Raw genomic sequence first — 60,948 nt, forward strand, 5'->3', positions numbered from 1 at the left:
AAAAAAAAAATTAGGTGAAATTTGTACACTTGACAAATTGCAACAAATGGGTCATTACATTTTTTAAACATATGCGTAGGATAACTCCCCACTTAGTATATTAAATGGCATAAATTGTTCTCACCTTTTTCTTGAGTGATGGAGCAGCCTCTGCTTCCAAACAATACTCCAGGATTTTCTGAGTGGGTTTCCTCTTTCGCTTTTTCTCCAAAACAGAACAGCCTTCTGTCAATGAAGATTGTAACATGAGAAAGTATTAGATTCATCATTGGAGTAAATTGGAGTAAAGGGGTCTCCGTATCAATGGAGATCTCTTTACTACAGGGTTTTCTAGTTGTATGCATCCAAACGTACAACTAGAAAACCCTGTAGTTTACAGATTTTATAAATTCATCATTTATAAGGGTATTTTGCCTCACCTGAGTCCTTCACTGGTGTCTCTGTCAGTGCAGGCTCAGTCTCAGGGGGTGGGGTCAGGGTATCCACAGAGATCAGTGGTGCACTCTGGGAGGTGGAGTTCTCAGGGCAGGGGGTCGGTGGAGAAGTTCTGGAGGGTTCCTCAGGAGGCGGAGTTTGCATTTCAGGAAAGACATTTTGTGATAGAGGCTGCTCCGAGACTGGCAATATTTGGTCCTAACAAGAAAAAATTAATAAATAAAAACATTTCAATTTTGCAGAACATGCCTAATACACAACAGAACGAAACAAAATATCACTATTGTCTTTTTTTATTGTAATACTTCATTTCACTTCAGTTTTACCTTGTCCGTTGTCAGTTTCTTGGTTTTCTTTCTAGAGGAAAATATCTGGTCATACTCTTCAGTCCATTCGATTAGCCTCTTGCTGGGCTTTCTAATTCGCTTATGTCCTGAAAATTAGAAATATACACCATAATAGAGTTTTAATTATATTTATATATCTTTTTAAAAACACATTTATATTTCAAGTTAAGTGTGTGTAACTTGAGTATAAACAATAGTACAATATAATGAAAATCTTTTGTAAATATCGACCACCCTTACCCACTGTTCTGCTAGTCTTACCTTCTTGACTCTTGTCTCCTGTGATTTTGATGATCAGACTAGTCCTTTTCTCTCCGACGACTCCATTCGCTTTTGGCCCCGTCTCCTCTACCTCCTTCTGAACACACTCCCAGGTTTTATGCCTTTCTGATGAATGAGCCACCAACCCTCTGTCCACCTCATCCTCTGCCTCCACCGGCGCCTCGATCCCAGGCACGCCAGGTCCACATCTCCCCCCTTTACTCTTCTTCTTGACCCAAATGGAACTGGTTTTCTTCAGATAAAGCTTCTTTGGGGAATGACTTTCCTTGCTGTCAAAGTTTTTTGTTTCTTGATTCACAATTTCAACTTCAGGCATAATCATTGGTTCCTTTTTAATGTGTGCGCTCGGAGGCCCGATTTCAAGCTCTAAGGGTGCCCCATCTTTTTCTCGAGTGTCATGCAAGTCCTTTATCATCATGAGAAAAGTGCTAAACTTGTAATTGGCATCCGCTTTGAATGTTACCGGCTTCCCATCGCTATTGTCGGTCACGGACTGAAACGACAACTCATCTACATTTTTCAAAGCAGTCATAAAAGAAAATGGAGAGGTCGTCTGCGTATCTTGTTCATCCTTTTTCGCCGAAACCTTTGACGTCAGAGGTATGAAATCCACTGGAGGAGTTGACGATATTAAAACTCCTTCTTCTTCACTTTTTACATCAACCTCCAAATCGTTTGGGTCCGAAGACGTGGATGAGACTGGAGACATGCTCGGGCTAGAAAACCTATTGTTACAGTAATTTTCAACAGACTCCAAGTCGCTACAAAAGTCCAGGTTTGTTTCTGGTTTCCATGATGAGCTTTGTGTATCTTTGGCAGTTTTTTTTTGTGAATTTGAATGTTTTTTAGATTTCTCTGCCTCTTTCTTTTGTTCAGTATCCTCCATGGCCTCAAAAGCTCGTGTCATAAGTCGGCTGCTGGCTGGGAGATGAGCGGGTTGCTCAGGTAAAGTTTTATTTACATTTTTAGCCTCCAATTTCTTAACTATATTTTGGCATTTGCTGACCAAAGTACATTCAGTAGTTGGAGAATCCACAGTAAAACGTTTATCAGAATTTTCAAAACTCTCAACATCCGATGTACATTGTGCATCTTTTCTGCTAGTTAGGATTTCGCCACTAGAAGACATGCTATTATTTTCAAGTCTGTCTCCATCTACATCAAGGCATTTTTCTTCCAAATTTAACAAATTCCAAGTGGAATTTTCAAAGGCTTTAGGGCCCTTGCATTTAGAGAAATCTGTGAAATTTTTTGGATTGATAACACTTTTCCGATCAGAGCTGTCCGCAACTAATGTTTCACCAGCATTTTCTACTGATTTTTTACATTTATTCTTTTGGTTTGAACATTTACCGGCATCTTTCTTGAGCTCGTTATTTGCTACAACACTTTTTTCAATTAGTTGTGTTTCCCTGTCCATAGACACTTTAGCATCCGGCAGTGTTTTTTTATTATCTGGAGTATTTGTGATCAGTTTGCTATTTTCTGTATTTTCAGATATAAAATCCTTATTAATCTTCCCCTTCATTGATTGTGACAGGTTTATAACACACTTTTTCACCTTTAGTTTCTTCAAAAGTGGCTCAATATTAGACTCTGGGGTTGGGGTGGGTTCAGTGATTTTCTTCTGCACTTCGTCAAAAGCAATTGAATCCTGATGGTCAAGGTCCCTGGATTTCATAAAATCCTTCTGAGTCAAGTTTTTCCTGAGTGATGATTTCTCAAAATACTCCTCATTTAGAATCTGTGGACTTTTTGTGTGAGTCCTTTGTTGACTTACACTTGCTACAAAATCTTTTCTGAAATTTGGCGTTTTACCATCTAGTGTTGGTGTAATCTCTTTTGAATTTTGTTGTTTAACTAACTCCTCTAAACTTTTAATCGCTGACACATTTCTATCTTGATCTACCATCATTTGTGATGTTATTTTAGCAGGTCGTCCAACTTTCGGTTTCTTCACTGTCGTCTTGATGGATGGGATTTCAGATCTCTTTTGATCAATTCTATCAACACCAACATCCAAGTTGGATGTTGGTGTTGGTTCATCTGTCATTTCTGTGGTTGAAACTGACTTGGCATGATTTTCTGCTTCCAGAATTCTAGGAGGATGACCAATTTTCTGTTTCAAACAATCTGGTGAGACTTCTGCGGTTTGTTCATTTTCTTTAGTTACGTGTGTCATCATGTCATCATGTGTCCTTGCAGTTTCTGATAAATATTTTTGCCATTCTTCTTCAAAACCTGAGATGCTCTGATTTGGCAATAACTGATTTTTTGGATACTGGACAACTCTATACTTGTCAAATAATGCTTGTTTGGAATCAAGCAGAATTTCTGTAACTTCCAAATTGGCATTAGCTTTGAGAACCTTCACGCATTTATTATCTACAATATGACTTCTTGTAATCCCTCTTTCTGTTACAGACACCTCTCTAGTTTGATTTGTAATAGTTTCAGCTGTAGTCTTAGTTGGGGAACCAACTTTGAACTTTTTATGTTCAGATTCTGAGCATGATTTTACAGAAATTACACCAGCATCAGCCTTAGAGTTTGTCTCAAATGTAGTCTCATGACTAGCTTGATTTGTCATTGCGTCTGATGTTGGAATGTCAAGTTTTAACTTAACCTGTTGAGATCTGACGTGAGATTCTTCTAAATTTACTGAAGCTACATCATTCTGCATCTTAGTCTTAACAGTCAAGTCACCCAGGGCCTTCAATCTGTTATCATTTCCTAAAGCTGGGACTGATTGGGAGATTTGTGTTAAAATTTTAGCAGGACGTCCGACTTTACGTTTCTGAATGGTTGGTGTTTTTATAGCTTCTGACACAAATTGAGCCTCTTCAAGATTCATTTTAGATGTAATGTTGTCATGTATTTTATTTTCATTGTTTGTTAAACATTTCTGGTGGCTTAAATCCTCAACTTTGTGATTGGGCATTAATTCTTTTACAATTTTACAAGGACGGCCAACTTTTCTTTTCTGTACAATGGGTCTGGCACTTTCGGAATCTGACAAATTTACTTTATCACCTTCTGGTAAATTTGTCTTTTTTTCAACTTCGTTTAAAAGTGAAACTGATCGATTTGACAATGAACACATTTTAGCAGGGCAGCCATCTTTAATTTTCTTAACCACTGAATGTTTAGACATAGATTCCGAGGCTTCTAGATTAACATTTGTATTAATATCTGATGTCTTGCCAACTACCTGATAATTCAACTGATCAATTATTTCCAATGTTTTCTCACTAGCTTGATTCAGACCTGATTTTGAAATCATTTTTTCATGGCCAGTGGCTTTTACTGTTTTAACTGGAGACAGTTTGGTGTCTGGGAAAGATTTTAAATCCTTCACAATGTCTTTTGTCACATTAACATTCAGTTTTTCTGCAGACTTTGTCGACATATCTTGATCCTTACATTTTTTACCACTTTCAAATAATGCAACACAATCTGGATTTGGTGCTTCTGAATTTGAAGAGCGACCAGTGTTTGGCTTCTTAGGCAGCGAATGTTTTGAATCTAATTTGATTTCTGTATCTATTAAATTCATTTTGGGAGCCACTGGATCTGATATCTTTGAGCTTTTTGTCAACTCTTGTCTCGTTTTCTCCTCAAAACTTTCCTTGCCCAACTGTGAGTCCAAGTTCATCTTAGGTGTTCGCCCAACCTTCAGTTTTTTTACTATTGGCATTGTACATTCAGAGGTAACTTCCAATTCTTCCAGATTAACTTTATTAACATCTGCATTTTGTGTCTTGGTGGATATTTTCCAGTTTTCATAACTGCTCAAACGAATAACGCTTTGTGCGTCACCCTTTTGATTTAATAAGGTATTTCTTGGAGGACGACCAACTTTAAGTTTTTTAATAAGAGGCTGTTTGGAATGATAAAAATTCTCTTCTTTTTCATCTGAATCTAGCTTTGTTTGTTTACTTACAGATAACTGAATTGTGCCACTGTTGTTGCCAATTTCACTACCACGAATCAAAACTTGTTCTTGTCTAGTATTAGCAAGATTTTGATTGATTTGATTTTTCATTTCAGTTACAGTAGATGTGTCTCTTGAATCTTCTAAGCTTAACTTGGCAATGTTAAGTTCTAGCATATTTGCGCTGGTGGCCTCCACAGAACTGTCATATTGTGATTCTAGTTCTTGGGAAAGGCGATGTAGTGACGTAAATCTACCATAACGGTCTTTTAGCTTTTTAGATGACTTTTTGAAATTACGTTTTTCTTGCACTTTTGCAACACTTTGGTTATTACTCGACTGGAAAAGAACGTTATTTGTATTAAGTACTTGTTGATGGCTCAAGTTTTTTGCATTTGAGACTTTGTAGCTCTCTAGCTGGTCATCAATTCTTGTTTTATGCTTTTCTGAAATCTTTTTCTCATTGCTTTTGATTTTTAACTCCATCAGTGACTGCTTCAATTCTTTCTTGATTTCAGATTCGTCAAAGTTACAATTTGTCCCTTCGGAATGATCACTAAAATCATATTGGCTTTCTATTGTTGAGCCTTTGCTTACTTGAGTCAACAATGAAGACATTTTTGCAGGACGTCCCACTTTCAACTCTCTATCTATCATTTCAGATGGCACACTGGTATCAATAGTTTCAATATTTTTTGTATCGTGATCACTAAGTTCATTTTGGCTCATTTCTGTCAGACTTGGCAGTGTTGACACCTGGGTAACTCGATTTCTGATTGGAGGAACTTTAGCATGTCGGCCATCATTGGCCTTTTTACCTTTTAGTATTTCAGATTCTATAGTCAAATTAGATTCTTCTTTATCACCAATTGGAAATAACTTACTTTGACAAAATTCTTTCTCACTCTTCAAAGCTGACACCTGGATGACTTGATTCTGCAATGATGATAATTTAGCAGGGCGACCACCTTTGGACTTTTCACATCTTTTAGACAACTCAACACTGACACCAGGTTCTCCAAGATTTTTCCTCAAATCAATTTGGGAAGTTTCCCAACCAATTTCCTGGGTGTCTTTCTCCATCAGTGATTTTACAGGCATTTTAGCAGGATGACCTTTATGCTTTGTTGTCTGGATATGTCTTGATTCTTTTGATAAATTTGCATTCAGGTCAGTTAAGCTTTTTGTCTCTCTATGGTCACTAATGTTGAAATCAGTTTGGCCAAGTTCCTCTATACATTCAGAGACCTGGCCCCCTTGAAGTGGCAAAGATTTAGAAGGAATTTTAGCAGAGTGACCAGGTACAGACAGCTTTTTAACTACGGACTTGTCAAATTCTTGAATGTTTAGACAGATGGTCTCTTCTTGGTCGTTCATTACATTTAAATGATTGTGCTCAGAATTGTCAACAGCTGAAATGTTGCTTTCTTTTGACAGCTTTTTCAAAGTGGTTTTAGGTGGCCGACCTACTTTAAGCTTTTTGGACTTTTTTGATTGTTTGGCCAATTTAGCTTCTAGTGCTATTGAGCTTTTTGTCTCTTCTGCCTTCTGTATATCCTTTTCTGGACTATCAATACTTTCAAACAATGACACATGTTTAGCTTGACTCGACAATATTTCAGGAGTGTTTTTGGCTGGGCGGCCAGCTTTTTGCTTTTTAGGTTTTTCTGTTTTAACTTCAGAATCAACCACTTTTGCTGCGTTAGCTTCTGCCTCTTTCAAACTATTGAGCAATTCTTGACGACTTAACTTTTCAATGCATCTCAATGTAGATCCCAAATGAGTCAGTTTTGGCAATGGTTGTTTGGTTTTAGGAGGGCGGCCACGTTTTTTAACTTCTTTCACTTCTAATTTGCTTGTAATTTCATCTGACTTCACTTCACCATTATTAGGATTAAGCTTTTCCAAACATTGCTCCACAGTTTCTTTAATATCGTTAGCAGGAGTTAGCGTTGTCTCTTTCTGGCTAACCAACTCTCCTGAATTTTCCTGATTATTTTGTAGTAAAACCTTACTTTTCTTCTTTGATGGACGTCCAACTTTTTGCTTCTTGCCCTTAGTCTTTTTATACTTTCCCTTCTTGATGTTGCTTGGTTTTCTTTCTAATCCTATGATTGACCCATGAAGATCTTTCATTGGTTTTGATTGATCGTCTATGCTAACAGTTTCCTCAGAACTTTGCTTTGAATCAGCTGGAATCTTCTCGCGCATTAATTTTACAAATGGAATTTTATTTTTTGACAATAAAGCTGCCTCTTTCATTAGCTTTATCAATGGATTTGAATAATCTAAAATTATTCCAGGTATTAGATTATCCTCTGGAAGTGGTGAAATTATATTCTGCTCAGAAAGGCCACATGATTTTTTAGTATTCTTATTTTGACTGTTTTTCGATTTATTAACCAAGCTAGTCCTGGTGCTAGTTACTAACTCCTTATCAACGCCCAAAGAGATGTCAGTGTTGCTATTGGAGTTTGCTTCTAGGCCTATCTCTGTTTTAGGCTCCATTGCAACCTTTTCTTGACTTGCAAATGTTTTAATCGGGTTTGTTAAATTATGAGTATCTGAAAATCTTTTCTCATTCAAAAGCTTGTCCATTTTAGTGTTGCTTGAAGATGTATCATCAACAGAGCTTTCAAGTCTGCCTCCCAAGTGTTTCTTAGCACCAAAAGTCTCCTCAATTTTGTCTTTTAGCTGCGCTGGTAGTTCAAGAGTTACATTTTCATTTGGTTTACTTTTGTCTGTCTGTTCACCAAAACCAAAAGATAGATTTGAGGAAAAACCACAATCTTTGACAATCTTTTTTGAGGCCACAAAAGAGGAGTTTTTCTTTTTCGAGACTTTACTAAAAAGAGTTCGATCTGGTAATGTTTTTGGACGCCGGTCTTTGCTAGATTTGCTGAACCAAAGCCCAGTGTGGACTTCTGCTTGATGCATTTTCACTTCTTTGTCTTGTGTGGACATTTGAGGGTCTGTGGAAAGTGAAGTTTTCGATTTTGAGTGGCGTTCAAGTGCTTTTGGACAGAGGATCTTAGGGACAGAGTCTAGATCACAATATGGACATTCTCCACTGTCATGTTCCAAAGAGTTAGGTGTAGTTGTTTTCAATTTACTTTTAGACTTTTTCTTTCCTGCAATCTTAATTAAAGTGCTTGTTTTGTTGGTAAAAGAAGACTCATTCAGAGGTGTTATAGATCCGATATTCAGGTGCGATGTGTCTGTATGAAAAAGCTCAGAAGAGGCGGGAAGTGCTTCAAGTTCTGGTGACTGAGACCTGTGTGGAGGAAGGTCGTCGAGGGCGGAGAGGAAGGAGGAAGCCATGTTGGATCTCTGTTCCAGAAGAGCTTCAGCCTCAGCAACAGAGGAGCTCCAAGAGTCCAAGAAGCGCTTGGCAATCTGAAATGGACAGGCCAGTTAAATCGAGAGGTCACTGAGGTGCTATATAAGAATAATGACTTTTTATTAACATTAGCTCTTAAAACAGCTTTATAAATATAAAATGAATAGAGGATTTATTCATATCAATGTAAATAGAGTACTACATCTACAGGTAAATTAGACGACTGGTAAAACAGAAAGAGTCCTAGTCCTTACAGTGTTCTTCTTGTTCTTGTCTTTGTGCTTCCCTTTGCTTCGGTGCAGGTGCTCGAACTGAAACCCTCCATGAAAAATGTGGATGAATTTATCCTCAAGCCACGATTCCTCTGCGTTTTCCCCGAAGGTACGAATATGGTACAGGCGGCAGGGACGCTCACTCGGTTCTGGGACAAAGACACAAAATATGGTTAAAATAGTGGATATCAAACCTAAGTCAATGTAGGCAAGGCAAGTTTATTTGTATAGCACAATTCGTACACAAGGTAATTCAAAGTGCTTTACAGAATAAAAAAAACAAAAACACAACAAATCGAAACATAAATAATCATCATAAGATTAACAATAAAGGAGAAAAGTGCAGAATAAAAACCTTTCAATGTAAAACAAGAGACAAGCATTGCATAGAATTAGAATAGAATAAATAAATATACTGTTATTCATATAATAAGTGTTGATTTTGAGACTCACCTTTCTCCTTGTGGTAACATCCCTGACTGGGATCTGCAGTGACTTCGCATGGCCACCAGGGGCGTCTGCTTAGCTTTGCCCAGACCACCTCTCCTTCAAAGTACTTTACAGGGGCCAGCGACTTACTCTGAGTGCTCTGATGGTGAAAAAACAGTCATCATTTAAGTGATTCACCAGAGTTCAAAGTTCAAAGTTTACTCTGATTATTTTGGACAATATACAAAACAAGTGTCAACAAAAATTATTATTTTTAAATTATTTGATTATTTATGCTGAAAGACAAAAAGTTTAACTTTGTGCTGTTTTTTTGTTTCACGCCTCAGGAATTACATATTAACCATGAATCACGTCAAGCATCTGCAATCTGACACAACAGCAAATTCCACCATAGAATTCTGACCTGTCCCCAGCTCAATTTTGAACTAAAGCCCATTACACACTACAGGATCTTTCAGTCTTAAACGATTTTTTAACATGTCACAAAAAGACCACAGACACAAAGAAAATTGGATAAGATTATAAATCTCGAAGTGTAAAGACTGCAGAGGGATATGGCAACAAAGTTGTACCATAGGCTAAAAGTTACGAGCACTAAATTGTTCAAAAGATCAGAGCATTGCACTTCTAGTTTAGATGCAAGTCAAAACGGTGTCATTATTATTTGTAAAATGTGGTGCAGTAGTCTAGATACATGCTTTTTAATGCACAGAAGGCTGGTGATAAATGTCACAGGAAGTAGAATCACTGCTGTTAATCTGCAGCAGTGTCACCTCATTCCGCATTGCATGGATGTAAACAGACACACATGAGGAACTACTCTCGACTTTTTACTTTTTAAATGCTTTCACCTGGATTAATAGTGCTGTTTTGTGGACTGGGTGTCATTACTTGCGGAGAACTCATTAAAATGGGTAATATGGATGAGAATGCTGCAATTTAAAAACTTTACAAGAGGTGAGTAATAAAATCGTCTTTAAATTATTTTTGCCATTTCCTGAGTTTGTATCTTGCGCCTTTGTGTCTGTCACTCAGTCTGCCCCTGATGCTCTATTTTATTGGCTGTTGCTGTGGCAATGTTTTGTGGTTGCAAAGTTACAATATGACAGAGCAGCTCAGAGTTGCTCAGACCCCACACACGAGTGGTGCTTCATCTTAAAAATCACATACGAAGATCTACAATCAGGTCACGCCTACCTCAAGTCGGAGAGAAGCAAATCAGGTCCTAAATTGGGCAGATTTAAGGATATTCTAGAAAGTTATAATGTTGTTTGAACTCAACCTAAAGGTTGCAAGAAGCATTACATGAGCATATTACATCATACTTGGCAGTACACACAACAATACAGACATCGCTGGTGAGTTGATTTGTACAGATCTTCATAGTTTTGTAGAAACAACAAGATATAGTTTTGTTAACAATAACTATCGTTACACAATTATAGATTTAACGATGTCCCTTTTTAGTGTAGCTCGAAATCACATTTTTACAATTATTCATGAATATAGACACCATGGTCAAATGACAGTGAAATCATTTATGCTTTTATTCACACTGTCTATAGATTATCCCTCCTTTAGTCTGCAATTATTCTCACAATTATCACTTTTAGTTTGATTTGAAATATGATTATATATTGTAACTTGAATAATCACGATTATCCTAGTATTTACCAGCTTAAACCTACCATTTGTACATTTATTAGATTTTTTTTTTTTTTTTTTTTACCAGTAGATAGCAGATGTAAAACTTCCCTTCCCTTACTGGGTCTTTACTCAGGCTCACCTGTGCTCTCTGTCCTTCTTCTATCAGGCCAAAGCTGTCACACAATCAGACAGCATTAACATAGATAACATCTAGTGGTGTTATGTGAGAACAGGACCAGGCCGGCCAGACTAATTACAAATGGTACCTTTAAAAACGCATACTCTTACAAACTACTTTTACAATACTGTTTAAAAGTGCTTTATTTTTAATGCAATAAATAGTAAATAGTAAAATGTGTGTTGCCCTTGAACAGATATATTGTAAAAACAACTCTTAGGGTCTAACATGAAACCGCTGTGTGCTGTCTGCATCTGAGTGCTTATATTCTCTGCAGGCATGCGCTGTTAGCATGCTAGTTGTTTTTAGTATTATCATGGTCTCTGAATTCTCTTATAGTTATGAAGAGCTGAGTAATTAAAAAAAAAAAAAATAATAATTTCACATTAAGAGTCAAGCCCAAACTCACCAATGCGTTTCTGAGGGGACTGTCTGCAAACAGGAACAGCTCCGTGTCACTTTCCCACTCGTCGTCTGAGCCGTCCCAGTATCTCCGGCGCTGGCCCGATGACTGTGAACGCGTCACGACCTTAGCCGACCTCTCAGCCTCACCTCCTTCCATGTTACACTCTCTATTTACATCACTTACATCCAGAGCAGGGGTCAAAGTTTCTCTGTTGTCCCCCAAGTCTCTCTCTTCCTCGATGTTTGGAGGTTTATTGCTACTTTCCTCATCATCGTCCTCAAAGAGCGAAGACTCAAAATGTAGGAATCCGTTAGCAAAAGGACTATTGCTGTCAAGGGAAAAAGCTGGGCTGGGAGGACCTGAAAAGCAGTTGTTTTTATCTGACATGCCATCTTTGTTTTGATTATTCCCAATTGGCATATCATTTTGATTATGTCCAGAGGAAGAACTCTCAAAAGCATCATCCTTATCCTGGATTTTAGAAGATTTCCTGCTATGACAATCAATCCAATTGCATTTACTGTCAGCTTTAGTTTCCTTATTTCTGGACCACTCCCAGTTTTGTTCCGGTTCTTGTGTCGGTTGGAGTGAATCGGGCTGGCTGACCCTGCTGGTTAGATGCTGCAGTCTACGCAGAGGGCTGTAGGAGGAGGTGGCTGGGGAGGGGGAAGGCGAGCTCTCCCTTTTAGAGAAGCCATAGACACGTGTGTGTTTGATGGAGGAGGTGGCCGACATGACGGAGAGGTGACGGAGAGGGAACGACCCACTCATTCTGGTGTCGGTTCATCCTGAAAAAGAGAGAAATTGTAACATAAAACAAGGTAACTCCACCTGTGACCACTTGTGAAACTGCAACCAAAACGACAGCATTAAGAGAAAAGAACATTAAACACACATAAAATTATTTAGTTTATTTTTCTTGCATTATTATCATTTAAGGTGCACTATGTCACTTTTCATACTTGTTTCCAGAGATGCTTGCTTTTCATGCTTGTTTCCAGAGTGGAGATTGTTGTCATATCACCATGGAGACTGGTGGCGCCACAAAGCAAACTTGCAGGTCCGATCTATGGAGAGGCGAGCCCCGTCCAGCGCATGTATTTCAAGGTATTTTTAAGTAGTAAAACACAAGTGAATTGATAATGTGGAGCACAAGCAAAGGATAGTGCACCTTAAATGCCCAATGTAAACCTATGCCTTTTCGGTAAATGCAAGACAAAATAACCTAATTTACTTTATCGTATTAGCTGACCAATTTTACTTTTCCGGATTATACACGTTGCGAAAGCGTTATACTCCCCCTGCTGGTCACAACCTGTACTTTTTGAGCATTTTTATAGTCCCTTTAATAGGAAATGTGACCACCTGCAATTGGCATGAGTGCTGTCTATTACATAAATATCAGTCCTTGTACACTGTGTTTCATAAATACACGTCCACAATGTCCTTAATATGTTGCTGTTACTGATGGGCTACATTCACCTGGTTACAGCCCTTGTTGTAACTGCAATCATTGTAACTGTGTCATGAGACAAGCCCCAAGTCCTACCGCTGCTTCAAAGTTAAGGGATCACCACCACATTTATAGCTACGTTCACGTTTAGCCCACATCTGTAACGTAAACAGCTTTCTGTGTACCTGGTGAGGGCTACTGTGGTGAACATCGTGCAAAGAGGAAAAATGTGCGTAAAGCCAGGTAGACTACGATGAGATAAAGATCGCATCGAGCGACGTCTGCATGAGGTCAACAACAGAAGTGCTTACATTCTGCCAAAGGAGATTTCATCACAATTCTTTACAATGCGAAAGTCAAAGCGATGTGCCGGTGTGCAAAATGGACCAGCGCGTGCATGTGTGGACGCGCGTGCACGTGTTGGAGCAGTTGGCCACATATATAGGACATACATAAAGGCTAACAACACAGAATAGGTCCAGGTTCAGGGCACGTTATGACTGACAGCAGACCAGAGCCTTTGGGTATTTTCCCTCAATGCAAACGACGCAGAGCCGTGCATCAAACAAAGACAAAATTACGCACCAAAACAGCACATGGCGCGGGAAACGACGAGAGAAGCTTACCATTCCGGTGTGGGCCAGCGCTAACACGAGCCCGGACGGCCTCATTTTGGCCTCGGACTGGGTCTAAATCCAGTTTTTTGAAAGCGGATGGAGACAGTCCAGTCGGCGCTACTGCTAGGCCTGATCCGGTGAACGCTCCCCCGCCTCCCCGCGCTGTGCCTCTGCGCCCCCTCCCTCTCCTGCCCTCGACATGCGCTAAACCTGAGTCCAAAGCCCGTGTCAGCGGCCTGACAGTATCCTTCTTTACACTCACTCTGCAAAGAATAAAATAAACTCTTCTCTTCCCCCGTTAGTGCCCTAGTCTCTAAAGTCACTGCCCGTGGTCCGTGGAATGGCTTATTACAGTGCGTCACTCCACGCCAGAGCTCCCTCCCCAGCCCGGTCCACAGCGGCACGGGGGCCAGAAATCCCCTTTGGACCAGGGTACTTACGATTTGTATTGAAAGCTAAATTAACAGACCTAATGTTCATATAACAGTAGTATCACACTCACATATGTGCGTAATTACGCTTTAATAGCTTCATTTTGAGCTGAAAGAAATGTCAAAGCTGAACCACAAAACGCGTGTGTTCACCACTGCACTAATGACAACTGAGTGTAAATGTGGACAAACATTTTAAACCTGTTTTGTTTTTTCTCGTGCCACAGCCACTGGTGACGGTCCACCCATCCCTTCAAAATGGAGTCCTCCAACCTCGAAAAAAAAACACAGGCCACAAAGTGTTAAAAACGCTCGCTTTGCAAAGTTTAGACCAGACACACCATGCGACAAACCCACACCATCCCAGCCTTTAGACTGAACCATGAGAAATTTAACATTGCGTGAATGCTCACGACACAGAACGAGCCATTTAAAGTGTGTGTTTTAGAGCCTTGACAGTCAAAGGCGGTTTCCTCTCTGTGCACGCCAGAGGCAGTCTGCAGCCTCTCGTCTCACTCTGCTGTTCACTGCGTGTTTATCCGACACAAATGAGTTCATTTTATAATAAACGAGGTTTGGACATACGTTCAGAAGTAGGCTCGAGTGTCAAGAAACCCGCATAGGAGTCATTTGGAAATTGTAAATCGTTTAACGAGACAAACGCCAGTGAAACGCAGTGAATCTCGGTTTGACATTGTGAGCAGAAAACATGAGGAGTAAAGAGGCACATGAGGAGTAAAGAGGCACATGAGGAGTAAAAAGGCACATGAGGAGTAAAGAGGCACATGAGGAGTAAAGAGGCACATGAGGAGTAAAGAGGCACATGAGGAGTAAAAAGGCACATGAGGAGTAAAGAGGCTGGGTTTAGGCTTTAAATCATGTACAGAATAGACACGGACTGAGGGGACAGTGTTTGTCAGTCCTATACGCTGTAAAACGAAAGAGTCATAGTGTTGAGAAGAGATTAAACGATCTCAAGGAACCAATGTACGTATGTGGTACAATGTGACAGGGGAGCAGTGGTACAGGGGAGCAGTGGTACAGTGTGACGGTGACAGTGGAGCAGAGGTGCGGCCGAACACGGGCTCGGTCCCGCGGATGTGTCGCTGTTTATGTTTCACTTTGCAGCGGCTCAGATGAAGATGGGCTTTGAATACGTGCTTATGTTTAACACAGAACCGTCGCTGACACAGGAAAAGGACGACTGCACGAGGCCTACAGCCGCGATACGCACCACGGAACAGCGCCCCCTGTCGATCCCTGAAAAAGTCTGACAAAAAAAAAGCTTTTTACACTGAAGCTGTTGAGGTTTCAGTGTAGTAGGTTTCAGTTAAATGGTAAACAAAAGTAATAGCCACGGTGATCACTTCAAAGGGAGGATATGTAAGATTTTAATTTTAAACTTCATAAACTTGACCCAGGACTATCAGGACTATCTGTCTGTATGAAAACAACTGTAATGTAGATAGATAGATAGATAGATAGATAGATAGATAGATAGATAGATAGATAGATAGATAGATAGATAGATAGATAGATAGATAGATAGATAGAAACTTTATTAATCTCCAAGGGAGAAATTCAGGTGTCCGGCAGCAAACACACACTTGCACAAACACACACAATAATAACAGTAGAAACAGTAAAATATTACTATCAATAGTATAAAGTACTTGTCATATAGAAATTACAGTTCCTATCAGGCAGATCTGTTAAACAGCCTGATAGCTGAAGGGACAAACGACCTCGAAAAGCGCACTGTCCTGCAGCTCAGTGAGAGGAACCTGTTACTCCGTGTGCTTCTCTGTGCAGACATAGTGTCATGCAAGGGATGTCTGGAATTGTCCAGGATGCCCTGCATTAAAGCCCTCATCCTCTTCTCAACTTCTCTCCTCTTCTCTGGATATATACTAAACATTGTATTGTTCTGGTTCTCAAGACAATGCAAGGTGAATATGTCCTGATATGAAAGTATTATTATTCTCCCAGTCACAGTCCAGGTGGGGGGCAGTACTGTACAGGTGGGGGCAATGCAGTTCAGATGGAGGTGGTACTGTCCTGGCAGGGCGTTACTGTCCACATGGGGGCGGTACTGTCCTCATGGGGGGCGGTACTGTCTGGTACTGTCCAGGTGGGGGCAGTACTGTCCAGAACTGTCCAGGTACAGTCCGTAACAGAACAGCTGGGGGCGGAAAAGTTCAGGTGGGGTTGTACAAACCAGGTGGGGGCGATGCTGTCCGGTACAGTCCAAATGGGGCAGTACAGTGCGGTACATATCAGGTGGGAGTGGTTAAAGTATGGGACTATGGTTTGGACACAGGTGAGGCGTCTGCCAGCCTTTAGATTTGGCTATACGTCCAATGGTCTAATGTTTCTTATCAGTGTGTGTTAATGTCCACACTCACCTGCAACCAAAATTAAAAGGCATGGGTCAGCCCCATTTAGGCCATTTCTACTTGGGTGTGTGTTTTTTTCCAGTGGCGAGTGCAGACCAAACTGGCTGAGGGTGTGTGAGTTTAAAAGGGCACAAAGACAATACATTCCCATTAGGTGTCATTATTTAACTTGCTGAAAATAAACGTGCAAGCGTTTAAAAGCAAGGTTGCAATGCGCCCTTTGCACCCCTGTAGAGGGACATTTTTCATTCTTCTCTCAATGGTGATACAGCCACAGCTGGACTCAGAAGAACACATTTGGGCCATTATACTTAATCCACCGGTTGTACTTGGCCCGTGGGCCGGACTTTGGACACACTTTGCATAATACACAACAGACATTGGAATAAAACACTTAAAAAAAATAAGAACTCACGATCACGAGATCCGTGCGTAATACTGCGTATTCAGCGATCAGGTCGTAGTTACTTTCGGGTCAAGAAATGTTTAACATAAAGTATCACGTTGCCCAAGTCTATTTTTTTATTTCTTGAGCCAAAGGCGTTGGTGGCTGCGTATCCTGCCCCTTCAAAATGGAGTCTTGTCACCTCGAGGAAAAAACAGGCCACGCAGTGTTAGTAGAGCTTCGTATTGCGTTTCGCCTCGGATCAAACGTAACAAAACATGACATTCGCATTATTCTTCTTTATTATAGTCTCTATCATAGTCTGCGCAGAGTCACGACTCAATGCACTTTTCAGTGGTTTATTTTACACTCACTCCTCAAACATCTTTTCAGTGCATGTCGAAACCCCGACAGCATTGTCCTGTTTGGCAGCTTGTGTTTTCACATGTCAAAGAAAATGCTTTCTCTCAATCCTCATGACCCTAAGTGAAACTAAACCAGAGACACATCGGGGCTGAGTGTCTTATAACACAAAGACTCGAGTCTCGGTAAAGCAAATAAGATGCGTAAAAAGGCTGGATTAGGGTTTTTAAAGTCGACCAAATGCCTCGATAGGAAACAGCGTTTGCCTCTGTCACTATTAAAACACGGATGTTGATTGATATATTCGAGAAAATGAGAGTAAAAGCGGCCGAAATCGGATGAGGTCAGCGCTGTGGGGAGGCGAGCTGAACCTCTGACAGGACAAACACGAGCGGCTGGACTCGTTTAGGGGTTAAAATCATGGAGGGAGGTCGAGTTCGGAGATTTATGGATTTACTTAAAAGAGACAAGCGCCCGGGGAGAGACGAACATGGCCAACAGACAGAGACTAGAAGACAAGGCCTACACCCGCCAATTATGTGCTACAGAGCGCCCCCTGCCGAGCACTGGCACATTACATCATGTCTTATTTGTTGCTGGTAGAAACATGACTAGGAGACTGAGGCTAATCTTTGAATTCATACCTTGATCAAGTAGCCAATCTAAAAGGGTTAGCTGTGACTCTGACAAAGCTCTGAGTATAGGTTATACATTCAGATATTACAGTTTTGTGTCAGTGATTCTGTTGAACTAAGTGTTTTGTTTCCGTCCAAATAATCACATAAAATAAAATATATATCAACAGGCTGCATAATTAAATTAATAGGGTACATTTTACTGTTGCATATTCAACATATTCAACAACTTTCTTGTGTTTTTTAATGAATTACATAATTTACCTATTAAAATATAAATAAATATTGTAAATGGGGAGTGCGGTTTATACAAAAGACCACTGTTACGTTGAAATACATGTATAATGACCCACTCTGACCCTGACCCCAGACTGACCACCTGAAACACATGTGCAGCTCTTACATCTCCACTAGAGGGCAGCACACGTTGTCATGAAGTCACATGGGGCATTTATTACACATTTTCAACTGGCAAACAAGGAGCGAAAAAAGGATGAATGGCAAGTAAAATTAAAGTCATTTACTAAGTAATTCCTATTATAAATGTATGCCAAGTATCACTATTATGACTAATTATATGATCAAATTACATATACACAAATAGAGGTAAATTAACAAAAAGAATGCATAAAAAAGAATTCCACGATAACAGCCCTCCACACTCAGGAGGCACTCTGCCAGTCTATAAATATATATATATATATATATATATATATATATATATATATATATATATATATATATATATATATATATATTATTTGGTTAGATATACTTTATAGGATGTCTGTTAAAGTTAGAGAGTCACATCCGGAGGTTCATCTGTGCTCAAGCTACAGTTCACGACCTCTAACCTTTTGTTTGACCTCTGACCCACACAGCTGCTTTCATTTTCTTCTCTTTCTTCCTGTTTGTAGTGAAGGTGGCATTCATGACTTCCTAGATAGAATTTAATGTCGTAATTTCACATGATGGATTATAATTCTTTGGGTGATTATTTGCTTTAAAGGTACACAATGTAACTTTCTGAAGGTGACACATCACATGGATGATTTTATGGATATGGAAAGTTATAAAGTTGTTGTTTTTTTCTTCTTTTTTTTTCTTCTTCTAAATATTGCTTCCTTTATGGGGAACGTACCTTTGTTAAATATTATTACATCAGTTATGTGGCAGTTTGTGAAGAGCAATTGGGGGAAAAACTTGAAATTTACAGGAAATAGTGCTGACAAAATTCACATATGTGTATTCCAAATGTGGATTTAAGTTAATTTAAAGCTACTTCTGATTATCAGCGCAATATGGATACAACCACACGAGGGCGACAAACACTTACAGTGGCATTGAATAAAAAAATATCATGGACGTGATATTTTGTGCAGTTATTTCTTATTTTTCAAACAATATTCTCCAAGGACAAAAAATATAGTAGTACATGTTTACTAGTTAATTTTCACTTTTTGTATGTATTGTAGTAAGTTAATTTTATTGTTCACCTGCTTGTTTCCATGGAAATGTTATTGCCTGTAATGCTCTACAGTAAGGCATTAAACATATCGAGCTTGCATTTATTTACTTATTTAATTACAGGTGTTGCTGGGAAAAAAAAAAAAAGAACAACTGAAAAATTGAAAAAAAAATTGAAAAATTGGCTCACCACTCCACAAATTTGACCAGTAACTCGGCCTGGTGGCGTCACATGTTATTATGTGGGGACTACTCAGTTACATTGACTTATTTACTTGAGTAACGCTATGAAGAAATTCTACTTTAATACTTTTCCAGCAGCATACTTTTACTCCCACCTGAGCTCTAATTTTAGTAAAAGTTTTGGTTATTCTTCCCATTGTGATTAAATCTACAAGTGACAAAAGCTTTATGTCGACAATATGAAACGATTTGAATATTTCTGCTTCTTGTAACGCTCCTTCAGATATGATTTACTGCTTCTTATGTTTATCCTTTGAAAATAACAGTTTTTGTGCATTATTTAATGTTCTTTAAATTACATTCAAGTATAAAACTAATTAATAAATCTAATTCAAATATAATCTCTACCCACCTTTGCTTTAATGCTATACAGCGGAACATTACAGGCACATCAATATCAAGCAGGTGGATGGTGAACCTTCCTCCAGAAAAGTTGCATAGTTGACATTTAACGAGAAGTCCAAAACAACTATAAGATTCTCAATACAGAAAACTGATTATAGGTTAGACACTTGTAGTAAAATTAATTATCTTAATTTGCATAATCCACAATAATCCCTTTAAAAAGTGTCTTTGTATGAGCAGAGGCGCTTTGGGCCTGAGGCGGGAAAGCGGTGTCTCTGGAGACCAATCCAATGTCAAATCTGGAGTTCATTTTTTTTTCTCTTTGTGAAGTTGACAATGAAGAAGGAGGAAGTGAGCAGAGAGGGCTTGTCTTGCGGAGAATGGGAGCTGAAAGAAGAGAGGGAGGGGGGTGGAGATAGAGATGATGGAGGGAGAGAGGGAGGAAGGAAGGGGGAGAGAAGGGGAAGGAGGGAGGAAGACACTGAGGGAGTGGGAGATGGAGAGAGAGAGACAGAAAGAGAGAGTAGAGGGGCGGGGTGGGGGGGTGTTGTGAGATGGAGAGGAGGAGGGAGAGAGAGGAGGAACGGACAGAGGGAAGGGAGGTAAGGAGGTAAGATCAAGAGGGAGGGAGAGAGGATGGGGGGTGGAGACAGAGAAGATGGAGGGAGAGAGAGGGAAGAACGAAGGGGGAGAGAAGGGGAAGGACGGGGAAAGACACTGAGGGAGTGGGAGATGGAGAGAGAGGTAGGGAGAGAAAAGGAGAGAGGGAGATAGAAAGAGAGAGGGGGGTATTGTGAGATGGAGAGAAGGAAGAGGCAGTGGAGAGGGAGGCAAGGGGGTAATGTCAAGAGAGAGGGAGAGAAGACAGGGAGTAAAAAGAGATTGTGAGATCAAGAAATGGAGAGAGAGGGAGTGAAAGGGGTAAGGGGGTAAGAGATTGAGAAAAAGAGCGAGGAGGGAGGGGCGATGATGAGGAGAGCATGAAGAAGGAGGGAAATAGGGGAGGCAGGGATAGAGAGAGGGAGAGAGAACAAGGAGCCCAGGAGATCAGGGGTTACTTTGCGGTGTTTGGGACGTAGCTCTGAGGCGGTGGAGGTGCAGATGGGTGTCCCTAATGAGACATTCCAGTGTCCGTGAGGAGCAGAGGTCTCCATGTTCTCACTGTGCTGTGGAGAGGAGCTGGGGAGGGGCACATTCAATGGACCCTTATGGAGTAAATACACAATGTTTAAAGGTGAACTACGTCATTTTATTTATTCTGATGAAGGATCCAACACTTGCTTGCCTCCATGGAGATGTCATTTCTGTGCCATTAATGTCCCACTTTATAAAATTAAAAAAATTAAACTCTCCATGAAGACGAGGAAAAGCCACCACATCAACGTCTTGTTCTAGATCGGGTCCAGGACTAGTGGGACTTTTTGATTTATGAGCAAGTGAGAATGCATCTGTACTCACACCTGGATCAGTCCTGGTTCAGTGCTGATTCAGAATTCGTTGGGTTCAAACCTGGTTCAGATCTGGATCAGATCTGGTTCAGTCCTGGTTTAGTCCTGGGTCAGTCCTCCTGGTTTACACTTGGCTTAGTCCTGGTTCAATCCCGGTTTAGTCTTGGTTTAGACCTGTTTAGTCCTGGTTCACGTCTGGCTTAGTCTCGATTTAGTCCTGGTTTAGTCCTGGTTCAGACCTGTAGTCCTGGTTCAGACCTGGTTTAGTCCTGGTCCAGTCTAAAGTGACAGATGTTGTTGAGGAGAGCTCTTTCTTCAGTTTCTTTTTCAGCTCTATGACCCCTGACCTCTCCTTGCTGCCAGCCCCTGGGGCAGAGTCCTGACAAAGACTGGACCGTTTGGACCTGAACAAAACAAGACCTGGTCCTGCTGGGACTCTGGGCATACACTATTACTATGATGTCATCTAAGGCCTCAACCAGGATTATACAGGACTAAAACAGGACTAAACTGGCACTAAACCAGGACTAAATCAGGACTAAATCAGGACTAAATTAGGACTAAATCAGGACTAAATCAGAACTCAAACAGGACTAGCAAAACTAATTCATGAGTGAAGCAAAACTAAACTAATAATTCAATAAAAGCAATTTAAAACTGAACAATTACCAAAAACTGATCAGAGATAATTCACAAACCAGGTGCCAACATAATAGAAATGATTATATAATAAGAAAATTTAAATTAAAATGTAACTTATTCCTTACATCCAGTCAAACTCGTGCAAACTTTTTAAGCCTTGTTTACAGCAATAAATCAAAATGAGATCTAACCTAGGATTTTACCTCAGAGTTCCACTAGAGGGAGCTCTCCCCATTAAGTATCATGTGCTACAAGTATTTAAATACCACATTCAATATACTAAAACACGTTAATTATGAAAAAAACAAAAAAACAACAACAACAACAACAACAACAAAAGTTAATTAGGTTTTGAATGGTTAGATAGCAAGGCAATATTTTATCTTCGAAGTTGATGTGTTAGACATTTGACATAAAATTTCAGTGAGTTGAATTTTTCTTTTTTCTTTATTTTTTTCTTTTTTTATAGACAACTAGGTTATGCCTGGTTTAGTCCTAGTTTAATACTGTAGGTCTGGTCCTGCTCCAGTCTATGAGAGGTCCATCAGACCTGGTTTAGTCCTGGTTTAGTCTTAGGTTGGACCTGGGTCAGTTCTGGGTTGTAAGATTTGATGCAAAACAGCTCCACCTCAGCCACTTTGAATCACAAATGTCTCATTTGTTTTACATTTTAAACAAATTCTGCTTCAAGAGAAGGGCAACCACAACAAAGACATGAGTAATTTATTCTTTCACTGCTTTCTCAGTGAGTCTCAAAACAATTCACAAGGATTGTTTAAAAGAGACAATAATGCAAAATCAGGTTTGGGGTCTGTCGCCCTCTGCTGGTAACACAGTTTGAGACAGACAAATGTCAGTGAGCGACAAGAATCACACTTTCTTGTGCATCTGTGAAATTAGATTTTTGGCAAGACAATATGTCCTGGACTGGTCCCGGTCTAGTCGTGGTTTAATCCTGATCTGGTACTGATTTAGTCCCAGTTGATCTTGTGCTGGTAATGCTGCAGGTGCCTTGGTCTCGGGTTTCAGAGCTCTGTCCATCTGTCCCTGAGAATCTGTGACCTCCTAATCCACTGGCATCTCACATGTGGAAGTCCTCACCAGCTGGGATCTAGACCAGAGCCAAGACCAGACTCAAGATCAGAGCCAAGACCAGAGCTAAGACCAGACTCAAGATCAGACTCAAGACCAGACTCAAGACCAGACTCAAGACCAGAGCCAAGATCAGACCCAAGACCAGAGCTAAGACCAGACTCAAGACCAGACTCAAGACCAGAGCCAAGATCAGACCCAAGACCAGACTCAAGACCAGAGCCAAGACCAGACTCAAGATCAGAGCCAAGACCAGAGCTAAGACCAGACTCAAGATCAGACTCAAGATCAGAGCTAAGACCAGACTCAAGACCAGACTCAAGACCAGAGCCAAGATCAGACCCAAGACCAGACTCAAGACCAGACCCAAGACCAGACCCAAGACCAGACCCAAGACCAGACCCAAGACCAGACCCAAGACCAGACGTAAGACCAGACCCAAGACCAGACCCAAGACCAGACCCAAGACCAGACGCAAGACCAGACCCAAGACCAGACCCAAGGCCAGATGCAAAACTAGAGCTAAGACCAGACTCAAGACCAGAGCCAAGATCAGACCCAAGACCAGACCCAAGACCAGACCCAAGACCAGACCCAAGACCAGACCCAAGACCAGACCCAAGACCAGACCCAAGACCAGACCGAAGGCCAGATGCAAAACCAGAGCTAAGACCAGACTCAAGACCAGACTCAAGACCAGACCCAAGACCAGATGCAAAACCAGAGCTAAGACCAGACTCAAGACCAGACTCAAGACCAGACCCAAGACCAGACGCAAGATCAGACCCAAGACCAGACCCAAGACCAGACGTAAGACCAGACCCAAAGCCAGATGCAAAACCAGAGCTAAGACCAGACTCAAGACCAGAGCCAAGATCAGACCCAAGACCAGACCCAAGACCAGACCCAAGACCAGACGCAAGATCAGACCCAAGACCAGACCCAAGACCAGACCCAAGACCAGACGTAAGACCAGACCCAAGACCAGACCCAAGACCAGACGCAAGACCAGACCCAAGACCAGACCCAAGGCCAGATGCAAAACTAGAGCTAAGACCAGACTCAAGACCAGAGCCAAGATCAGACCCAAGATCAGACCCAAGACCAGACCCAAGACCAGACCCAAGACCAGACCCAAGATCAGACCCAAGACCAGACCCAAGACCAGACCCAAGGCCAGATGCAAAACCAGAGCTAAGACCAGACTCAAGACCAGACTCAAGACCAGAGCCAAGATCAGACCCAAGACCAGACTCAAGACCAGACCCAAGACCAGACGCAAGATCAGACCCAAGACCAGACCCAAGACCAGACCCAAGACCAGACGTAAGACCAGACCCAAGACCAGACCCAAAGCCAGATGCAAACCCAGAGCTAAGACCAGACTCAAGACCAGAGCCAAGATCAGACCCAAGATCAGACCCAAGACCAGACCCAAGACCAGACCCAATGCCAGACCCAAGACCAGACCCAAGGCCAGATGCAAAACCAGAGCTAAGACCAGACTCAAGACCAGACTCAAGACCAGAGCCAAGATCAGACCCAAGACCAGACTCAAGACCAGACCCAAGACCAGACGCAAGATCAGACCCAAGACCAGACCCAAGACCAGACGTAAGACCAGACCCAAGATCAGACCCAAGACCAGACCCAAGACCAGACCCAAGACCAGACCGAAGGCCAGATGCAAAACCAGAGCTAAGACCAGACTCAAGACCAGACTCAAGACCAGACCCAAGACCAGATGCAAAACCAGAGCTAAGACCAGACTCAAGACCAGACTCAAGACCAGACTCAAGACCAGACCCAAGGTCAGACCCAAGACCAGATTTAACCAAGACCTAAACATGATGAATATTTGAAGCTGACTGGGCAAAGTCAGTTGAGAGAAAAGTATAGGCATCTTTCTCATCCAGAAATGCACTAAGTGCTTCCCTCTCCATGTTTAAAAAAAAAAATAAAATCTTTATCAGTTTTTATTCATTTGGATGTTTCACCATTGGTTTTCGCCCAAATCACAATGCTGCTCTACGACTGGTTTCAACCACTGGTGGCCGACCCGATCACTACAGTGGGAGTCGTTCCAGATGGATGACTGTGTGAACTCACAAATATCACAATGATTCATCTTGCTGACCAGGTTAGACCGGGACAGAAGAAAATCCCAAACAGTGCATTGGACCACGTGAATTCTTAAAAGTTTAATCCAAACCCCACATCCTGATGAGTTTTTTAATACCATATGAAAACTTTGTACAGGATGGAGCATGTTGAAATAAGCAGAGTTATTAGCAGCTCAGCACTAACAGGAGATGACCACAGCTCACTGCATTACTCATACAAATGAAAACTATATTTTGTTTATGTTTCACTCCCTTCCTCCCTCCTGTTCCCTTGCCTCTTTCTTATCTTGTACCTTATGTCCCTCTCTTTCTCTCTCTCCAATTGAACCCCCCACACTCTTCTCCTGTCTTTTTCTCCTTTCTCCCTCTCTTCCTCTCATTCTCCCTCTCATCTGTCTCCTTCTCCCTCTTTCTCACTCATTGTTTTTCTCCTTCACTCTCTCACTCCCTCCCCTCTCCTTTTCTCCATCCCTCCTCTCCTTCTCCTCCTTTCTCTCCCCTCTCTTCCCTCTCTCTCTCTGACCCTAGCTCTGGCAGTAATGACTCCTCTGCGTGGTATTTCTCACACACTTCCTATGGGCCACCTGTTCCGGGCCGTGACACTTGATCCTGAACTCAGCCGGGACGGGGCGAGCAGCAGCTGTGGAAGTTCCTGTCTGTCCCACATGTGTCCGGCCCACGTCAAGACTGCCCCAGGACCGCCCCAAAACCACCCCAAAACCACCCCAAAACAGCAAAGAGGAGCTCAAATACCTGTCGGGGCCAAACAATCTCAAAATACAAACTTTAAGCGCTAGAGTCAAAAATGTATTAAATTTAGAAACATCATTTAGTTTAAATTAGAGGCGCTGTACATGATTTTTACTGTCTTAAAAATGTGAAAACAGAACTAGCTTATTTTACATGATTTGCAATGGTCCAAAGTTCCTTACTTACCTTTTGCATTACAAACATCTTATTTATTCATGGCGATGAGTTTATAAGTGCTTTTCACAACACTCAGAGCAGAGTTTTTCAGTCATGTTAATACTAACAATAACTAGATTGTAACCGCACACTTCTGATTCTCAGACAAAAAAAACCCAAAAAGCTTTGTAATTAGATGCAGCGGACAGTACTGACCTGCTTATACAATAAATCTGTACCGGAGCAGGACAAAGTTTGCTCACACACGGAAAAAGGAAATGGATACAAACCTTTTAAAGGTGCAGTATATACATTTTCTAATCCACCATCTGTTTGTTTAAATGCAGATGTTTGCTTCAAATGAAAGGTTTTGATATAGTACTAAGCCTATTTATGCATGCATTGACAAATAGAGGTGGGCTGATTATGGGAATATTGATAATATTGTGTGAATGATGTTTTAAATTTGTAGATTTATATCATGTGTTTATTTAGGACTGCAAAAAGAGCTGATTAAAAATGAAAATTGATTTTCATCATTTCACATTTGTTGTGTAGTTAAACCTCAACTAAAACAACAAACAGAAGTAAACAAGATATGCGTCTTTGTCAATATCACCCGCCCCCACTTAAATGCTTTTTTCTGTAAGCGAACTTGCCTATCCACAGACCTGACCTGTATCTTGGCCTATGGCTCATCCCCACTGACATTGATGTCGTATAGGCAAAGCAATAACATATCAAGACAAATTAGCAGATAGCAACCTCCTCACCTTTAACTAAAACATATTTTGTGGAGGTAGAATGCTGAAGTATTGACTTTCCAAAGACTAAACTAGGACTGATAAAGATTTAGTCCAAACTTCACTAAACCAGGATTATATCTCTGTTTTTTTGAGTTGAACAGGGTGAAGTCTGTTGTGTGTTTGTTTTGTGGGACTTTGTGGGAACAGACGAAGAGACAGGTGAAGCACGTTCCAGTGATACTCTAACCCCACGGCCTTTCCCACAGGACCCTCCCCCCCTCCCCATCACACCCCCCAAACCCTCCCATACCCCCCGGACATGAACCCTGGACCCCTGAGACTTTCCCCAGACCCAGATGGGCCTGTGTAAGTCTGAGGAGGGCAAGTTGAAATCCCAGATGTCGTCAAGGGATTCAGAAATAGTGATTTAACAGAAAATACAGAGGGAAAATGAGACTGAACCAAGACTAAACCTGGTCTAAACCAGGACCACACCATGTCAGAACAAGGTCCAAACAAGGCTAAAACAACTAATCGGGTTAATCACAACTAATGAGTTATTTAAAGGGGCTGTACTGCCTCTTTGTGATTTCATTTTGCCTCTTAGGGTCAAAATGAGACAGCTGTGTAGTGGATGCATCTGATTATAAAGAGTTTTATTATACGCAAACCAGAAAGTGTGCTGTTAGCATGCTAGTTGTTGGCTAATGCATTCTCCATGAGAAGCAAGAAGTTTATGCTTGTTCTTGCTCTTGTAGTTCTGGCAGCTTGTTCTTGACACATCGACTGAGAAGATCTTTGTTCTTGCAGGGCGGTCAGAAACTGTGCAGTGATTGGTTGTAATTACTTGCATTCTTACTGTGAGGGAGAACTAGGACTAAACCAGGACTAAACCAAAATAGTATTCAAAAGATGGATCTCACTGAGGACAGCGGCATAGCCAAATGTTTGAAATGCCACCGTGAATTAGCGGCCCACACTTTATCCCATCTCTCCCCCAAACCCTCAAGAGTCTCGGGACAGAGGGAGGCAGACAGGCTGGCTCTGAGCTAACCAGGCTAACCTGGCTAATTAGGCTAATGAGGCTATCTGCCACAAACAGGACAATACACTGGACATGGTCAAAAACATTGACCAGTATTGTATGTAACTCACTGCTCCCTGAGCCTCGTTGGTGAAGGTTTGATAACGGAGGTTAGAAAAGCCATTAATACAGATTAACTGCCAACCCCATGGCAGCGGTGGCAACCAACACCAGAAATGTATACGCTATTATATATAGTATTGTGCAATTAATGAGTACTTTAATTGATATAATTATTCTTTGGCAGTGAGACCCCAAAGATAGCAATGCCTTGCCAATGAAGAGAGAGGAGACTTTTGGGAAAATACCGGTACTTTCTTTTGGCCTAGGTCCTAGACACTGGTGGTGAAGAGGAGAAGATGAGGAGGCTGATGGTCGTTCTGCTGCTGCGGTGCAGATGGTAAGAAGAGGGCACATAGCTGAAATGAAAGAATGATGGGGTGAGATTATTTGAAATATTGTTATTTTTTTTACCCAATACCCATTATGTGTAAGTGAGGGCTCAGTGTATTTCCTGGTGCATTTATTCATCACTACTCTGTTGGGTACAGCAGCAGCAGACTAGTCTCTAGAGGAAGGGTCTTGGTTTAGTGCTGGTTTAAGCAGGAAGTCCGTCCAGGATCCGGATCTGGACCAGTGTCTGTGCCATAGAAGCGGTGCATCCCAGCGGAAAATCTGTCTGCAGCAGCGACCACAAACTCACCACAACAAGAGACACAGAACAAAATACTGGTCCACTACTTCCTCTGAACGTCCGGGCCAAAGGAGGAGGGAGGGTCTCATCACAGTAGTCGGCTAAACTAAAAAAACCCAGGAGTACAACATGAGGGAGTTTGAATTATTTTAGGTCTTGTCATGTTATCTTGTCTTAAAGGAGCTGTAGCCTACCCGGTTTTTCATGTAATAAAGTAAAATAAGTTTTTCCAGATATACCGTTGTAAGATTAATCACAATCAAATCAATATTGCAATTTATATGGACATAATTAGCAAATCGCAAAATACCATAATTTCGTCCATAAACCAAAACAATATCCTGTCTTATTCTGTATAAAACTGCTAACCCTGTAGTTCAGATCTGTACAAACATGTTCTAAAATGTGGTTCTTGTTTAGTTTGTCAGTTGATAATTTAGTCTTTTTGTCAATAATTAAAATGCGAACTTAGAACAGAATCAGTGCTTCTCAGAAGAATAACACTATTATTTTTCCCAAATTGTGCAGCTCAACTCAAATATATTGTACATGTATTGTATTGTATGCAGTTGCTGTGTGTTGTCTCTTTATATCCGTCACAAACCAGAAAGTGTTAATGCTAGTTGTTGGCTGTGTCCTTTGAAAGTTGTGAAAAGTGCTCATAAATGCATTGTGGTGAATAGCCTAAATGCCTGGAATGTGACGTTTAGACAGCTGCAAACAGTTTAAAATTAACTAGTTATATTTTTCACGTTTTTAAGGTGGTGTAAATCAGGTGCAGTTCTTTTAAAGTGGTTTATTTTTTAACATTTCATTGACATTATCTCTTGGTCAAATGGTCAAATCAAATGATGACTTCTGCACAGTTAACTAACGCTTTTAAATAATGTCAAAGTTGTTCATGTTCATGTTTTATTTTTTGGTTCTCCAGTTGATTAGGAGAAAGCTGAATGAGCTCCTCACAGTTTGTTCAGTGGGATAAAAACATGCGGTGTTTGCTTCCTGTATCCGCCCTGGTCCCTCTCTCGCCCCCCTCCGTCCCCTCCCCTCTGCCCCCTGCCCACCCCCGGACGGAGCTATAGGTTTTCACGGTGCATTTCCTCTCCTCCTGCAGCGTTTAACAAGGGCTGGCAGATTAGCATAACAAGCTAACAGGACAGGAACCATCAGGGTCAGCACTAACTCTCTCCTGTCCGGGAAGTGGCAGCACAAAATCGCCTACACATCACCAGCCCCTGCACAATAACGACAGTGACAGCAGTTACTCAGTTACTCGAGTACATTTACTGGAGTAACAGTTTGATAACATTGTACTTCACAGAGTAGATTTCATTGAGTGCTATAATTGACAAAGAGTAGGTGAAGTATAGACAAAAACCTCATGCATAAATATTAAATGACTGGAACTGTTTCTTGCATCACAAATAGTATTTCTTGTTTCTCATTTTTATCCTCCATCTTTTGAAAATATGCATTTGATCTCACAAAAAATCTCAGCTCTAAAGCTTTTTTGTAAATGTCATAAATGCCTACAAAAAGCACACAGTTTGCATCAAGTTTGTACGAAGCTAAAAACAATGGCAGTCGAGGTGAAAAGCACAAAGGAGCTTTATGTTCCAGAGCACGGCAATAAACTTACACATATCTCCATAGAGACAAGCGGCACCACCAGACTGTGGAACTTTATAGGCAACGCAATAACAGCTAGAGGTGGGTATAACTCAGTAACATTTATGTATGTAACTTTTTAAAGAAATTGTCAACATACTTGTACTTCTACTTGAGTAATACTTTTATTCAAGTAACAGTACTCTTACTTGAGTAAAAGTTTTGGTTTCTCTTTCCAGTCAAGTGACAAAAGCTGTTTGTTGACAATATTAAATGATTTGATGAATGATTTGAATGCATGTTTCTTGCACTGCTCCTTCAGATATGATTCAGTTTTTCTCATTTTTGTGTCTAACCTTTGATTTTTCAGTGTGTTCTACCTCTAATTACATTCATTTCAAATTATAAATCAGATGTTACGTCCCAACAGTTACTCTTACTTAAGTAGTACTTTTCATAATTTTTTTTACTCTTATTTGAGTAATTTCTTAGACCATTATTTTGTACTTCTAATTGAGTAATATTGAACTGAATATTGAAGTATTGTTACTCTTACTTCAATAAAAATGTGTTACTACTTGACACACCTCTGAAGACAGCCGATCCCGCACAGCCACCAAGTTACCCAATAAACCTCTAAAAACACTTCCTTCAAAAACAAATGTCTCAGAGGACTGTATCTGTGATGTAACTCCTCTGCAGTGGATGGGCCCCAGCTGCTAGGGTCCAACCACATTTGGGAGAGAGAATATTTTGGATGGAGCTCCGGTTTCAGCCCGGGACCGCAGCTCCGGATACTTCCGATTACAGCAGGACCACAGGCCAAATCTCATTAGCACTTCAGGAAAAACAGGAAGCTCTGAGTGTTTCAGAGCAGGAGATGGGTTCCTGTGTGCGGAGGAGTGTGGCTTTTAGGAAACCAACAAAAAATTAAGTAAAAACTGATACATTTTTGTGGCATTTTGTTTGTTTGTCAAATCAAAATATATTTCCAAGATGACACAAGCTTCTGGCCACCTACTGTGCATATACCAATAATTTAGTAAAAAATTGGGTTTAGACGTGGATTAAACTCAGGTAGACCAGGTTTAGATCTGGATTAGACCTGGTTTAAGGTTCAACTCGGTTTAGACCCAGTTTAGTCTTTTCATTGTGAACAAAAATATAGATTAGGCTTATTTCCAATTGAAATATATTGTTTTGTGGAAGGTTTCTAGCCTGAAGTTTTTAGTATGTCATGAAAAAATACAAACTGCATTTAAACAACACATTTTCAGGAGCTTGAGATCAATAAAAGTGTTTCTGGCACCATTTAGGTGTTTGATTTTCAACAAAAAGGTCAGAGTGACTAACTGAAAAACAGTAATGCTATTTGGAAAGGACTATAACAGTACAAAATTAGCTCACCTAGTTTCAGCTAAGTCAATTGTTTATAACTCAGGTTAAAGTCTAACTGATGTAACAGAGTTTCAGACAGAGCAGTGCCTCCAGTTAGCGTCACCCTCCAGGGAATGTTGAACAAAGTTTAAATAACAAAAAAGTCTCCCACTTAAAATTAAACAAAGCCAGCTTTTTTAAATTTTTGTAATCAATTAAAAGAAGTATCCCAAGGGTCTATAATCACCAGACACAAAATCATCACAAAATCATCACAAAATCATCACAAAATCATCAAATAATCTCACAAGAATTCCATTTAAATTTTATTGTTAGTGTGTTTTTATTTACACATTTTTTCACACAGTCACGTTTCATCAAGAACTGTATATCAATCAAATAAACCCGTGTAAATGTGAATGTTGAGGTTAGGCCCAAGCTGAATATGTCTTTGTGCTTCGTGGAGAAGAGGGAGGGCAGTGTAAATGTGCTGAACTTTCACCTTTGACCCCGGGGTTATGTCCCTGGGAGCCATATTGGAAATTCTGACACAGCTAGTGGTCCTTTGAGTGTCACAAGTTACCCCCACACGTCAATGTATAACCCGATATTTTATTTTAACTTGTACAAACTCAAATCTCCAAATCTGTACCTTACTTGAGTCTTTTGCTTTTTTTCTATTTTAATTATTTTGTTATTTTTGAGGGAATGGGTCAAATGCAGAGAGGAGTAACCCTAATCTGAGCAGCAAACCTCGTGTGCCCATGTCTCAGGCAGTGGGTAGCACGTGTCTTAAACTGCTGCTGACAACAGAATGGAGCAGTGACAGTTTTACAGCGTTCTTGTGCTCCCTCTGAGTGAGTGTGGACAGAGATCATGTGACTAACCCTTTAACTCAAACCATAAATACTGATAGAAAACAGGGGGACAGGACGAAGGAGAGAGCTTGTTTAAGTCTAAGTTTAAGTCTGAGATGTAAATCAAAATCAAAATTACATATCAGAATCAAATCACATCAGAAACTGGGACTTTTGGCTCTTTTCTGGAATCTGAATCTTTTGGACCTGTTCAAAAGGCTCTGTTTATATTTATTTTTTGGACAGAAGCCAATTTGATAACTCATTTTAACATCAAACTAATCACAGAGAGAAATGACTAAGATTCAGATTTGATTGAAATGGTTCAAATTGAGACGACTCAACAAACGTCACATCACTAAACTAAACCAGGGCTCAAAAGTCTGAATTAGGACCTTTGCATCTTCACCAATAGATGAAAAACTTTAAATCGACTAAAATAGTAGTTGTCAAATACTATAGTATAGTAATAGTTGTCAAATAGACTGAGACCAGTGGTGAAAGGGAAAGAAGTACAAGTAGTAAAGTACTGTACTTAAGTAGAATTTTATCTGTAGATACTTTTTACTTTTACTTCACTACATTTGAGGTTGGTATCTGTACTTTCTACTCCACTACAGTTTTTAACTGGACTATAAAGTAGTAAAAAAGTACTTTTCATATGATTTTAAGGGTTATTTTTTACCATGTTTGTGGTAACATCCTGAGTAAAGTTTTCGAGTTCAAGCTTCGACTTTGAGCAAACAAAAATAAATACACAACTGCTACTGTTGATCAAAATATGTATAATTTTTAAATCAATACCACAACATTAAACACTTGATTAATGGCACTTGTGTGAAATACTTTTACTTTTTACTCTCATTTTTAAACAGGGGCTTAAATACTTAAGTACTTAAGAGTTTTCACATGATACTTACTTATTCTTTCTTGAGTATTTTTTTACCTCTGTATTTGTACTTTTACTAAAAGGAGACATAGTACACTATTTTCTCATATATGTGATAATCTCATCAAAAACATATCTGGAGTTGTGTTTCATTCACACATGTTTAACACACAAGCCCTGCATATTTAGGCTGAGTTTGTTTCTCAGACAGAAAACAGTCGTGAACACTTTGTGAGGTCATGTGGTAATACAGACTTCACTGTGTTTTTAAACTCCATACCCCTTTATTAGAATAATTTAATTTGATAGTCTCTATTGAAAAAGGTAAAACAGTAGCTGCTAACTTGAGCAGAGGAGCAGAGGATTGAAAGAGGAGAAGGATGAGAGGAGGATGAGTGGGGAAGGAGAAGAGGATAAGGAGTGAGTCAGTGTCAAATCCATCCTCAGAAATATTTGGACAGTTGAGGAATTTAGCAGAGATGTGAGATTCAGCGGCGGATGCAAAATATGATTCAAGGAAGGAGCTGTGAGGCAGACTGGAGGAATCTGGTCCATGTTAGTCATGTCTCAGTCCTGTTTAGGGCTGCTCTAGACCTTAGGTTCATCACAATTTACTGATATTGCTAAATTAACCAGAAACTAGTATCGCAATACCAGTTTCAAATACTAAAATTAGTATCGCAACTAAATACTCATTTGAGCAGGTATCAATACTAAAAAAGTCACAGAAATGGACCTTTCCTGAATATCTTTAGACTGATCTTGAGCTGTATCAGAACAAATATAAAATCACACAGACAACTGTGGAACAAACCTGGATGACTGAGGATTACATAGATATAAAAGTCTATACTGTGATTTAATGTTGAAAATCAGATTCTATTCTAAAAACAGACTATTTAAATTTTTATTGTGGCATTTGAATTGGCGTTGAGCATCGAGTCTATTCTTTGATATCGAAATCGAGTTTGAAATTTTAGTATTGTGACAACATGCAGACTCTACATCTAAAATATTTATGAATATATGTAAATAGTTTATTCATTTTAGACATTTTGGTTTAATGCCACTACAGCCCTATTTTTGACCGCTGCATTCTACATCAGAGAAATACTTGTACGTGTACACAAACACTGACACGTTTGAACACATTTATGCGCACAAACAGCCTTTGAATATGAGAAACACAGATTTATTCATGACAGATATATCCAGTCAACAAGGCTGGAATATTGTACTAAAATAAACTGTTTGAGGGAGAATTTGCTGGAAGGGTGGCGCTGCAGATGGTTATCTGTGTTTATGAAGCTAACAGCACACACAGGGTCCCATCACAGCAGTACAGCGAACTCACAAGGGGCTAATGTCCAACACCGGAGTGGGTCATTATTTTTTCCAGTGGGCCATATATACAACACACATGTTTCTCAAACTGTGGCACATGTACAACTGATGATGCACAAGCTCCTTTAGGTGGAACTTCAGCTCTTCATTTTGTGGGTTTGTCTAATTTAGAGTTCATTTTACCCACCTTACTCCTTTGGATCATTTCTAGTTTATAACTGCAATGATGTGGTCCACTTTTGGAGCTGGTTTTGCCTTAGACTTGGATTACACCTGTGTATTTATGTACTTACTTTATATGTGATGGTGCTCGGAAAGCCAGACCTTTTCTTTTGTTGAACTTACTGTGAAAAGTTTGAGAGCAACTGTACTATGTTATAATAATTAATTATAATTATGGGGCCTCAAAATATCCAGGTTTGGTCCGACACATAAAGTTGAACAAAACTTTAGAGGGGTGGGCCAAAATGAGTCTGCTAATTACACCATGGCAAAATTATACTTTGACATATTCAAAATTGGTGTCTGGTATTGCCCAAGGACACAGCAACAACAAATGCTTTCTTCTAGCCTCCTCCCCTTTCTCCTCTCCTGTCTCCTCTTCTCATCTCCTCTCTCCTCTCCTCCCCAGTCCTCCTCTCCTCTCTCCACCTACTCCTGTCTCCTCCTCTCCTCCCTCTTTCCTCCTGTCCTCTCTCCACTTCACTTTCTGCCTCCTCTCCTCCCTCTCTCCTCTCCTCCTCTCTCTTCATCTCCTCTCCTCTCTCCACCCCATCTCCTCCTCTCCTCTCTCTCAGGCCTCTTCTCTCATCTCTTCTCCTGCTCCCCTCTCTCCTCCTCTTTTGTCTCCTCTCTCCTCTCCTCCTCTCCTCCTTCCTCATCTTCTTTCTCCTCCTCCTCCCCTCCTCTCTTCCTCTCTGTTGGATCATTTCAGATAAATGTTTTGCAGATGTTTTGGTGTTGTGACCCAGTGGAGGATGTTTGAGTTTGCGTTTGTTCCGCTTCGTTAGCGCCTCTCAAGGGCTCTCCGCTCTGATAACAACCTGCCCCCCTCTTCTCTAACCAAACACACTTTTTAAATATATATATATGCAAAATATTAAATAGTGAGGATCATGACAGAGTAAATCAAATATGTTCTGTATAAATATATAATTTGTCTAACAAAGACTGCAATTGTGATTAGATTTGATTGTTTTAATAATAAGATTCTGTTGCAAGTTTCATTTTAAATGTATCCAGGAGTATTGACAAAAATACTGAAATATGAACTGACAAACTAAAACAAGAATCACATTTCAGAACATGTACAGATCTCAAACAGGATATTTTGTTCACCTTTGTGATAGTCTAACTATATTTCTTCAAATTGCAATTTTGATTTGATTGTGATTTACCTTACAGCCCTCGTAGAGCTGCTGCCACATACAGATATTCTTTTTTATTTGACTTTCACTCACTGTAACTGCTTCTTTTCTTTACTTTGCCCTGTTATGTTCCATGGTATTATATTTATTAAATTACACTAAATTACACTAAATGATATACATACATACATCGCCCCCCCCCCCCCCCCCCCACACACACACACACACACATACATTGTCACATCACCAAAGAGACGAACTGTTGCCAGACACTGAAAAGTGACATAATGCACCTCTGAGTGCAGCTTTATTACTCCAATGAGTAATAAAGAATACATTTTCTACAATTAGAAACTGTTAGTAGCTGTTAACTTGAAAACTTTCACTTCATGACATCATAAGGTGGAACAGAGCATTATGAGCTTTGGAGATGTGGCCAGACTAATAATATAATATTACTCAAACACGTGTGAATGAAACAAAACACAACTACAGGTCTATTTTGATAAGATAACAACATTATAATATAACTTAAAGCTCACAAGAGTCTATTTTGTGTAAAATAGGACTTTTAATGCTCAGAGAGATTGAGTCACGTGAACATCAACAATGTAAATTCTACATAGGCCACAACAGGACTGTGTCTCCTCTGTTCAGAACAAATCCGTTTCCTCCGTCATAAAACACAGCGCTGTAAGAGTCTTTAATGAGTCGCTCAGGGCCAGCACTGTGTGTAACTCCAGCGCTGATATTTGGATCGCTCTGTGGGGCTCTGCATGCTACAAAACCTCATCATAAACTGTGTGGAGGGGGTCAGGGGGGCTCGAGGAGAGTTTTGCAAAAATTTGAATGTCTTCTGCATCTCAGATATTATTTTTTGCCAATAATAGACCCTTCAAAAATGATGTGTTTAGAACACACTGCCTGGTACTGATGTTCTTTCAAAAACAAAACAAAATAAAATTGTTTTATTAAATTATCTTTTAAAGGTCTTATATTACGCAAACTGACTCTTGTGAGCTTTAAGCCATGTTATAATGTTGTTACCTCCTCAAAAACAGACCCAGAGTTGTGCTTTGTTTCATTCACACATGTTTGAGTAACTCTTTATTATTAGTCTGTATACATGTCTTAAGCTCAAAATCCCCTTTTCCACCTTGTGATATCATGTAGTGGTCATTTTAAAGTTAGCAGCTCCTTTTACTTTTTGTTTAGTAGAGATTGGCAATTTCAGACCTGAAAATAATTCTAATAATAATTAGTTTTCAGATTCAGATTCATTTTGAAAGTGTATGGAGTTTAAAAACACAGTGGAGCACTTCCTGTATTACCACGACATCACAAGGTGGATCAGTGTGTTTTCTGTTTTTCTGTCAGCCTAAATGTGCAGGGTTTGTGCGTTAAACATGTGTGAAAACTAAACACAACTCCAGGTATGTTTGTGGTGAGGAAACAACATTATAACATAAATCAGAAAACAGCGTAATGTTGGCCCTTTAAAATTTTCTAATGAGGCTCTGATGTTCCCCGTGTGGTTGAGTGGTTGTCAGTTGCCAAAACAGCTCTGGTTTTTCATCGTTTGTGATGTTTCGAGGTGAATGGTAACTCTCCTCTTGAAATCTAATGTATGGATCTGCTGGCCCACATAGACTATCACCTGAAATCTCCTGTGTTACCCAACTGTCACTCCATATATGCTCACAAACCATTTGTACACTGTGTCATACACACTGTCATCAAGCCTCAATCAGTTAGATTTGCCAGTGTTTCCTCTGAGGAGCCCTCTGCACCGGGAGCTGTGGTTGGCTGTGGCTGCTGGGCCCTGGCTCGTGGGCCCTGGAGGTTTGGTCTTGACCTCATCTCTTCTCTGGGCCCTGGGCTGGTGTCCTGTGGCTGTGGGTGACCCTGTTCCTGGTGCAGATGGTTCCTCTGGTGGCGCTCTCTCATCTGGTTCATCTTTATCCAGCCTGTTCCACTTAAACATATTTTAAATGAAACTGAGGTATTTTAACATGTGTTGAGGTGGGGGGTGGGAGTGTGTGTTGGGGTGGGGGGTTGTTTGGTTATGATTATTGATGTGTTGGGGTTGGGTTGTTGGGCTGTCGGGTGGCTGGGTGGGTTTGGTGGGTGGGACTGATTTTAATGGTTTGTAAAGCACTTTGTGTTACTTTTTTTTTGTATGAAAAGTGCTATATAAATAAAGTTTGATTTGATTTGATTTGATTCATCTCCAGCACAGCAGCAGAACCCTCAGCCTCCTCAGCCTCCTCAGCCTCTCCATTTCCACCTCTTCACCACCAGTGTTATATTGTATTTTTGAGCTATGTTTCCATGAAGATGTGATTGCTTTGTTTTGGATTTTCCACAGTATGGCGTTAAACTTATCGCTCTCCATGAAGACAAGCAGGTGACACTACGAGGTAAGGTTACAGATCAGATCAGTGGAAAGGCGACCCCACTCATATTAAGAATGCATGCTTTTGAAGATTTTATTACAATAAAATGGAAATTGTAATGCAATATATACTAGATAGATACATTTAATACCATACTGTGAAACTTTCATGTCAAACCAATAACATATACACAGAGACAAACAGGTGGCAGACCCTGAAACCAGAAAAGTTACATAATGCAGCTTAAAGGGAGCATATTTATCTGTTTTCTGATCTATGTTCTAATGTGGTTTCGTCATCAAAAACATACCTGGAATTGTGTTTTGTTTCATTTACGCATGTTTAGTACGCTGTATATTTAGGCAGCGTTCTTCTCCTAAACAGAAAACCTTGTTCCACCATGTGATGTCATGAGGTAACACAGGAAGTGCACCTTCACTAGAATCATTTGATAATTTCAGCTCTGGAATTGCCAGTCTTTACTGAACTAAAGGTAAAAGGAGCTGTTAACTTGAAAAGTACCACTTCATGACATCAAAATATGGAACAGAGCATATTGAGCTTTAGAGAATTTTAATAATAAAGGATTACTCAAACATGTGTGAATGAAACAAAACAGAACTCCAGGTATGTTTTTGATGATGTAACGAGAATTATATCATGGCTTAAAGCTCATAATAATCCATGTTGTGAAATACAGGAGAGATGGAATAGCAGTAGGCATTACAGCAAAAGCCAACACACTCAAAAAGAGAACAAATATAATAGTTATAATTAAATACTTTATACAATGCAATGAAGAAGTCAAACATTCTCTAAATAAGTAGGACAAGTAGCCTTCTTGGTTGTGCAGGGCAAACGTAAGAGGGACAGATGGTCACCCTATCACAGTCAAGATGGGTGAAGTGTCTTGCCCAGGCACACAACATTACAAACAGGTCAGAGGTGGAATTGCAACGCTGACCTTTGGGTTGGTGGTTTTCTAGAACGATGATGTCCCAGTTTTCCCTGTTTATTACATTGTTCTTTGCTATGAACTTTCCTAAAACCATTGACCATTTCTATTACTGGCTGTACCCTGGAACTCATTAAATTGCAAAAAATAAATAAAATCTTGATTATTACAATTGTTATTTAAGCTGCCCCCCATCTGCATTAAATATTATTGGCCTATAAAATGTTGTGATCTCAACTGAAATCCAGCAATGGCTTTCTGTCCAGTGAACCATTCCTCATAAGGTTGTATTGTGTAATTGGGTGGACATCTGCAGTCAGTGGGCTCTTAGAGGTCAGGTTTATTTGTGTTTGGGGTCAGAACCACTTCCCCTTTAACCGCGTCCTCTGGTTTTGAATATCACTCATCCATTCCTCTATCATTCATCACTGCACTCTGGGCATGGTCTACTTCCTGTGTCCGAGAACCGCACAGAATCCATTCACTCCAGGAATTATACAGCAGTAAATTTTAGAAGAACAGCTGAGGAGAAACGTCAGGGACAGAAGGAGGAAGGGAGGGGGGGATGAGAGAAAGAGGGAGAGGGAGGGGGGATAAAGAGAGAGATGGACAGAAGGAGAGACAGAGAGGGAGAAAGAGAGAAAGAAATAAAGAAAAGAAAATTTAATACTAATAAGAAAATATGATAAACCACCAACAAAAATGTAAACCAGGACTTAATCTGGCTTTAACAAGTCCATTTAAAAACTACTCAAATATGAACATGTTTCCGGTTTAGTCCTGGTTTAGCCCTGGTTTAGTCCTGGTTGGTCTCCACATAGTGTCTCTTGTTGCAGGCTCCTGTTTTATCTGAGCTGGAGGAAGTCCCTCTCAGACTGTGATAAGGACAGGAAGAGCTCCGGATGTGGGATTAACACTGCTCTATCAAACAGCCACACTAACAGGGCCATGCTCTGAGGTGGGTATAGACAAGCCAGAATGAATAAGAGAGTTAGATGGAGCAGAGGATGCAGAGGAGAGAGTCAAATGGAGCAGAGGATGCAAAGAAGAGGGTTAGAAGGAGCAGAGGAGAGGGTCAGAAGGAGCAGAGGATGCAGAGGAGAGGATGCAGAGGAGAGAGTCAGATGGAGCAGAAGATGCAGAGGATCAAGTTAGATGGAGCAGAGGATCCAGCGGAGAGGGTCAGAAGGAGCAGAGGATGCAGAGGAGGAGTGGGTCAGATGGAGCAGAGGAAGCAGAGGACAGGGTTAGATGGAGAAAGAAAAGTGACATTTTCAAGTCAATCCTGTCCACTGTTTTTCTCGTTCTTTGATGATAAAAAGAAAAGTATGGACAGAACCAGTGTGTTGTTGAGAAGAAAGACAAGGTCAAAGTTCAGAGGTCGAGAGCAGGGAGGAGAGGTCGTGATCTCCAGACTGAGTGTCTTTATGTAGGTCTGTGTGGTCTAAGGGCCCATTCAAAACTGACAAATCAATCTGTCCATCTGTCACTTTTTATTTTATTTTTATTACATTGCTAAGAATTTGGGATAGACTCTTTTTGAGTGGAGTGTACGTTTCCTCCCTGTGATAATATGGCAGAGTTGTTAGCCTGTTGCCTTTCAGTAAGGAGGTTGTGGGTTAGACTCCTTATCTGTCTGAGTGGAGTGATTAATCTAAAATGTGTAATCATCTTTTATTAAAATTATTACATGTAAGAACAAATCTTTGGATTGGAGTAGTGTGGTTTTAGTAATAGTAGCAGTCGTAGTGGTAGTAGTAATGTGAAACAGTAATAGTAGTAGTAGTGGTATAGTAGGCATGGTAATGGTGATAAATAATAGTAGTAGCAGTAGCAGCAGCAGCAGTAGTAGTAATAGTAGGACAACCTTAGAATTAGATTACAATGTATTTTAGTAACAAAAAAATCTTCCTTTATTCTAGTCAAGCAGCTTGGATTTGTTCATTTCTATATCAATATTTATATTAGTTTAAGACTTTTCTGTATGTATTTATGCAGTCTGGACTGAAGAAGACAATTTTCCGCTGTGGTGGGCACTACACAAATGCAATAGAATGGGTTTGGGGTGTCCAAGATGGCCGACACTGATTGTGCTAAAGACAGGGGCGTTTCTGTGGGACATTATCATAATAAGAGTCTCCTCATTTACACACAGTCCCTATGCTCTGCCCCCTCCCGCAGTGAAGAGGGTCTCCCATTCACCAGGCCCATTGTCCCCAGCAGCAGGGAAAAGGGCGAGACAAAGGGCCAAGCCTGGACCAAACCAAGACCAAACCAGGGTCTTCTGCTACATTAGAAATAAATTCAATGGCTTTTCTTATGGACTACTGTCCCACAATAAGGATACAATGACCTCATTATGATACAAAACAAAAGATACCTGTAATATGATTCAAAACAATGAATTTTTGCATGCAAGTTAAATGCCCCATACCTATTTTTTTTCACCATGTATTTGAGCAAAATGTATACAGATATATTGCATATTGTCCAATAATCCACCTAGTGTGCATTAGCATGCTAGTTGTTTTTATGCTCAGGCCTGAGAGTTGTGAAAAATGCTTCTGATCTCAAACCACTGTACCATTTAAAATGAACTAATTCTCCTTTTCACATTGTTAGAACAGTAAAAATCAGGTACCTCAACTTTAAATGCTAACATGTGCTGTAGGCTAAATGTGTTATAATGAACTAACCCAAACCTTATGGACTAAAAATGCGGTAAATGCTATGATAAACTGCTACAGAAACAACAGCTGTGACTTAGTTGGTATTAGTAACTGTAATACGTGTTGTAACACTAGCTACTGTTAGGAACTGTTTAATTCAGGTAATGATAATGATTCAGATTTCATCCCTACCGTTGCTCAATTACTACTTCTGCAGCCACAGTGGCACCTAATCTGTACCCACAGTCGACTACCACCAATCATGCAGCCAGGTAAACATAATACACTGGTGAGGTGGGAGTGTCTTGCCCAAGGGCACAATTGAGTTAAATTAGGGTAGTAATACATGTATTTGATTGATTTATGGACAACAGCAGTAAAAACTGGTTTGCGAAAGCTCCAAACTAATCAAGCAAAATCCCTCAAATATCTTCAAAACAATGAAACATTCTTCTCTTAAAAAAACAAAACAAAAAAACACTTGTGAAATAAATGAGAAGAGACTATGTTATTTAATGATGTACATAGTTTAATACTTTAATATTCTAAATATATTCACAGGAAATCATGATCAGGCCTCTACAGCAACTTTAACACAAGAACTCCTGAGTTTAATACAGCTTCTTCTTCTTAAATAAGCAACAACAGTAAAATAATCTTATATAAAGAGATTTATAATTAACATCACTTTCTTTTTATCAAAATAAATCTTTTTTAGGTTAAAAATGTCTTTAAAATGTTTGTCAGAACGACGTCTTCTTCTGCTCCTCTGGTGGACTTAGTGCTGCGTTTTCTTTGCAGTTTTTCTGACATCATTGTCCAAAAATGTCCAAAAAACATGTCCTTTTTGAAATCAACAAAAGAGTTTATTTCCACAGTGCTCCAGCCGAGGGTCCGTAAACAGGTCCCAAATGTGGTCCCAAACTGAGGTCCTTGGACTTTGGAAAATGTCCGTAGCATTGACTATAAACAGGAGTTGGCCCAAACACAAATATAGCAGTTAACTGAAGCTAATTGCTATGTTGTTCAACCACGGAGTTAGAAATATATGCACAACATTAGCATTTTGGAAATTAGCTGCAAACAAAAGGTGTACCATTGAATTTGGTCTGGTAAGCAACATCAGCTAAATAAATAATAGAAGTCTAGACATGCTTTCTTAAAAACAATCTAAAAAAAATATTTTCAAAATGTCATGAAGTTCATATGATCATTAAGAAACATGGTACTGCTATATAAGTGTGTCAACTCCTATTTACTATGTATTCCAAAGTAAGGCCTCTAGAAATGGAATCCAATAGTAAACGTTGCAGATTTCAGTTTATCTGAGCGTCGTTTTTGCCTGGATTCGATGAGGCATGTCGTGATAGCCCAAAAGGCATGGGTCCGTGGACAAGGCATCATGGGTAAAAACGGAGTCGTTATCGGAGGAACAGGAGCTGGAAGTGTCCTCACATGAAGGGGAGTACTGCTCAAAAGGTGTGGAGAGGTCCAAATACTGAGGACAGAGAAAGGAAAGTTTAATGAATAAGCAGTATATTCTATGACATGTCTTAATGTAAAATGTACTGATAAAGGGCTAGATGATATGATAAGAATCTTGATTGTGATCTAATTCATAACACAGACACATTTCCTCATCCACGTCTTGTATTGGTCATGATCTGAATGAGTGAGAAGTGGATTTAACCAAACAAATTGAAGTGTGAAACTAGCAAAAGTTACTTTACCTTAAAGGTAATATAAACATGTGTGTAAGATTTGTCATAAAACTAAACAAAAACAAAAAAAAGACAAGGATTACTTTGATATCTGGTTTAATATTTGGAATGTGAACTAGGAATAATAGTACGAAAAAGAGATGAATAGTACGAAAATTAGTTCAGGAATTCAGGTTGTTCAGAAAGTTCAGGAGTTCAGGAAGTTGCTGCTAGACATTTTTGAAAAAAATTGTCATATAAATCTAATTAAAATGTAAAAAGATGTTGTCTCTAGTTTAAATGAGTCTAACTAGTTTCAAGCCGTTATTATCCTGAAATGTGTTTTGCGTGGAGTGTTTGTGGTGTTGTATAAATTTTGCCTTTAAGCTTTCTCTATTTGGCCCCTGCATCTCCGCTCGCTAAAACCTTTTATTTGCTGGGGTTTATTAGCTCTCCTGTGCGATCTCATTTAAACTGTTTGGACATCTGTGCTGCACATTTACTCACAAACATATGTAGCCTTAGCACTTCTGACACTTCATGAATCAGTCCAAAAGATAACTAACAGTACATTCATTTGATATTTTTAATTCTGAAATCATTTGATCTAGAGTAGATTTTTCTTTCTCAGTTTGAGAAAATAAATATTAGCACTATGCCTACTGTAACTTTAAAAGCAGTGGATTTTATCAAACTGAAAAACTGTCTATTTAAAAAAAAATAAAAATACAATGATAACAGGAAGATGGTATATGTGCGTTCATATACACAAATCACGTAAAAATTTGCACTAAACTGGGGCTAAACAACAAACTAAACCTGGACTAGACAAGGACTAAACCAGGACTAGAACAGTACCAAACCAGGTGTACATCAGTGTGAAGTGTGAACGCACCCAGTCAATAAGACCATTATTTCCCTTTCTGCAGCTCGATTCAATGAGTGCTTCAAGTAGCTTAACTTGACAAAGAACTAACAAAATAAATAGAACAAATAAAATGCTAATATTACTGAAAACGTACCTCATCAGAAATAGACAGTAACGTCCGGTCGAGCTCTTCCACAAGTTGTTTGAAAGTTGGTCGTTGTGTTGGAACAGCGTGCCAACACTCACGCATCAACATGTATCTGCAAAACACAAGTCAGTTTAACACACTCTATGGATAAATGCTAAAAATAAGTATTAAAAAGTGTCTTTCAATTTGATGCTTACAGTTCGTGCGTGCAGTTTGACGGTTTGTCCATGCGATGTCCTTCTTTTAAGAGTTTGAAAAGTTCCTCCACGGGAATGCCGGGGTATGGTGATCCGCCCAGAGTGAATATCTCCCACATCAATACGCCAAAAGACCAGCTGAAATAATTCAAAACAATATATTATAAATCATAATTGGATTGAGAGAATTCAATCACAGAATTTTAAGGTTTGAAATAGAAACATACACGTCGCTTTGGTGAGTGTAGACCCGGTCGAATAATGCTTCAGGGGCCATCCATTTTACAGGCAAACGTCCCTATAGAAAACAACAACATACAGGTAGTTTTACATAATTGTTTTCTGTTGTTTGACATTTGTAATTTTGCTTTTTTTTTTTTGATAAATCTGAGAAAAAGAGCCAGAGGAGCAGAGCCAGAGGAGCAGAGCCAGAGGAGCAGAGCCAGAGGAGCAGAGCCAGAGGAGCAGAGCCAGAGGAGCAGAGCCAGAGGAGCAGAGCCAGAGGAGCAGAGCCAGAGGAGCAGAGACAGAGGAGCAGACAGGAGCCGAGCAAGAGGAGCACAGCTGGAAGAGGAATAGTGAATACAGTACACGCATATATTTTTGTACTTACATTGGTAGTTTTCTTGTAGTAGTCGATCTGATGAACTCCTCGGGCCAAACCAAAGTCCGCAATCTTCATAACATTATCTTCAGTCACCAAAACGTTTCTGGCTGCCAAATCTCTGTGAATGCACTGCATGAAAACAAAACTACATTAAAACTCGTACGTGATATTATTTTCCATATTTTGCTCATAAATTCTTTCGAACGGGAAGTCCAAAGTGTTCTGACCATATATGGCTTTACAACATCTATGAAAATACTTGTATGGACTGTGGTTCTGGCCCGACAGCCCTAAAATACAGCAATGGTCGGAAAGATTCACTACTTCAATTCTCCGAAAATGAAAAGTCAACAAAGCGAGGCGTTTCGAGAGACTTACTACATCTTTAAATAGAAACGTTAAACCAGTGGTAGAAGGGAGGGAGTCGGCCAGAGCTAACCCACACTGAAACGCATGGATGTCATTAAGTTTATTTTGGTTTTTGTTGGAAATAGACTTTGGGATTTGTGGCGTGGACCATAATGGAGGGTTCTGAGCTGAAGGGTGCATTCTTGGACAGAAAGGAGGCCCTCGAAATTTGAAGCTACACCCAAAGTTTAGTGTTTGCAACGCAATTTACGACTGCGAAGCTAAAATGGACAAAGAAGGCGCAGGCTGATTAAAACTGAAGGCGATGCATGCTGGGAAATGGGCGGAAATGTGCAGGAAGATGTCTGCTTGCAATGTAAAGACCAAGTTCACAATGTATTGGTTAGAATTTTGTTTATTTAAAGCTCCAATATGTAACTTCTCTAGTGTACTATTTACCACCTGCTTCTCTCTGTTAGATGATATTACATTGCCTGGAATGTTCCACAGAATGGCATTAAACTTACTTGTAATAAAGCAGCTCACAGTAAGAATGAATGGCTTTTTCAATGTAATTTATAGCATTAAAACATGCAATTGAATAAATGTGGCATAGTTGAGTCTAATGCCATACTGTGGAACATTCTAAGCAATGCCATAACACCAGAAAAGTTACATAGTGCATCTATAAAGTGGATTGTTGAACATTTTTTGTGTATCAATTAACAAGAATGCGTTAAACTTCACAATAAGGACGTTTGAGGTTTTAAAGATTTATGAGATAACCCCAAATTAAAATTCATTTGGAAGAACCAAAATGACACTTTTTTTGTACACTTGAATGAACTTCATTAAAACGAGCTCTGTTTCCGATGAAATATTACCTATCTCCCAAACTATTACTAGATTTTAGAGAAAGATCCGAGGAGAAGACATCTACTTTCAAAACTGCTTCGGTCACACACCCTTTTGGAGGCGAGGTACTCCATGCCGCGGGCCACTTGGTAGGCGCAGGAGAGAAGGTCTTTAAATGTGAGCTGCTCCTCTGGGACTTTGGTGATGTCAAAGGTGTAGTCCATGCCGGGTGGTCTCCTGGCTCTAAGGTACTCCCTGAGGCTGCCTTTGGATGCGTACTCCACCAGAACGTACAGGGGCCCTAAGCAGGGACAGAATGGTTATGTTCACTGATGAGCAAGGGACTTTTAAGAGAAGCGATTAATGTATTGTCTTCTGTTTACCCTCAGATTTATCCTCATGTTAAAACTTTGCTCTGGTCTCAGGGAGTTGTGAAAAGTACTTTTAAACTCATGAATGAATAATTAGCATGTTTGAAATAGATCATGTAAATCAGGGATAAGTTGGACCACTGCAAACCATTTAAAATGAACTATTTCTGTTTTTCACGTGTTAAGACAAAAAGTAAAAAAGTAAAAATCTAGTATAACTTCTAATTAAAATTTTCTACACAACGCATTTCATATTACTACTTTTAATACTATTTCTACATCTTACTTCAACTACTACTGCTCCAGCTATTACTACGTCATCTACTACGTCTGTTACTGATACTGCTACTTTTACAACTACATTTATTTTACTATACTTTTAAAATATATATTTTTTTTTTTAACTATAAATCAGTAAGTAAGACAATTCTTTCAATATAAAATGACTGATATAAAATTTAGATAAAACTTATAGTATTTTTTTTTATATTAATTTAAGAATATTTTGGAATTTTCAATAAAACTCACCATCCTGTGTGCAGACTCCCAACAAATTTATGATATTTTTATGTTTGTCCATGACTTTCATCAGCTCCATTTCTGAAATAAGGTCGGCTAAATCTTTATCAGTGGCGTCATCTGAAAAAACAAAGTGCATTTACATTACAATTAAAAATATTTCCCGTCTCGTCCAATAGATGCATTTTGAGATTGTATTTTGTTTTACCTTTGAGCATTTTGACAGCGACCGTAGTGGGCTTGTCAATCTGATCCTTGTTTAAACCGTAAGCCTCGGCCCGGACCACCTGACCAAAGCAGCCTTCTCCCAGCGGTTTACCCAGAGTCAAACTAGAAAGAGAAGAAAACACGAACGTTTAAAAATATCCAGGACGGAGACGGCAGCACGCGGCTATAATTTCAGCTTTTTTGGTGCTTTTGAAAACCGCGACAGACAGACCGAGACACGAACGCTGCTGTTTGTAAAGAGCCAAATAAAATGTAGAAGAACACCGGGTTGTATAGGATCGGATCAGAGTAAAAGTTCAAATAAGGATATAGTTTAATTAGGTTTGGACATTTGACATTTCACTATCAGAAAGTAATTATTATACTCTGCGGAAAGTTGAAGCCAATAGCAAATTTCATGAATTTCCTTTTATTTTTATGCCAAGTCTGCATAAGATTTATCATTATTTTTCAAGCTGAATGTAAAACATATTTGGGACTTGGTCAAAACAGTCAACATATCAAGACATCAAGATTATCCAGAATACTAGCACCATACTACTGAAAGACATGTCTAGCTTTTAGTGTTTTACAAAACTGTGAAATCCTCATCTTACATTCTGTCACGCTGTATTGAAATGTGGGGGACTTACTTTTCTCTTGTAAACTCCCACTCAGGATCATAGGGCAGTTCAAACTCCATAACTCCAGCCAACATTGGGGAACAACTGGAGGAGAGCCGCGCCACTCGCATCAAGGAGGCGCTAGACTTTCCAGATGAGTTGGAATCCACAGAATACTGCAAGAAGAACAAGATTAAATGAATGTTGTATTGGATCAATTCTAAAGGTACGATCAGAGCAGAACTAAACGTGGTATAATAAAACTCACCATAGACTCAACTTTAAATCAAACCAAGGACTAAACCAAGATTAAACCCAGTCGTTTTTGCATGTCTTTTAAGCACTATGGCAACCAAGGCCTAAACCAAACTGTGTCAAAATGTAAAATTATTTGTACATACCTGTCGGCGAAGAGGAAATTTGGAGAGTTTTTGGACAGGAAGTGCGTCGAAAGGCTCTCGTCTGGGGTGAACCTGCATTCGACACAGCACCACGATGATGACCGCCATGATCAGAGCCACGAACCCACAGGCGTAAATAATGATATCTGTGTATTTGGTCTCCATTGCCTCCATAGCGTTGGCTTCCTCCTCTGGGACAAAGAATTTTAAAGTTTAGATTATAACATGTTTAGATTTTATTTTTTGTGATTATTTAAGACATTTTTTGAATAGTTACCTGATAGAACAGTGAGCCATGCAGATTGGTGAGCAAAGCCAATGGAGTTTCCAGCTAAACAAGTGTACTCTCCAGCATCTTCTAGTGTTACCTTAGCAAGATGGAGGACCTCTACTTCAGACATGTTCAAGCTGCCAGTCTAAATAAAGAAGAAAAAAGCTAAACATTAATATGCAACGAATGATAAATAACTAATTAGAAATATTTCACTTAAAACAAGGACGAGAGAAAGCACTAAACTATTAGATCAACTAGTTCTAAACCAGGACCAATACTAAGTTAGAAGTGAACTATGCATGCAGTAAAATTGGGATCCAAAAGCAAGTCCAATCAAACTAGAATTTAACCAGGATTAAAAAGCTGAACCAGGACTATTCTTGCCTCAATTCCACTGTCTAACCTTGATAACTTGTACGTAGGGCATGCCATCTGGCCCGTATCGACTCCCGTTCTTGGAGATGTGTTTGAGCCATTGAATGTGGGGCTGGGCGTCGCTGTAGACCTTGCAGAAGAACTGAACATCTTGACCCACAATCGCGGTGGTGTTAGTGGGGAGACCTGCCTGGAGGATGGGCCTATGAGGGGAGCGCTCTGGAGGTGGAGAGAAAAGAAAAAAAAAAATACAACTTAGAAAGGGTTTAACTTAAGTTCAAAAGTTCAGGAGTGATCAGAGAGAAGAGGCATATGAGTTAAATGAGGTAGGGCTAAGGGGATTACACTGAGGAATGCATCAATAACTTGAAACAGGACTGAACCAGGGCTGGGAGAAAGTGCTAACCAGGACAACACCTGGGCCAAGCGAGACTAAACAAGGGCAAAATTATAATTAAACCAGGACAATACGAAAGCGTTGGTTACCCTTTTAAGGCTTAATAATAGCTGAACCAGGACCAAAGCAGAACTAAAACTGGATCTATTGTGTTGTGTATTGTGTTTGTGTTTTATGTGTTTTATTGTTGCTGCCTATCCAGGTCGTCATTGTAAATGAGAAGTTGTTCTCAATTGACCCACCCGGTTAAACATTGAATAAATAAATAAATAAATCTATTTGGTCTCAAAGCTAAACCAGGACTAAATAAGAACTAAGCTAGAGCCTTCTTTTCATAATTTAGCATTTAAACATAATATCCAAAAATTACCTATGTATTTATACAAAGACCATAGTTTAGTTTCTTACCTAGAACATCTAGGACATAGCTGTGTGTGATAGAACCATATTTGTTCTCAACCACACAGGTGTAGTTTCCCCGATCAGACGGAACCACGCTTTCCATCACCAAACTCCAATGCTGATGTCTTAGCTATAAATTTGAAACATAAATAGGAAAATTAGCACAAACTCCCACCTCAAATGATGCTACAAAGTTAATGTTTGCTCTATATTCTTACTTTGATTCCTCCAATGCGGTGCTCTCCCCGAAATTCTCGCCTGTTTTTAAGCCAGCGTATTGAGGGCATAGGGCTTCCCATGGCAGGGCATCTGAACTTAACAGTATTACCAGCAGGGACCGCATAGAGGCGCTTCTCCATCCGCTGTATGTGAGTCCAATAAGGGCCTGAATAAAGACACAGGGACAATGTTATAATGAGAAACTATTTATTTTGATTATTAACATGTTTGTGTACATTTTTCAAACCGTACCTCGTGAAATGTAAACCTGATCATTTTCAATCTCAGCCGAGGCATCGTCCAAACCGTTGTCTTCATCATCATCACCGGAGCCAAGAGCGTCTATGCAGAAAAAGTCAGAACTGAGTTAGAACTGAGAACTAAACCAGGTATAATTGGTGAACAATCTAGTACTAAATCAGGATTAATTCAATTATTTGATTTACATAGCAAATTTTAAAATAGGAGGATAAAACCAGTCTGAAAAAGCACAAAACCAAGCTAAATAAGGTCTAAAATCAAGACAGGACATAACAGACCATGCAAGAAGTAAACCAGAAGTAGTTACAGGACTAGGTTGGGCTGAAAAGGACTTAAACAGTATCAAAACAAAGTCTGAACCAAGTCCTTACCAGTGACAGTGATGGTGAAGTTCCTGAGAGGCGCTTTAGTTCCTCTGAGGACACACACGTAGACCCCAGAATCGTCGTAGGTCACGTCTGCGATCTCCATGGAGGTCCCTCTCATCTGGACCCGGGGCGTGGCTGAGACCCGCACTCCATCTTTGTACCAAGACACCGCCATCCCGGGACGAGAGCTCAGGTCACACCTCAGCTTCATCACGTTCCCTGGCTCCAGCAAGAGGTGTTCCGTGGTGTCCTCCAGCAAGTCCTCGAGAACATCTGAGGTGAGAACTGTACATTTAAAATACTACATCGATGGCTGTTTACATGGGGTTACTGATCTTGACAGCAAATAAGTTATATACGGACTACAGTGCCGTTTTAAAGCCTCCCAGAGAATCGGTGCAGTGTTGACTTGTTGTTGCACATAAACATTGAAGCTTTGACACAAATCAACCTACTTTATATATTATTTTTGCACCAAAGCTTTTCCCAAATTCTCCATTGAAAGGAACGGGATTCTCACATGAGGTCAATATGCCTAGTATGTATCTATCTCTTCCTACTAACCAACTTGACTCTAAGATATTTACTTACATAAATGCCATACTACTACAACTACTTTCACCCACAGAACTACTATTGCTTTAACCAAAACTGCACTGAATTTAGATTTTACAAAACTTTTTACCAACCTTGAGATGTTGACATGTCAGAGCTTGTCCGATCCAATGTTTTTGATGCAGTGGTACCTGAAACATCCATATATTAGTTAAAATCTAATTTATAAGAGATTATTCAAGGTATTTGATTAAGTTGTTTAGGAAATCTCATATTTACCTGGGATAACTTGAAGCCATGCCGACTCCATGGCCTGCACAGTCTGGCCCTGGTGGACACTTTGGGCCAAACAGATGTACTCTCCCCCATCTTCTGCTGTGATGTTTGTCAAATGGAGTGAGTAGGTTTTAGTGCCATTATTCTGTAAAGGCTAAACAAAGAATACAAAAAAAAAACATATGTTACGCATTTAAGAAGAAAAACACACCAAAAACGTCTCTAAGAATTATATTTGCTTTTTGTGTTGGAAAAGCCAAGGTAGAAGGTAATTAGCTAGGCAATTATGGTTAGACGTGTTAGATATTTAGCTGTGGCTTTTTTGTTTTGTGAAAAAAGAAATGAGCAAACCACAAGATTAACCATTAGAAATGTGAGCAAGGAGTCAACAAAGCTTCATTACTGAGAAAAGGTTAATAGCAGAAAAAACAAAAGTAAAAAGTAGTAAGAAAAGAGCAGTTTAACATGTAAAGAGTTAGTTAGAGTGTAGCTCTTGATAATTTTATGTTGGTTTTCTCACTGTCAAAGCCTGAAGATGGAAGCGTTGGCCCTGGTTCTCCTCTGAGCTGCTGCTGATCTCCGCTTTGAGCCACTGGACCTGCGTTTTGTCAGGTCGGTGCACCTTGCAGAGGAGCTTAGTCTGTCCCCCCACCACCGCACTGCTATTCTCTGGGAACCCAGGCAGGATCAGTGGCCTGGATACCCGCAAACCTGAAAAGTAAATGTGAGTTTAAACCTTTTTTTGCCAACTGGACTGCCAAAAGTAAAGAACAGTGGTATTTCATGTGCAGTTATTAGTGATGCTTAGGGGTGACAGTGGCTCAGCGGTTAGCGTGTTGGTCCCCCAACCCGAAGGCAGCCTCGCTTCCGTCAGTCTGCTCCAGGGCAGCTGTGGCTACAGTAGTAGCTTAGCATCACCAAGTGTGGAAAGGAATGAATAATGACTATAGTGTAGTGCTTTGAGAGGCTTTGAAAAAGCGCATTACAAGTGTAAGCCATTATTAGTTAATGACATTTATATTGTCCAATATTAAAGGTGCATTATGTAAGTTAAAGCCACACTATGTAACCTTGCAGTAAATCAATAACATCTCCATGGAAAAAAGTAAGAGGTCGACCCCCCAACCTGAAAAATGAATCTTTAAATTGAAATGGGATTTATAGCTTTTGTGGATTCTGGGCACTTAATATATAGTTTAAAAGATTCAACATTTGTGGATTTTTGATATTGTAAAAATAAGATCGACATCACCACATTCAGAACAAATCAACAGCCTACAGCTACACGCACGTAACAAATAATATATTGTCATATCAATAAAAGGAAAGATAATGATTATTTACAATCTGTAGTTGCATTGTTGTGTGTATTGTGTTTTGACTCCTTGTATTTACTCGAGCTGCTGAGTGAATTTGTCTGCAGTGGATGAGGAGCTGCTTGTAGCGACAGGCCGCGTGGGTGTCATTAGACATGTAATTATTTTCGGAGCACGCACAGATTTACGATCTCGGGAGACATGACAGGAAACGCCCGCACGACTCGTTGAAAACCATTTAATCACAACAGCCTTGAGAGAAGAGAGAGGTGCATTCTTTCCATAAAACACTCCAGAGGGATTTACCTAGAGCGAAAACTGCCCGCGGGTTTAGACCTGGTTCAGCTCTGCATTCTGTCAAAGCAATATTTGACTTAAAGCCAGGATAAATTCTGTCTTAATCCCGGGATAATCTTTGTTTGGTATTAGTAATTGGATAGGCTTTATGTGTTTGGTAATTTCATAATGGGGTGTATCATTGTTGTGGTCAGTTCTTTGTTAAGCATAAGTTAATTGTTATCTTAGAGTAAAGTTTAGGTCTTTTAGCAGTATGTTTTTTAGGTTAGATAAAACTCTGATGTAGACTTGGTTTGGTCCTGGTTTGGTTCTGGATTAGTTGCTGTATAGTCCAGGTAAGTAATCTAGTGACACAATTATTTTTGTTCTAATTTAGCCATGTAGGTTACACTTAAATGTATTTACTGTATACAAGTCTTAGTCCTGCTTTAGTCCTAGTTAAGTCCCTATTTTCACTCAATTTGCAGCACAGGTTTAGCCCCACTCCTCCTCACTCTCCTCCCCATTCACCTCACTTCAAAGTCGGGAGTTTTTCCTTGAAGCTGCCTCTCCTTTCTTTGATAACATTCATTCTTTTTTCTCCAGGGCTTTTCCATCAGCACTCCAAACAGTAGCACTGACTTTAAACCGGCTCCTCCAGACTTCAGATACCGAACTGGGGGGGGGGGGGGGGGCATTTGGGACAGACCGGAGACGGAGAAGACCAAGCCATGCGCCTCAGGGGAAGTATTATCTTGCTTTAAAATCAAATACCAATCTCCTTTAAATTCAACGCCCTCGAAGCAAAAAGTAATAATAGCTTTTTGGATGCTGTTTGTAGTGCTGTCAAGTTTGGATTAAGACCTTGTTTTGAACGAGTACCAACCAAACCAGGTCTAATTGAACATGATTAGATTTTGATTAAATAAGATATACAGATGTATTAGGAGCAAATTAGACATTGAACTTGGTCTGGACTAATCTAGATCCAAAAGTGAAAAGAACCAGGTCTGACTTAGGAGTAAAACTTGACCAATTCAAGCTTAACTAGACATGGACTGTAATATAGTGCCTTGCTAATGAACTTGCAGAGACTGGGGTACGCTGCCCTGGAATTGAACCCGCGGCAGAGTGTGAATTGTCACCCAAAGGCGAGAGGGCAAACAGAACACAAACCAAACAAAGGCTGCCCGGCCAACTACGGCAACTTTTCATTCTTCTATTTATAGGCCTGTTCTCGGGAGGAATCCACGTACTCAGCGGCTTCACAATTAACCTCTATGCAACAAAAGGTACAGGCATCTACTGTCCTACGTGGAGGTAGAAGACACGACCAAAGTAGACTAAATCAGGACTAAACCAGGTCTAAAACAAGAACTAAAGAGGGACTGAACAAGGACTAAGCAAGAACTAACCCAGGACTTAGTCAAGACTGAAACAGAATTGAACTAGGATAAAATCAGGACTAAACCAGGACTGCACTAGGACTAATCTAGAAACAAATAAGAACTAAACCAGGACACTGTCAAGACTGAATCAGGACTTAAATTGACTAAACTGGGAGTAGACTAGGATAAAGCAAGACCTAAACCAAGACTTAATCAGAACAGAAGTAGGACTAAGTAAATCAGGATTGAACCAAGACAAAGATCTGTGTGTGGACTAAACCAGGACTGCACAAAAAACAAATCTGGACATTACAAGGCTGATCGAACTAAGCCAGGGCTAAACCAGGACTAAACCAGGACTAAACCAAAACAACACCGGGATGAGACAAACTACATCAAGTAATCTAGAATAAATCAGGACTAAGACATGACAAACCACGCCAAAACCACGTCCAAATTCAAAGTAAAACCCTTTATCTCAATCAACCCAATATGATTTTGTATTGTGGTTTGTTGTTTTGTTTTTTTCCCCTCTCGCTCAGAAGTCATTACCACTGCGCGCTCTGTTCCCCTTTCACCGCAGCTCGAACCCAACAAATCGCCTTTTCACTAAACGAACACTGCAGGAAGCAATCACATAGAAAATTGCCCTGGAAAAACGGCTCATTTACACTAACTGCCCGTGCGCGTCTGTTCAACGAGCGTGCCCGTGAGGAGAGGAGCGTGCGTGTGGACCCCGGTGAATGGATGGCACTGTGGAGACCAGGGTCCAGCACTATCTGAGCTCTTTATCGGTGAGTTGTGCAGCATTAAGTGTCAGCATTTGTGTAAAAACATGCAGGGCTACTGTCTGTCGGGTTCTTGCGTGGTAACCCAAGACTTTTGAGGGAGATTTTTGGAGAAAGAAGTTTATCTTGTTCTAAAAGAATAGGACAAAGCAAGGCTAAAATCTATCTCAGAGTTATCTAAGTCCTGAAATTCAAATTGACCACAGCTGTCAAATGTAAAAAAAAGATAAAAAACCAAACAAACTTCCTGTTACTAATCTTTACAGGTGCCTGGAGAAGACAAACTGTGCACATTAAGAAGCATGTGTTCTGAGTTATCAGACCTTAAGCATAGTATTGTAATGAAAATTTTCACTAGAAATAAACAAAAATACACTTTTTCTTCAGTTTTGATATTAAAAATGTGAAAATTGTCTTTAGGTTTTTCGATAGATTCAAGTTTTAATCAGTCCTACCTTTGGTCTTGTGTTGGATTGTTTTGCAGGTCACAGAGGAAAACAGACAGGGAAGAAGGACCGTAACCAGAACTAAGACCAGTTTTAGTCCCGACATGGTTCCAGCAAAGTATTGACAGGATTCCCACCAAAGAACTACTGGACCAGGACTGGACCAAGGCTGGAGACCGCCTCAGAACCACAGTCTGGAAAAAGGCATCGGATAGACCTCGGAAAACCTACAATGGAAAAAGTAAGAGTTAAAGACATTCAATTTAGCAGCATTTAGCACCTGGAAACCTGGACTAGACCCAGACTAAACCAGAACTAGAACTGGACTAAATCTGGTCTACATCTGATCTGGACTCAAATGGAACCAAACCTGGACAAGTAAACAAGAAAACAAACCAGAAAAGACTCAAAGTTCAGCCTTAGTAACACTATGATGAACCAAGGCAGGCATTAAATTTATGTATTACCATGGAGACAAGCAGGAGATGTCACTAGGTCAAGTTACAGGTCTGATCTGTGGAGAGGCAGTACTGCTGACTATGACCTACTGTGCAACATTCCAGGCCAAGCAATAACATCTCCCTGGAGACAAGTAGATACTAGATCCGCCACTAGAAAAGTTATATAGTGCACCTTTAACTTAGACAGTGTAGTACCACCACAGCAAGATTAACTATTCAAAATGACATCTGAATTGTCATTTACGCTGGACTGTACTAGATGAATGAATATTTAAACACATTCGGAGATGTCGTGTCCAGCTCACCTGTTCCATACATACACAGGTTAATGTCCAATTCAAATGGAGCACAATGAGCCATGAATAATACGCATTAAGGGGATGGTTTGGACAGTGGGTTAGAATTGGACCAAAACACTCCACGGCTGCCTAGAAACACAACTCCTATTGGACCAATCAATTATGCTTCCACTATGTATGATAAAAATAATAATTGATTATTTTAAATGGCTTTTATAGTATTATATTATAGTCATTTTGAATTGACTGAAGCTATAGTGCTATATTGTTGACTATATTTAGCTAAACGTATGTATTTCTAACATTGTATTGTCCTTATTGTGCGTTCTGCAGATGTCAACACTTTGCCCAAGACTAATTCCCTCTAGGACAATAAAGTATATTTCATTTAATTTTAAAATCTAAGCATCAAATTTGAAATATCTTGGATTAATTTGCTGTCAGATGGTTAATAAAAATATAAAAAATCCCAACACATTATGAATTATTTCTGCATTTTATGTTATTGGATGAGAAAATTAAGTTTTTAACATTTTTTCAATGAAACGTTTCCTAGACCTAGAAAAGTGGTCCGATTGTATCTTGGGTTGAAACTAAGAGGCTTTATATTTTGTGTGCGTGTCTATTGGGGAGGTCTACCCTGGAAAAATCAACATGTGGCAAACGGCAGGCGCCAGGTCTGAGGCAGCAGTGCACTTTTAATGAACAACTCTCCAATGAATGAGCCCCATTCTCTCCCAATTAAAGCCTGGAAAGCTCCTATACCCAAACGGCACCCTCTCGCTCCTGCTAATTCTGCCAAAAATACTTAGCAGGGCAGAAGCAACAAGTTTTGAAAGGTTAAGATTGAAAGCTGACATTAATGGATACAAATAATTAGCTAACAGATTTAGTTTAAGCTTTTTGTATTTAGTTTTGCCATTAAAATTTTAGAACAATACGACATGGCGTTAAGTCGCACCAAACCAAGATAACACACAGTTAAGGAGACCTAATAGATGCTTTAAAATGGGACCAAAACCCAAGTCTAGACCAGGAACCAAACCAGAACTGAACATGTCTAAGAGAGGACTAAAAAAAGATTACAGTGTATAAGATTTGTGAGAATCAAAGCAGATCAAAAAACATTAAGACACAATTGGCTCTTTCAGCCTTATACCAGGACTAATCTAGAACCAAACCAGGACTAAATTCAGGACGACTCTGCAAGAAATACATGGCACTGTACCAAACCAAGCTGACAGACAAAATTGTTAATGAGACCCAATAGATGCTTTCAAATGGGTCAAAAAGCCAAGTCTAGACCAGGAACCAAACCAGAACTTAATGAATACAAGGGTTTGTATAAGATTTATGCAAGAATTAAATTAGCTGTTTGAGTCAATCTAGTGCCACCCACAACTAAACTAGAACTTGAGCAAATCTTCTATCCAGTATTTACCCATTTGCAGTCTCCACTTTTGCCTTAACAGCTTTCTTCTTATAGTTGTTAAGGTCTTGTGGGATTGTGGTCAGAGTCCAAATCCCAGCTGAAGTCCAATGTCTAACCTCCCAGTGTTTCCCAACCCGAGTCGGCTAACAATGTGGAATTGAAATGTAAAATCTGCCGTGGCGTGGTTGTTCTAGTTTACAATGCAAATGACAAGTCAATACATGGAGCAATCTTCTCCCCCCCTCCAAAAAGCCTCTCCCCCTCCTCCCTCCAGCCTCCCTCTGTGCAAACCAACCCATCTGCTTCACTAAATACCCAAACCTAATGCTGGGAATGTAATAATAAAGAGCTGAAGACTAATGTTTGGAGAACATTTTACAGTTTAACATTAAGTTATGTTTTAACGTCGCGTTTGCGGGAAATAGGCTGTCCCATTAGGGACGTGATTGGGGAGACATCTTAATCAGTTGTAAATATCCGAGAGACGCCAATGAATGAACCCTCACTGCGAAAGCCCAGCACTATCACTAACTCTGACTCTACCACTTCAGTCATGGGAAAACAAGCCTGTCTCAGAACACACAGTGGTTCCAAGTGTGAAAAACGCGTTTTGTTTTGGTTTAATCAGAGCCGGAGCTCCTGGGGAGCCGCAGCTGTCCCTACGCGTAGGTTCCCCCGCTCACCCACCTCGTCCCGGGGCTACTCCGCGTCCTCTCGCCTCGGTCTTAAACTCCACATTTGTCCCAAGTCGTATCCAAAAAACAGTCTTTATAGATTGTAAACCGTCTTTTATCCGAATAAAAAATATCTTTGTTCCTTTGAAAAGTATTATAAATCCATTCAAAACAAGCGATGGGACACAGGGTGCAAAGTCCAGGCACGAATTGCCCCAAAAACACTGCGGCGTCAACGTGATGAAAATGTCCAAAATGCGATACACATCCACTTTCTGCGCTCAGGGGGCAGAGACAGGTTCCGACAATTAGTTTAACTTGCTGTAGATCACCGTGCGTAACTTTTCAAACGCTGGTGTTCGTGCGTATTTACGCGGCACGTCCTCGCGGTGCTCGCTCTCAAACGGTCTGCTCCTGAGCTGCGCGAGGCTGCTGTGTAAATGGAGCTCGTGCAGCGGTAGAGAGAAGGTGGGGGTGAGAGGGAGAGAGAGTGAATGAATGACGCTGACGCTCACACTCAGAGGGCGCGCACGGAGACACGCACACGCTGCTGAAGTGCGGCTGCCGCGAGGACAACGGTCTGAACTGAACGAGAGGGAGAAAAGAGGCGCACGAGGAGCAGAGGGAGGGACAGAGAGACCCCCTTTTAGGGGACACTGTGGGCCTGTACGGTTTTAAAAGACTGCTTAGAACAGAGGTTTCAATTTTAGGATGCACTTTTTAGGTTAGATTATGATAGTTATGCAACATAACTCTTATACAGATTATGACACTTACACAACATAACTCCTCTACAGCGTGTAACATTCTGTTCTAAAGAGAAATATAAAATCAAATGTTAAAATAAGATATATTTTATTAATTTACTTCCAAATAATTGTGTTTGTATATCTTTCCTCAAGACCTAGGATTTTTTTGTTTACTTTAAAAAAAAAAAAATTATTAATTTTTTTTAAAAATTATTATTATTCCCCTAAAATTGGCATTATCATATAGTTATCATATCATATATAGTTTAAGTCAATAAAAACAATACCCATTTGGACCTTGAACAATAAGCACTCAAACTTTACATTAACATCTTTGTGTTAATTGTTATCAGATGACTTCAGAGATATTTCTTATCACTGTAAGTCTCCAAGCTACACCAGCGCCTCCATAAATAACCCTCCTTGGAAATCAAACCTTAGTATTTTTTCCCCTCCATGCTAATTCACTGTTTTCACAGTTAATTGTGGCAAGCGTAAACAGAGCATTAGGATGGTCCTGTAAAGCTGCCGGTCTCCACACCTCTGTCAATGAATGTGTACGACCCTTCCCTTTAATTACATCAATAAAACGTCATAATGAGGAAATCCCATTAGACCCCGCTCACTAACAAAACACAACTCCACTCATTTTGGCTGATCATAAATCTTCTTTCATCATTTTCAATAGGTAGGTGTTTATTGTGGGTAAATTGCCACTGGTGGTATTTTGTTTAACTTCCATAAACAAGTCAGTTTGATCAAAACCTGTTTGAAGAGCAGAATAACAGTGGCTGCAGTTACATGCACACCAAAATCTGATTATAATCTACTTTCTGGAACTTTAAGATTACTCAAATGACATGCAAACTGCAAAATCTTATGTGAGCAATCAGGGAGACCTCAGAAAGAATCCAGATGGTTTTGCTGTGTACATGTCATTTCCATTCTATAATTGATATAATAATATAGTAATTGATAATCCGATTTTGAATGTTCTAGTAACTACAGCCAATATTACCAATCTTAACATCTAATTGCAATTAAAAGTTTTACAATATAACTGCAAACTTAAACAATTGGCCTTATGGCTTTTTACTATATCATTTTTCAGCTCAGTTGGACAATAAAAGGAGATATAGCCAAAGGTTGATGCTGATAAAAATGTACTACTCCCTGACCAAAAAATAAAAACTATTCAGAAAAAAAAATATTAAGAGATTAAAATTTTTTGAAAAATGACAGTGATTGCACTGCACAAATGAGAAATAGTGGGATTTCACAATATTCTCCTGGCCAATAACATTTCAATACAGAAGTAGGCAGTT

At 39.9% G+C, this 60,948-nt stretch overlaps 2 protein-coding genes across 4 annotated transcripts in view; both read right to left on the reverse strand.

The window, feature by feature from the left end:
- The window catches only part of nsd1b (nuclear receptor binding SET domain protein 1b), a 27,055-nt gene extending 13,547 nt beyond the window's left edge, over positions 1-13,508 (reverse strand). The window contains exons 1-8 of one of the 2 annotated variants that reach the window (XM_055226445.1): positions 13,371-13,508; positions 11,295-12,079; positions 9,064-9,199; positions 8,593-8,759; positions 1,044-8,394; positions 762-868; positions 420-633; positions 125-222 (exon numbers count right to left, since the gene is read on the reverse strand). In XM_055226445.1, coding sequence (XP_055082420.1) covers positions 125-222; positions 420-633; positions 762-868; positions 1,044-8,394; positions 8,593-8,759; positions 9,064-9,199; positions 11,295-12,062 — 8,841 coding nt within the window. In that variant the 5' untranslated portion in view covers positions 12,063-12,079; positions 13,371-13,508. Of the gene's footprint in view, positions 1-124; positions 226-419; positions 634-761; positions 869-1,043; positions 8,395-8,592; positions 8,760-9,063; positions 9,200-11,294; positions 12,080-13,370 lie in introns of both variants that reach the window. The other variant, XM_033978181.2, reaches the window with a different exon arrangement.
- A 28,833-nt stretch (positions 13,509-42,341) lies between these two features.
- On the reverse strand, positions 42,342-59,298 carry fgfr4 (fibroblast growth factor receptor 4). Of its 2 annotated transcripts, none has more exons than XM_033978205.2 (21): positions 58,888-59,298; positions 56,018-56,235; positions 52,315-52,505; positions 51,798-51,948; positions 51,653-51,709; positions 50,967-51,236; positions 50,587-50,676; positions 50,334-50,500; positions 50,122-50,245; positions 49,345-49,535; positions 48,945-49,083; positions 48,668-48,858; positions 48,297-48,442; positions 47,645-47,766; positions 47,446-47,556; positions 46,657-46,847; positions 45,350-45,472; positions 44,964-45,034; positions 44,737-44,874; positions 44,546-44,651; positions 42,342-43,321 (listed from the first exon to the last, which is right to left on the reverse strand). In XM_033978205.2, the coding sequence occupies exons 2-21, from the start codon at positions 56,112-56,114 to the stop codon at positions 43,145-43,147; spliced, it is 2,853 nt and encodes a 950-aa protein (XP_033834096.1). In that variant the 5' UTR covers positions 56,115-56,235; positions 58,888-59,298; the 3' UTR covers positions 42,342-43,144. The 2 variants fall into 2 exon arrangements, with proteins under 2 accessions (XP_033834096.1, XP_055082398.1); XM_055226423.1 differs by lacking the exon at positions 58,888-59,298 and adding an exon at positions 58,210-58,358 and having other exon boundaries at positions 42,348-43,321.
- Positions 59,299-60,948: the final 1,650 nt, after the last annotated feature.

The sequence above is a fragment of the Periophthalmus magnuspinnatus genome, chromosome 14 (genome assembly GCF_009829125.3).
Source record: "Periophthalmus magnuspinnatus isolate fPerMag1 chromosome 14, fPerMag1.2.pri, whole genome shotgun sequence".
NCBI lineage: Eukaryota > Metazoa > Chordata > Actinopteri > Gobiiformes > Gobiidae > Periophthalmus > Periophthalmus magnuspinnatus.

Bases quoted from the DNA above. Each gene is read 5' to 3' on its own strand.
- fgfr4 (XM_033978205.2), bottom strand. From the start codon at position 56,114: ATGTCGGGACTAAAACTGGTCTTAGTTCTGGTTACGGTCCTTCTTCCC. The intron at 45,035-45,349 runs GTAAGTACAAAA...TGTTTTCTATAG, and splicing joins ACTACAAGAAAACTACCAAT to GGACGTTTGCCTGTAAAATG. The intron at 44,652-44,736 runs GTAAGCATCAAA...TGTGTTTTGCAG, and splicing joins TCAAACTGCACGCACGAACT to ATACATGTTGATGCGTGAGT.